We start from the raw sequence: 72,089 nt of genomic DNA on the forward strand, positions 1-72,089 counted from the left end.
ACCAACTTTACATCCCAGGTCTGTGTGTAACAGGACACAGGTGGTCTCAGGTTGAAGACTCCCCTCAGAAATCTGTTAACCAGAGGGTGATTCCCCGCTCAGCACCCATCCACCACGATGCCAAGTGAAGAGAGGGCTCCCCTTGCTGTGTTAATGCAGTCATAGGCAACACCCCTGTGGAAAGTGTCAGATAAAAATTGTATGACATCTGTTAAACTGGGAGTAAAGGGATTGATGTGCCCTCTGTCACAAAACTGTAGCCATCTGGTGACATGTGTCTGATACTGTCTCTGTGTCGCTGGTTTCCAGGAGGCCATGAGGATGTCCGTACCCGCTGTCGAAATGCCTCTTGCTCAAAGGTGTTGCCGGACAAGAGACATGCCATCAACCGGGTGTGCTTCATGACAGGGTGTTCCTCCTCTGAAGCTGGATGCCGCAGAATATCCTTCCTCCACATGATTATCCGGGGCTCGGTGATGAGCATCTTCAGGAGGATTCCCATCCAAGGTTGTGATGGCCATAAGGGCACAATGAACCACCCTCTCGCCATCTCTGCACGCAACTTTTGAAGGCATCTGGCAATCAGAGCAAACAGGGGAAAAATGTAGACCAGAGGAAACTGTGACCAAGGTATAGTAAAGGCATCAAAGTGTTCTGCCTCTGGGTCAGGATGCCAAGAACAAAAACGAGGAACCTGGTTATTTAACCTGGAGGCAAACAGATCAACGCTGGGGACACCAAAAATTTTGTAAAGCTCTCTAAAAATTCTCACATTTAATTTCCATTCATGTCTATCATTAAACTGTCTTGAAGCTGCATCTGCCATAGAATTACCACTCCCTGGGATGTGAGAACATGTAATCCAAACATTGTATTCTGTACACCACTCCCAGATTTCCCGACTGATGTTATTACATGCTGGTGATTTCGTGCCTCCCCATTTGATTTATATAAGCTACTGCTGTGGCGTTGTCTGAAAACACCTTAATGTGCTTTCCTCTGATCAGATGGGCAAAGGACTTCACTGCAAATAGGATGGCTTTTAGTTCCTTTGAGTTTATATGTAATCCCATTTCAGTCTCGGACCATCTGCCATTAATAGATTGGCCATTAAGGCATCCACCCCAACCCAAGTTTGAGGCATCCGTGTAAAGGTGTAATTCTGTGCCAGTTCTAAGAATTTTTCTGTCTTGTACGTCAACATTAGTGATCCACCAAAGGAGATCTTTCTTCATGTCAGCTGTGATGTCTATCCACTTGTCAAAATTACCTTTTGCTGCAATGCTGAGATTTTCGCCATCTCTAGGTACCTATAATGTAATTTCCCCATTTCAACCGCGGGCGGGAACTGCCGCAACCAAGTATCCGATCACTTTGGCCACATTCCTGATCATGTCACGACTCCGGTGAATAAGTCATGTGCAGCTTTGAACTATTTTCTCTGTCCTTCTGTCAGGTAAAGTAACTGTCATTGACACAGAGTCTATGATGTTTCCCAAATATTCCAAACGCTGCATTGGCACAAAGACAGATTTCTTCACATTAATACAAAAGCCTACCTGCTGAAGTAGCTCGAGCGTTGCATTAATACTCTCATAGCATCCTTCTAACGAACAGTGGGTAATAAGAGTGTCATCTATGTAACTTGTAATGGTGTAACCTCTCTGTCTCAAGATAGCAAAAACAGGTTTCATTAACTTAGTGAATAGGCGAGGCCCTTCAGAAACCACATTTGGAAGGCAGGTAAATTGATAGATCTTGCCTTGCCACCGAAAACAAAGAAATTTCTGTTGCTCCTCCGCAATCCTGACCGAATAGTAAGCGTGTCTGAGGTCCACAGAGGTCATGTAATCCCCTTTGTTCACCAGACGAACAGCCTGCTCAAAATTTTCCATTTTAAAATGTTTGTAATCAATGTGCCTGTTTAGTTTTTCCAAGTTTAATATCATTCTATAGCCACCATCCTTATTCTGACGCAGAAATACAGGGGATAAAATCTGACCCTCCTGTCTTATTGTAAGTTTTAAAACCCCAAGGTCTAATAGCTTATCAACCTCTTGAGTGACAATACATCTTTCCTCTTCACTAAAACCATAAGTAATATCCTCAGAAAATAAGTGACTGATCTCATCAACTTTAATATCCAAATGGCAATGTGCCACAATGTCAAGAATATTAGGATCATGTGTCAATTTTTTCCACTCATGCACAAATTGTTGAAGCCTGCCTGCTTCAAAATCAGGTCTTATCTCAATTATTGCCGGGGGTTGTTGGTCCCCCGGCCCCTGGAGTTTTTTGCTTCAGAAGTCTGTTGCTGGAAGGTCTGCCTGTGGTCTAGCCCCTGGCCAGAAACGCGGTTGCTATAGGGGTGGTACCTAGACATAACACCCCGTGAAGGCCCTCTCCCAAAAGAGCCTCTGCCTCTTCCAGCATTGAACCTCCAAGTAGATAACTGTTTCTTGGCCGTGAACTTAGACTTGAGTCTCTCCGATTCCTCAATGGTCTTGGCCGACTGAGAAACATCGTCGCCAAAAAGTAGTCTAGTCATCAGAGCCTTGTCAGAGCATAAATGCGCATATTTTTTATTTATCTCCCTCTTAATCAAGAATCTCCTTGTCAGGTTGTTCCTGTGATGTGCATGTCCAAGCAAGGCCAGAGCTCCATTAAGCATATGGATTTCGTTGGCCACCTCCTGGTTACCCTCCTGGGCAACCTTGTCCAAAACTGTGAGTGACTTGGTGACAATCGTGGCAGCCTTAACTATGTCCTTGCTAATTTCTTTCATACGAAAGTCAGCCTTCTTACCATCTGTTTTTAGTGCCTCCAGCACCTGAGTGTTACATTCAACAGGTGCCAAAGCCAGGCAGTTTCTGAGCCTCTTAACAACATCTGCCTCCATAATTTCCTTGTATTCCTCCTCATGCATGCCACTGTCAAACACATGATTTACCATGTCTGCAACATGCTTGTCAATCTCTTCTGAGATGTCATCCACTGGGCTGTAAGATCTAGCACACTGCCTGAGGATACTATCCGTGGTTAAAACTTCCTGAAAAACCTCATCCTGGGCAGCCTGCTGTACCGAGGGAAACCCTGAGAAACTTGGGCTGGCACCGCCTCTGACACTTGCTGTGGGAAGTGTGTTGACATCATGGCTGGCGACATCAACGCCATCTGGCGCTTTTTCTCTCTCCTTCTTCATTTCCTCCATTTCCGCTCGTAATTCAGCCAAAGAGTCCATAATCATTTGCCAGGGTGGAGCACAGGCCTCTTCTCGTGTAGTAGAAGCCCTAGCAACCGTAGGTGGAGGCCAGTAAACATCTTCCTCTGAGTCACTGGTAACTTCATGGCTTGCTAGACAGAATGCCGGTATGTCAAAATACCAGTACCGGTATTTTGACTTTCGGCAATGTGTCTCACGGGTCGGCATTGTGTCTTACGGGTCGGCATTTTGTCTCACAAATATATATTTTTCTACTCGATAATGGAACATCAGACACATTAATAGTCACCTCTCAGTTAACGCAGCATATACAATTTCGTCCTACCTGTTCAAGTTTGGTGCTTTAGCCTAATCCTGAGGGAACCAGTGTGTGTTTACAAACAGGTCAAATCCAAGCCTCGTTTGCCAGTTTGACGAACAAGATAGTCTTGTTTGCCAGTTTGCTGGTTGATTAAATTAATTAATGCCATATTAAAATGTAACTAATAATTGTAATAAAATTCTGATATGAAACATTTATTGCATTTTTCGATAAATATGTATGAATCAGTATATTACAATGTGTGTGTGTGTGTGTGTGTACAAATATCTAGGTGTAATCCAAACCTCGTTTGCCAGTTTGCTGGTTAATTGATTTAAATGCTAGGTCAAAAGAACAACTATAGGTGAGGTCAAGACCAGGTCTGTTGGTGGAATCATTTTGGAAAGCCTCATCATGGAAACACGAAGTCATCCCGCTGTTCGCCCTAAACTGCCCACAGCTGATCACTACTCCAGGTAACTTACTTGTTTATAATGATAGTTAAATACACCCTTTCTACACTACACCCACACCATATTACTACACCCTGTCTTTTACTACACCCACACCATTACTACACCCTGTCTTTCACTACACCCACACCATTTACTCATGATTTTAAGGTAGTGTAAGGGATTTTAAGACTCGTTTTTATTCATTTTGCTTTAGGAGTTTACTCATGATTTTAAGGTAGTGTAAGGGATTTTAAGACTCATTTTTATTCATTTTGCTTTAGGAGTTTACTCATGATTTTAAGGTAGTGTAAGGGATTTTAAGACTCGTTTTTATTCATTTTGCTTTAGGAGTTTACTCATGATTTTAAGGTAGTGTAAGGGATTTTAAGACTCGTTTTTATTCGCTTTGCAGGTCTGCTATCCCCTTTCCTTGCATAAAATGCTTGCGTGAAGTAAGGGCAAGACAAGAAGCACTCCAATGTGATGGCTGCTGCAGATGGCAGCACCGTACCTGCGATACTGCAGTCAGTCAGGTGCAATACAGGAGTGCAGTTAAAACCGGTACAATCGACTGGGTCTGCAAAGATTGCTCTGTTGCTGCATCAACTGCATTCACTTCACTTTCCCCTGAACCGACCCTAGATCCTCCAGTTACGCCTCCACCTCAACAACCCTTGTATGACTCTGATGAAGAGTCTTCACATTCAATGAATACCTCACCAATGAGTGTTAGTTCTGCTTCACCCAATGGACCAGATGTAAACCTGTTACCAGCAAGAGACCTAGGTGAATTTACTGAAAACCCTTCAATACAGGAGTCGAACCTAGAAGCAGTCATTCCTAGTCCGGCCACTTACATAACAGACACACCAGACACACCCACATTTCAAATGATCAAAGGTGGATCAGCAAAGGGATCTGATATACTCGTAGAAAACGAAGGATACACATTTGTCAAAGATGGCAAACCAAACAGGAACAGCCAACAACGCTGGAGATGTAGCATCAGGACCAAGACAGTGAAGTGTCTTGCTTCAGTCATGCAAAACGGCAATGAATTTAAAAGGGGCGCTCAACCGCATAGTTGTCCAATTAAAGAATCTGCCCTGCATACTGCCAAAATAAAACTTCACCTAAAGAAGGAAAGTAAAGCTCGACCATTTGCCTCTGGTTCAACATTAGTAAAAGAAGCATTGCTGAAGCACCTCCCGTCAGATGCACCTACAACTTCTCTGCCGTCTATGGGAGCACTAGTACGGTCAACAAATCGGCAACGGCAGATTAGACGGCCAAAGCATCCCACTGACCTTTCCTTCGATTGGGTGCAAGAAGCATTACCAGAGAACTTTGTACAGCAGGACTTGAGAGTTGGCGCAGCACGTCATGTAGTAATGTTCACTACACTTCTGCTTAATTTACTTGTTAATGCAAAAACTTGGTACGTGGATGCCACGTTTAAAGCTGTAAAGAAGCCGTTTCAGCAACTTTGGAGTATCCATGCATTTATTCAGCAAAATGATGCCATGAAACAGATCCCACTGGTATTTGTACTGATGTCTTGCCGTATGAAAGATGACTACATGAGTGTGCTTAATTATCTGCAGGGGATTTTGATTAACTCATCTGTACAGTGTGTCGTCATGGACTTCGAGGCGGCTGTATGGGGTGCCTTCAGATCAGTTTTTCCAGGAGTGATCTTGCATGGTTGCAGCTTCCACTGGGGGCAAGCCGTTTGGAGGAAGATCCAAGATTTAGGTTTGGCACCAACCTATAGAGAGAAGCGAAGCACGCATAAGTTTTTACGGGAACTAATGTGTTTACCGTTTCTTCCCTTTGAACATATCCCACCAGTTTTTAAAGAATTTTTGGATCTTCTTGAGCCTCACCATCCACAAGCACTCCATCAGCTTCTACAGTACATTGAAGAAACATGGATCGATGGACCAGTGTGGACACCTGAAAGCTGGAGCGTATTTGGGCAAAGTGTGAGGACCAACAATGACGTTGAAGGTTGGCATTACCACTTGAACCACATATGTGCACGTGAAAATGTAAATATATATGTGCTAATTGAAGCTTTGCACAAAGAGTGCACATTCATTTCCTAAGTGGCTGATGAAAAATTACGCCGGTACCAGAGAAAAACCTACATAAAACACCAACAAAAGATTTTTGAACTGTGGGACCAGTACAGAATGAAGGAAATAATGGCTACAAACATGTTAAGGAAGCTTTCCAACTTCATCAGACCAGCAGACTGTGTTTAAATAATATCTGATTAAAAATATCCCTGCTGTGTCATATGTATATCCTATATACGTTTTTAAATAATAAGACATAATGAGTTTAAATAAATATGTACTGAAATAAATATCTACTAAAAATATATCCCTTTGTCATAATGCCGACATCGGCATTTTGGTCTAGCCGACTTATTATTTTGAGACAAAATGCCGACGTTGTTGTTGAGTCAAAATACCGGTGTCGGCATTTTGTAACGCCGGCATTTTGACCAGACAGCACTTCATGTAGACGTTCTCGCACCGAACCTTCCCTGCTGGTAGAGCTCCTTCCGGTCCTGTAGGAGTCCTTTCTCGAGGATCCTTTGCTTTTATGCTGCCTGTAAGTAGGTGCAGCCCTCAAGCTCGGTGACGGCACTTCTGACATGTTGTCTGGCAGGAGGTAGCGGCGGAAGTGTTTGTTTGTCAAGGAGAATGAGAGTCGTAAACTCCCTTCTCAGTGCACCAGAACGGGCACTCCCCTGCTCCTGTATGGATAACAGGGTGACGTTGCGGCCTGCTCCTAAACGGATAACAGGCCGAGGTAAAGCCTTTCCACTCCAAACCAGGATAACGGGAAGAAGGCTACCTGCACGAAGTTGGAGTGCAGACGTCTGATCGTGATGAAAACAACACAAGTACTGAAGTGGCTAAGCAGCATGGTGTCTCATAGGAAAGCGAGCGGTGGCAGAGGAGTGATTTGCAGACATAAAATTTGTAGAGACACAGTATAACCCAGCAGATCATGCATCTAGAAGTATGACAGCAGATGAATTGTGTCATGGCAAGATCTGGTGGAATGACCCAGAATTCCCTTGGCAACATAGTGAAATGGATAGCCATCCCCAGTATAGTCATAAATGAAAATGACCCTGAAGTGAAGAAAGTTGTATGCCATGCTGTAGGTACACAATAGCCCACAGATACACTAGAAAGACTTGAGTATTTTTCTGATTGTTTTAAAGCAAAGAGGGCAGTTGCTGTATGCCTCAAGCTTCTGAATGGTTTCATAGGAAAAGGTGATGGCAGTACTAAAGTAAAAGGAGACATATATAAGCCAGTAAATGTAGCAGATGTGTCAGAAGCTGAAAATTAAATTATAAAACAACTGCAAGCAAAGGCATTCCAAAAGGAGATAAATGTACTAAAATCAGCTGCTAACCATAATTCTTTAAATAAATTGGACAATGGCAAACAAGCAAAAGTGTTAGACAAGACCAGCTCCTTCTATAATTTAGATCACTTCATTGATAAAAATGGTATCATGAGGGTAGGAGGAAGATTAAAGCTTTCTAACCTGACAGATGAATCCAAACATCCAGTTATCCTTCCCAAAACATCACACATAACCCAGCTGATAATATGCTACCACCACAAAAGAACAAATCATCAAGGTAGGGGCATAACTTTAAGTGAAATCAGGTCATGTGAATTCTGATAGTAGGAGGATCATCCCTAGTGTCAAGACATATTTCAAAGTGTATTATTTGTTGTAAAGTTAGAAGTACAACACGGACAGAAAATGGCAGACCTGCCTATTGACAGACTAGAACCATCACCTCCTTTTACATACTCAGCAGTAGGTTTTTTTGGCCCTTTCTATGTTAAAGAGGGGCGTAAAGAGCTTAAAAGATATGGAGTGCTCTTTACTTGCTTGGCATGTAGAGCCATGCCAAAACAGAGACAGCCAACAGCATGAATACAAGTTTCTTCCTAAGTGCATATTGTCGCTTTGTAGGATCAAGAGGGCCTGTAAGACAGTTGAGATGTGACCAAAGAACTAACTCTGTAGGAGCCAAATCAGAGTACGAGAAATGCTTGAAAGAATTAAATAAATAAAGTCAGACAAGAATTTATGAAAGACCAGTGTGACTGAATTGTATTTAACATGAATGCACCCAATGCCAGTCACATGGGAGGTGTTTGGGAGAGGCAGATACACACAGTAAGAAATGTGCTCTCTGTGTTACTTCATCAGCATGGTACACAATTAGATGACCAAGATCTGAGAACCTTCTTAGTAGAAGCTGAAAATATAGTTCTGGAGAAAAGAGTATGTGCAATTTCTACAACTTAGAAATAAGTGAACAACATCAAAGAGGAACCTCAGTGCAGATGACAGTTATCATCAAGGATCAGAATATAGCAAGGAACCAGTGGAAACTGGGAAGAATAACAGAAGCATCTCCTGATCATGATGGCCTAGTAAGAAAGGTTAAGGTCCTGGTGTCAGACTGTAATCTTGACAACCCGGGAAGACACACAAAGGCTAACAGGACCATCATAGAAAGGCCTATACATAGTCTCTAATATTGCTGTTAGAAGGTGATGCATAATAATAGACCGGAGCATACCTGCCAAGGAGCCAGTGTAATAAAACACATTATGTGCTAATCCTAGTTTTTAAGATACATACTAATATTAATTTAAGGTAAATTGTTACACAATTTAGGGGAGCCATGTTACTGTATATAAAGCACATGTACCTCATGTCATTATTCCTCGGTAATCATCAATGAAATGTTCAATGGCTTTCTATTTGCATGAAAAGCCGATGCTCACTTCTTAGTAGAGTGTGGTTAACCCATTGGTCACCTGCGGGCGTCACTCACGGCCAAGTCATGTGAAGACAAAGACAGGCAGGAAGGTGACCAAGCTAAATACTTTAATTTTGTAGTAAAAACTGACTGTCATAATGCCAAGTTGATTGCATGTATTGTTAATGAATACTGTAATATGTTGAAAGTGTTTAATATTAATCAGTGTATAATGTTATTTTATAAGAAACTGAGACCGAGAACTTGTTCGCAATTCTTATGGTCATGCTTACCTCATCAATAAATGTCAGAGAGAGAGAGAACTGCCTCTCCTTGACTCTACGATAATGGGTGTGATCAGTAAAACAGATTACTTGATAGCTAATAAAGACCTGCTGGTGCGGCTATGATAAGTATGGTAAACCAGTGGCTAGGTCGATTGGGAAGCGCAGCAAGGATGAGAGCGAGTATATTGTGTTGAGAGAAGTATGGAAGAGTGTGGTTTTGCCAAATATAATGTATGGTATGGATGTGATTGCATGGAATGAAAGTGAAATTAATAAGTTAGAAGTGAGCCAGAACAGAGTAGTAAAGATGGCACTGAGTGCACTGAAATACAGAGCAGTAAAAGCTTTGAGAAGTGATATGGGATGGAGTAATTTTAGGGAAAGACTCACAAAAGCCACACTTAGGTATAAGATTAGGCTTGAGAGAATGGATGACACAAGAATGGCAAGGAAGGTGTACCTGTGGAATGAAAGTGAAAGCTAATAGAGGAAGAGGTGCATGAGAATGACAGACAGCAGTGGATTGACAAGTTGTGTGAGCGATGAGAATGGCTGGGAGGAATCAGAATGACCGTGAATGGGTGGTTACAAGAGGAGGCAGAGTGGGAAATGAATGGGATGTGAGAAAATGGAAAAATAAGATACAGAAGTGAAGTGTGTGGGACTGAATGAAAGGAAGAATGAGATGGAAAGAAAGAAGACCCTGGAATTGTACAAGGAAGAAGAGGCCCCAATGTAAGAAAGATGGCATGATGGAAACCTGGGCGGTGATCTCTTCCAAGCGAGGGCACAGTGTATGGATGTGAATGCAAGGAGTTACAGGTGGTCTGAGTCCCGCAGCAAAGTGTGCCAGATGTGTGACATGGGAGAGGATGAGACGGTGGAACATGTGGTGCTGGAGTGTGTTAAGTATGCCGGAGACAGGAATGAGATGATGCAAGTGATACTAACTGAGTTAGGGCATGATAGGAATGAAAGAGTGGAGAAGACAGGAAAGGAGTGGATGGTGTTGTTGCTGGGACTGTGTAGAGAGGCGAATGAAAGAATGATGGAGGCGGTGAAAGAGTTTCTGGAGAGAATGAGGCGTGCCAGATGAAGGAATAATTAGTGTAGAGGATGCTTTTCGTTTCTCTTTATTTTTTTTTTCCCTTCTACAGGAGTTGCCGATCCAAAGGCCTGGCTTAGGAGTAATCCCAAGCCACCTGTGCCATCAAGATCAAGATCAAGAACAGGGCTGTGGTTGTGAGCTCACCTGTGTGAACCTAACCTGTGTGCTCCTTTATGCAGATGACGTAGTTGTTATGAGTGAATCGGCAGATGAGCTTCAAAGTTTGATGGATGTAGTGGATGGCTATGGTAAAGACTGGAGTAAGGCTTAGCAGTGAGAAAAGCAAAGTAATGATTGTGAATAGGTCAGAGGATGAAAGTAATGTGGTATGGAGACTTGGAGAGAATGAGTTGAGACAGGTGCAAGGATACAAGTACTTAGGGATGTGGATGAGTCCTAGTGGGCGTGAAAAGGCAAAGAATGAAAAGATAAGTATGGTAAACCAGTGGGTAGGTCGATTGGGAAGCGCGGCATGGATGAGAGCAAGTAAGTATGATGTGTTGAGAGAAGTGTGGAAGAGTGTGGCTGTGCCATGTATAATGTATGGTATGAATGTGATTGCATGGAATGAAAGTGAAATTGATAAGTTAGAAGTGGGCCAGAATAGAGTAGCAAGGATGGCACTGAGTGCACCGAGGTGCACAGCAGTTCAAGCCTTGAGAGGTGACATGGGATGGAGCACATTTAGAGAAAGACTCACAAAAGCCACACTTAGGTACAAGATTAGGCTTGAGAGAATGATGATGCAAGAATAGCAAGGAAGGTGTACCTGTGGAATGAAAGTGGAAGCAAATGGAGGAAGAGATGCATGAGAATGACAGACAGGAAAGGATTGCAAGTTGTGTGGGCGATAAGAATAGCTGGTGGAATCAAAATGAGCGTGAATGGGTGATAACAAGAGGAGGCAGAGTGGGAGCCGAATGGGATGTGAGAAAATGGAAGAATGAGATAGACAAGGAAGTGAAATGTGTGGGATTGAATGAATGGAAGAATGAAATGGAAAGAAAGAAGACCTTGGAATGGTACAAGGAGAAAGAGGCCCCGAGGTATGAAAGGTGGTATGATGGAAGCCTGGGCGGTGATCTTCTCTTCCGAGCAAGGGCACAGTGTATGGATGTGAATGCAAGGAGTTACAGGTGGTCTGAGTCCCGCAGCAAAGTGTGCCAGATGTGTGACATGGGAGAGGATGAGACGGTGGAACATGTGGTGCTGGAGTGTGTGAAGTATGCCAGAGACAGGAATGAGATGATGTAAGTGATACTGACTGAGTTAGGGCATGATAGGAATGAAAGAGTGGAGAAGACAGTAAAGGAATGGATGGTGTTGTTGCTGGGACTGTGTAGAGAGGCGAATGAAAGGATGATTGAGGCGGTGAAAGAGTTTCTGGAGAGAATGTGGCGTGCCAGGTGTATGAACAATTAGGATAGAGGATGCTGTTCGTTTCTCTTTTTTTCCCCTTCTGCAGGTGTTGCCGATCCAAAGGCCTGGCTCAGGAGTGATCCTGTGCCACCTGTTCCATGAAGATCAAGAAGAAGATCAAGAAGATCAAGAGGGGAGGTAGTGATAGAAAGAATGACTGAGTTATTTAACCGAGTGTGGGATGAAGAGAGAGTGCCAAGAAAGTGGAATGAGAGCAGAGTGTGTCTGTTGCATAAGGGGGGATTTAAGAGTAAGAATGAACTGAAGAACTACAGGCCAATTGCATTAGTGTGTACAATAGGTAAAGTTTTCAGTGCAGTGTTGAATGAGAGACTGTGTAAATGTATTGAGAGAGCTGGAGTGCTGGGTGAAGAACAGAATGGTCTTCGTAGGGATAGGAGAGCTGAGGACAATATGTTTGTGGTGAATGAAATGATTGAGAAGAAAAAGAAGGATGGGGGTAAATTGGACCTAGGTTTTCTGGATATAGAGAAAGCTTATGATAGAGTGAACAGAGAAATGCTAGGTAGAGTCTTAGAAAAGATATATATATATATATATATATATATATATATATATATATATATATATATATATATATATATATATATATATATATATATATATATATGGGTTATGAACAAGATGTACTCAGTACCGTAACTTTATTTTGCGCTACGTTACGCCACTCAGACTTGATGGCATCTTCAGGCTAATATAAGAGGTATTGGTGTGGAATCTTATATTATAATATTTTAAGTATTTTGGTGTAATTGTAAATTTAATATGTATTTTATTCTATTAGACTGAAGATGCCAGCAGTCTGAGTGGCGAAACTTAGTGCAAAATAAAGTTATGGTACTGAGTACGTCTTGTTCATAACCCAAGTATTTCAAGAAACTTCATCAACGCTATATATATATATATATATATATATATATATATATATATATATATATATATATATATATATATATATATATATATATATATATATATATATATATATATATATATATATATATATATATATATATATATATATATATATTTTTTTTTTTTTTTTTTTTTTTTTTTTTTTCCCCTCAGATAGTTTTCAAGAATGCGATACCTACCATCTGACATCTACGGTGGAGAGTTCTGAGAGCAACAGTGATCCTGATGAAGGTCTACTCATGAGAAAAAGGAGAAAACGTTGTAAGAAAAATCTGCCTGATGACTTTGTCAGCAGTGAAAACTTACATGGTAGGCATACCTGGTCATATTTGAAAACAATTTATGAAAGAAGAAAATCATAACAGTGAATACAACAGCAATACTATTGTTCATTAATAATTAGATTGACAAACTGAGAGAACTGAGAGGTGGGGGATAGCTGGGAAAACACAAAGTGGTTTGGTTAGCAAATTTCTTCAATCTCATTTTTGTCTACAAAGTGTCTGACTGTAAACATTTACAGGTGAAGGGTTTCCCCGGACTATTCACTGACTCCTTTTATTTGTCTTTGACAGCCCCCAACACCAAGCCCTTTCACAGTTTTTTTTTTTTTTCGTGTCTTTGTAATATGTAATGATTTTTCCACAGAAGCTGTCCACATGAAGCCAGCCTCACAGAAGCCACAGGTCACAACCTCTCAAGATAAGGTAGCTTCTGCTCCTTCACAGGTTGTACTTCCAACACCTCCTCCTAAGGTGTCTTTGGATATGCGGTCCACCAGAACCCATGGGATGATGGAGTGCAGTGCAACAAAAGATTCGGTATCCAGCAAGACATCCAAGTCATCTGACAACAGTGATGGCAGTGGCCAGCATGACAGGAGACATCATGACACGCCTTACCAAAAAAGAAACCATGATCGAGGTGACAATCTTGACCACCATGACAGGAGACACCATGACACACCTCACCGAAGAAGAAGCCATGACCAAGGTGACAGTCCCGACCACCATGACACACCTCACCGAAGAGGAAGCCATGACCAAGGTGACAGGAGACACCATGACACACCTCACCGAAGAGGAAGCCATGACCAAGGTGACAGGAGACACCATGACACACCTCACCGAAGAAGAAGCCATGACCAAGGTGACAGGAGACATCATGACACACCATACCGAAGAAGAAGCCATGACCAAGGTGACAGTCCCAACCACCTATCTTACTATAGTGACAGTCCCGACCAGCATGACAAGAGGCACCATGACACATCTTACCGAAGAAGAAGCCATGACCAAGGTGACAGTCCCGACCACCTATCTTACTATAGTGACAGTCCCGACCAGCATGACAAGAGGCACCATGACACACTTTACCGAAGAAGAAGCCATGACCAAGGTGACAGGAGACAGCTTGACACACCTGACCGAAGTGATAGCCCTGGCCAGCAGGAGAGGAGATATGAAAAACACTATCAAAATAGAAGTCATGACCACTATGACTGGGACAATAGACGTGATAGACACAACCAGAGAGGCAACAAGAGCAGGTGTGACCCTTGTAATGACAATCAAAAGAATCACAAAGGTAGCCAGGAAGATGCTGAATCCAGCTTCCCTCTAACTAGTAAGTTCTAATCCTTATCACTATGAGGAATTGTATGTAGTGATTAGTACCCAAAATGACAAAGTTGAACATAACAATATTAAGTACATAGACCTAGTTGATATACCCTGGAACATTATTGCACTGTTATATTCATTACGTATTAGGCTCCGTCCACACTAGCGGGTAAATCCCTCCGGGCACACAGAAGCTTACGTCCACGTGGCAATGCCTGCCTGCCTAGGCCCCTTGAGCCCCAGTCAAGAGACGAGCACCCGTGCAGTCAGGCAGAGGATCTCTTTAATCTGATGAAGACTGCGGTACGACAACATGAGACCACTGATTCTAGCCGGATGGAGGGGTAGACATGACCATCTGGTGTAGCCGTATGTACTTCCCTGGCAAACTGACAGCCATGGATCCAAAGCTCCCAATGTACCTTGTATGTCTGGCAGTGGTGTACTGCCAGGTGCAACGGGCTATGCCCGATGAAATTCCTCATCTTCTGTCACAGGCAGTTTACTCGTCTTTTGCAAAAGTGGAGAAAATGTCGGCGGGCAAACAACTTGCTTTTGCCCGCTAGAGTGGATGGAGCCTTATATTGCATGGCATAGTAGGTAGTTTCCCACAACCATTTTCAGTTTCTCAGTTTTCTAAATATTTAACCCAACTGTCCTTTATATATATGTTTTTTTTTTTTTTTTTTTTTTCACATCTTGGCCACTACGCTTGTTAATGACACTGGCCTATAGTTTAACGGATCCTCTTTACTGCCACCTTTAAAATTGGTTTGATGGTTGCCCTCTTCCAATCCACTGGTATTTTCCCGGCCCTGTGCCAGTGAGACATATCAAGTTACTCAATTTACCCGCTAATTGTTGTATGCACTCTTTTAGCACCCAATTTGATACCCCATTTGGCCCTCCTCACTTTCTTGCATCCAGTTCCTCCAATAGTTTTATAATTTCCTCTGTTAATGTTTGTACCCTTTCCAGTGCCCTTCCAGCCACTGACACTGTATCTATCTCAGCAAACTCCCTCTCCCTTGTGAACACACTTTAGAAACATTTATTTAATACTTCTACTACCTCATTAATATTACCAAACATTTCACCATTCACTTTAACTTTCAGAATCTCATCTCTATTTTTCAGTTTCTTATTTAAAAACTCATAATCACTTATCTACAATATTTTTCTCAAACTTCTTTTTTTCCTGCCTTCTTATTTTGACATATTAATCTCTCTTCCTTTTGTACTCATTCCATAAATCTCCACTACTGTTCCTTGTCCATTTATGCTATGCCCACTCCTTAACTTGCATGGCTTCTGCACACTTTGTTATACCACTCTTCTCTTGATGTGTGTGTGTGTGTATTTTATTTTTCTTGTAATTGGGAAGTTATTTAGCATCCTCAGTTATGTATTATTTTTTTCTTATAGAATTTCAGAAGCGAGTGTTACAACTTCTGCTGGACATCAGGAAAACTGTTTCGGATACGAGCACATGTGGTGGTAAACCAGCTGACACAGCTTGTACTCTTACAATCAAACGGAATAATTCCCTGGAAGAAGTGCAGAATCTAGAGGATGAATTGGTTAATCCCAGTGTGCAACCAGTGCGTCCGCATAGGTGGCTATAATAAGAGAGATATGGTCTCTAATTTGATGTGCAGGTTTATGACCAAAAACCTCATGTGTCAGTATAACATGCTTGGGCAGAGAGGCAAGTTGTCTTTTAGAAAAACAAAGTTATACAATGTGATTCAGGAGAGCGTGCTTAAAAAGTTCTCAGATTCAAATGTGACAGAAATACAAACGATAGTTGCAGCAAAATTGCGTAATGCTCCAAAATTGAAAAATTAAAATTAGCTGATGTAAAATGGTACTTACAATCAGTTAAGATCTGCAAGAATGTTAAAACAAACCAATCTTTGTCTCATGCATGACCTTGGTGAAGTAAAGTATTTTCATACCAAGATGAACTGCAATAGCGCAGTGAAAAATCTAGTCATACCCACTGCCACCAGGAGTCTAACCCGGGTCTCTTGAGTGAGAGCCAGACAGCAAGACCACTACACCACTGTGGTGTAGGGGTCTTGCTGCCTGGCTCTCACTCAAGAGACCCGGGTTCGACTTCTGGTGGCAGTGGGTATGACTAGATAAAGTATTTTCATTTTGTATGTTACTAAAAAAATGCTGGTAAATTTATCTCATGACTGATTGTACACAGATGACCTTATATATTGTAACTATGTGTACATTTCCCTTCCTCTCCCCTCTCTCTCTCTCTTAAAGAAGCTCTTTTTCTATCAGAATGACAAAATTTATTGATGTGTAAACAGTATAAGGGGGGATGTTAGAGAAGCTTAAGAATGAAAGAACCAGGACCGCCGAGAACCGAACCTCAGACAAGCTGTTCCCGCCACCACGCTAACCTGGTCCTGGTTCTTTCAACTTGTCGTTATGGGATTCAAGCTTAAGAATGGTTTTAAGATGTGGAGAGAGACTTACTGCTGTAAAATTTGAACCGATTGGGATATTACCTCATGATATTTATGTGAGATGATATTAATGATCTCAGATTATAAAAGCAAACTAGTATTATTAACAGTGATTTATTTTGTAATTTAGTAATAGATATAACATTTTAATTTATAATTTTGCTTTTGCCTACCACTTAGGTTCCCATGTATTTTTACGTAAATGAAAAAGTATGGAGCTACACAAGTATCAATTCACAAAATGCTTAATTTCATTGACAACTGTGGTCTGTATTGTTTTAAGCATATTGTGTACTTGTGGCAGGCCTGGTATTCTTTGCATATATTCCCCCTGGGGCTACATAGATACTAGAATGTAGCCCTCTCCATGTCGACTGTGTGCCGTAAGAGGCGACTGATTCTGGCCCTGGGTGGGGATCTCTTTTACTAGCCCATAGCAGGTCTTTTTACCGCTTGACATATTTTCCCTTCTCATTTCCCTTTGCTTTCTGTCCATTTTCTTTTACGTTCTCTTACTTTTCCGAGTGGTGGGCTGACTCTTTGTCAGAGTGAGGGTTGGTGTCCTTTACTTCCCATAGCCATTTCTGTCTTTCCCTTGTTCTATATACCTCTACTGTTTAGGGTGACACTAGGCTGGGGATCTGCCCATTCTTCTCTACCTTTTATAGTCCCACTTGTGGCACATGCCCAGGGATAATACTAGGCACAAGTGCCATGGGAACCCATTTATTGAGTCGTGGCCCGGGATGGCGGATGGTCACCCTCACAGTTCAAGGGTGGTTTCTGCTGTTCTGGACCATGGCATGGGGAGGTAATGCATAGGAGCAGGTGTCAGGCTATGGATGGATTGTGGCTAAACAAAGTTTTAATTTTTTGTATTACTGGGATCATCCATTTATATATTGCAGTTATTCTTCATTCAAGTCAGATATCTTGAAAGCCTTTATATATAAAAATGCAAGCACTAACTTTTTTTTTTTTTCATAAAATATGGAAATTATTTTGGTTTTGATATTTTTACAAGGATGAAGATTATTAAATTTATGAAAAAGTGTAAGACTGAAGAATATATATATACACACTTTCTGTATTACTTGTATTTTTTACATGCCTACCTTGTATTCTGAAATTGCACAGTACTGTGGTTGCATTCAACAAGTGTGAAGGCTGCATTATCGTGCTCTACCAGCCTGCCTGTCAACAATGTGCGGTCTCGTAAAAGATATGTTTCTGTTTATAATAGCCTATTCGACTATAGCTTACGTAAATGATACAGAAACATATACTGAGAGACTGGATGCACTGATGACATGCAGATTACCAGAGCACGATAATGCAGCCTTCAAACTTGTTGGAATCAACTACAAAAGCTCAGATAATTCACGGATAAATAAACACATGGATTATTCCACCAGATATTACCGTGTATTACACGTGAATTTGTACACGTGTATTCCACGTGTTCATTTTCACGTGAATTCGATTTTGCATTTTCCATCAAATATCCATGAGTAATCCACGTGCAGGATCCACGTGTATTCCACGTGAATTACGTGACATTTGCCCACTGGGGTGTGTTCCTTTATACACATAACGTAGTTGTTATGAGTGAATCGGCAGATGAGCTTCAAAGTCTGTTGGATGTAGTGGATGGCTATGGTAAAGACTTTGGAGTAAGGTTTAGCAGTGAGAAAAGCAAAGTAATGATTGTGAATAGGTCAGAGGATGAAAGTAATGTGGTATGGAGACTTGGAGAGAATGAGTTGAGACAGGTGCAAGAATACAAGTACTTAGGGATGTGGATGAGTCCTAGTGGGTGCGCAAAGGCAAAGAATGAAAAGATAAGTATGGTAAACCAGTGGGTAGGTCGATTGGGAAGCGCGGCAAGGATGAGAGCAAGTAAGTATGATGTGTTGAGAGAAGTGTGGAAGAGTGTGGCTGTGCCATGTATAATGTATGGTATGGATGTGATTGCATGGAATGAAAGTGAAATTGATAAGTTGGGAGAGGGCCAGAATAGAGTAGCAAGGATGGCACTGAGTGCACCGAGGTGCACAGCAGTTGAAGCCTTGAGAGGTGACATGGGATGGAGCACCTTCAGAGAAAGACTGACAAAAGCCACACTTAGGTACAAGATTAGGCTTGAGAGAGTGGATGATGCAAGAATAGCAAGGAAGGTGTACCTGTGGAATGAAAGTGGAAGCAAATGGAGGAAGAGATGCATCAGAATGACAGACAGGAAAGGATTGCAAGTTGTGTGGGCGATAAGAATGGCTGGTAGGAATCAAAATGAGCGTGAATGGGTGGTAACAAGAGGAGGCAGAGTGGGAGCCGAATGGGATGTGAGAAAATGGAAGAATGAGATAGACAAAGAAGTGAAATGTGTGGGACTGAATGAATGGAAGAATGAGATGGAAAGAAAGAAGATCCTGGAATGGTACAAGGAGAAAGAGGCCCCGAGGTATGAAAGGTGGTATGATGGAAGCCTGGGTGGTGATCTTCTCGTCCGAGCGAGGGCACAGTGTATGGATGTGAATGCAAGGAGTTACAGGTGGTCTGAGTCCCGCAGCAAAGTGTGCCAGATGTGTGACATTGGAGAGGATGAGACGGTGGAACATGTGGTGCTGGAGTGTGTGAAGTATGCCAGAGACAGGAATGAGATGATGCAAGTGATACTGACTGAGTTAGGGCATGATAGGAATGAAAGAGTGGCGAAGACGGGAAAAGAGTGGATGGTGTTGTTGCTGGGACTGTGTAGAGAGGCGAATGAAAGGATGATTGAGGCGGTGAAAGAGTTTCTGGAGAGAATGTGGCGTGCCAGGTGTATGAACAATTAGGATATAGGATGCTGTTCGTTTCTCTTTTTTTTCCCCTTTCTACAGGAGTTGCAGATCCAAAGGCCTGGTTCAGGAGTGATCCTGTGCCACCTGTACCATCAAGATCAAGATCAAGATCAAGTGCCTTGAGAGGTGACGTGGGATGGAGCACCTTCAGAGAAAGACTGACAAAATCCACACTTAGGTACAAGATTAGGCTTGAGAGAATGGATGATGCAAGAATAGCAAGGAAGGTGTACCTGTGGAATGAAAGTGGAAGCAAATGGAGGAAGAGATGCATGAGAATGACAGACAGGAAAGGATTGCAAGTTGTGCGGGCGATAAGAATGGCTGGTAGGAATCAAAATGAGCGTGAATGGGTGGTAACAAGAGGAGGCAGAGTGGGAGCCGAATGGGATGTGAGAAAATGGAAGAATGAGATAGACAAAGAAGTGAAATGTGTGGGACTGAATGAATGGAAGAATGAGATGGAAAGAAAGAAGACCCTGGAATGGTACAAGGAGAAAGAGGCACCGAGGTATGAAAGGTGGTATGATGGAAGCCTGGATGGTGATCTTCTCGTCCGAGCGAGGGCACAGTGTATGGATGTGAATGCAAGGAGTTACAGGTGGTCTGAGTCCCACAGCAAAGTGTGCCAGATGTGTGACATGGGAGAGGATGAGACGGTGGAACATGTGGTGCTGGAGTGTGTGAAGTATGCCAGAGACAGGAATGAGATGATGCAAGTGATACTGACTGAGTTAGGGCATGATAGGAATGAAAGAGTGGAGAATACAGGAAAAGAGTGGATGGTGTTGTTGCTGGGACTGTGTAGAGAGGCGAATGAAAGGATGATTGAGGCGGTGAAAGAGTTTCTGGAGAGAATGTGGCGTGCCAGGTGTATGAACAATTAGGATATAGGATGCTGTTCGTTTCTCTTTTTTTTCCCCCTTTCTACAGGAGTTGCCGATCCAAAGGCCTGGCTCAGGAGTGATCCTGTGCCACCTGTACCATCAAGATCAAGATCAAGTGCCTTGAGAGGTGACATGGGATGGAGCACCTTCAGAGAAAGACTGACAAAAGCCACACTTAGGTACAAGATTAGGCTTGAGAGAATGGATGATGCAAGAATAGCAAGGAAGGTGTACCTGTGGAATGAAAGTGGAAGCAAATGGAGGAAGAGATGCATGAGAATGACAGACAGGAATGGATTGCAAGTTGTGTGGGCGATAAGAATGGCTGGTAGGAATCAAAATGAGCGTGAATGGGTGGTAACAAGGGGAGGCAGAGTGGGAGCCGAATGGGATGTGAGAAAATGGAAGAATGAGATAGACAAAGAAGTGAAATGTGTGGGATTGAATGAATTGAAGAATGAGATGAAAAGAAAGAAGACCTTGGAATGGTACAAGGAGAAAGAGGCCCCGAGGTATGAAAGGTGGTATGATGCAAGCCTGGGTGGTGATCTTCTCTTCCGAGCGAGGGCACAGTGTATGGATGTGAATGCAAGGAGTTACAGGTGGTCTGAGTCCCGCAGCAAAGTGTGCCAGATGTGTGACATGGGAGAGGATGAGACGGTGGAACATGTGGTGCTGGAGTGTGTGAAGTATGCCAGAGACAGGAATGAGATGATGCAAGTGATACTGACTGAGTTAGGGCATGATAGGAATGAAAGAGTGGAGAAGACGGGAAAAGAGTGGATGGTGTTGTTGCTGGGACTGTGTAGAGAGGCGAATGAAAGGATGATTGAGGCGGTGAAAGAGTTTCTGGAGAGAATGTGGCGTGCCAGGTGTATGAACAATTAGGATAGAGGATGCTGTTCGTTTCTCTTTTTTTTTTTCTCCTTCTACATGAGTTGTCGATCCAAAGGCCTGGCTGAGGAGTGATCCTGTGCCACCTGTACCATCAAGATCAAGATCAAGATCAGTGGCTTTGCCTTGCTCTCTGAGTTTTCTCTGAGTTTTGTGGTTTATTTTCTCTTGCCTGTGTGCTGAAATACCCTGAAAATGGTGATGAGCGGGTGTGGTTCATGCGAGGAGAGTGTGGCGAACAGGCAAAGGGCTGTGGCATGCGAGAGATGCATGGCCTGGTTCCATGTAGCCTGTGTGGGCATGAGGGAGGCCAACATGAAGGCACTGGGGTTCGAGCTTCTGGTGTTCCTCTGCAGGGAATGCCTGAGCAAGAGCCTCAATGAGTGGAGGAACCAGGATGAGGAAAAAGAAGAGAGAGTGGAGCAGAGCACCCAGACAGAAAACCTGATGAAAGAGGCAGAAGCACAGACGACGAAGACTGAAGAGAGAAAAGACCAGCAAGAAGTGGTGGAAGTGGCCAGAACAGACAGACGCCCAAGGAAGAAGAGAATGGTAATCAAGAAAGCCCCAGTACGTGTCATTGGAGACAGCATGGTAAGGAAGACTCCCGACTTTGTGAGAAGGGAAATTGAGTGCACCAGCATGGGAGGTGCTAAGATGCAAGACGTCAAGAGGAAAGTCAAGGAAGAAGTGCAAGAAATGGAAGAGAGAAGCCTGCTAGTTATCCAAGGAGGAGGAGGAGGCAACAACTTAGTAGAGGCAGGTGCTGAAGACACAGTAAAGGAAGTGATAGAAGCAGTGAGGGCAGCAAAAGAAAAGAAGATGTGTGTGGCTGTGGTGGGGGTCCTGCGGCACCCACGGGAAGGAGTGCAGTATGAGAAGGTCAGAAGAGAAACGAACCGCAATATATGCATGGAACTCATGAAGGTCAAGATGGAATGGATGGCAGAGAAAAAAGGCAACATGAGGTTCCTGGACATGGATGGGATCCTCAACCAGGACAAATTCTTCGGGAGAGACAGGGTCCACCTCAACCACAACGGGAATGAGAGGCTAGGACGTCGACTGGCCGAGTGGATGAGGGCGAGGCAGGTGTGTTGGTTGTGTGGACGACGCATGACGAGGAGGACCCACTGATGTCAGCGAACATGGAAGAAAAGAGACTAACCAGGCAAGTAAATGTGTGAAGATTGGCTGTATGAATGTGAGAGGATGGGGTGTGGGCAAGTTTGAGGATGTATGCAAGGAGCTCAGGGAGTGGAGGTTCGACTTAGTTGGGCTCACTGAGACTCACCTGAGAGATGATGTACGAATGGAGGGATGCGAGTATGTTATGATCGGAAAGGGGTGTAAGGCACAGGAAACACTGGGAGGAGGCGTAGCCCTACCCTACAAGAAAGAAAGAGGACTGAAAGTAGAGGAGATTGATGTGGGGGAGTGTACAAGTAGTGACGATGTGCTTGCAGTCAGAGTGGAATGCATGGATGGTCGTGGCAGACCAGAGAAGGTGGTACTGGTGGTAGCATACATGACTGTCATGAGTGAAAGAGCAGAGAGGGAAAATAGGAGGAAGTATGACATACTTAAGAAAGTTGTGAGAGAGCATGGAGAGGAGAGAGTGCTAGTTATGGGTGACATGAATGCACATGTGGGAATACTGGGGGAACAGGTGAACAGGAATAGTGAAATGCTTGGAGAGTTTGTTGATGAACTGGAGCTGGAAAATCTGAATGTTACTTTGGCTGAGGGGTGTGTGACTTGGAGTGCAAGAGAGCAGGAATCGGCAATTGACTACGTGTTGGTGAATGGAAGAATGCGTGAAATTGTGTCGCATATGTGGATAGATGAGGATGGTTTGGTTGATATTGTGTCTGATCACAACATGCTGGTTGTGGAGTGCTTGATGCAAGGTGGGAATGAAGTGAAAGTGGCAAGTAAGAAAAAGAAGTGGAGACTGAGAGATGTAGGGTGGGAGAACTTTCAGGTTGATCTGAGTGAGAGAAGCTGGGACGACGAAAAAGTGCATGACGTGGAGCATCTGAATGAGAAACTGGTTGAGGACGTGAGGGGTGCTGCTGAGAACCAGACAGGGTTTGTGAGAGTAGGTAGAAGAAAGAATGTATGTAAACCATGGTGGAATGATGAAATCAGAGTGGCTAGGAAGGAGTGAAAGAGAATGAGTAGACAGTGTAGATGGCTGAGGAAAAAGAGGCATGAAAGCGATGAGGCAGAGAATGAGTATCAGAATGCATGGGCAACGTATGTGAAACAGCAGCGGTTGACAAGATGAATGATAATGAATGCTAAAGTGAAGAGTGAAAGGAGTGTGATTCAATCTTTAACGGAGAAAGGTATGGAAGGTGGCCGTGAATGGTACAAGTTCATGAGAGGTGAGGATATGTCAGACAGTGTTGGTGTGGAGAGTCTAAAAGTGGATGGTGTAGTTATAACAGAGAAGGATGGAATCAGGGAGGCAATCAAAGGGTTCTGGGAAGAAGTAGGTGGGATAGGTGAGATGTTTAGTGTGAGAGAAGGATGTGTAACACTGGAAAGGAAGAATGCAGATGAACTGGATGAAAGAATCAGTAGGGATGAAGTGGAGAGGTGTGTGAGAAGGCAGAAGAATGGCAAGGCAGCAGGTGCAGATGATATACCCTATGAGTTCTGCAAGAATGGTGGGGAGGTAGTGATAGACAGAATGACTGAGTTATTCAACCGAGTGTGGGATGAAGAGAGAGTGCCAAGAAAGTGGAATGAGAGCCGAGTGTGTCTGTTGCATAAGGGGGGATTTAAGAATAAGAATGAGCTGAAGAACTACAGGCCAATTGCATTAGTGAATACAATAGGTAAAGTTTTCAGTGCAGTGTTGAATGAGAGACTGTGTAAATGGATTGAGAGAGCTGGAGTGCTGGGTAAAGAACAGAATGGTTTTCGTAGGGATAGGAGAGCTGAGGACAATATGTTTGTGGTGAATGAAATGATTGAGAAGAAAAAGAAGGATGGCGATAAATTGTACCTAGGTTTTCTGGATATAGAGAAAGCTTATGATAGAGTGAGCAGAGAAATGCTAGGTAGAGTCTTAGAAAAGATTGGATTGAGTCCAAAGATAGTTAACATAGTGCAGAGTGCAAAGAGTTGGAGACACAGAGCATAAAGAGAGGCGTAAGACAGGGATATGTGATGTCCCCTGGTCTCTTCAACTACTACAGTGAAATCATAATGAGGGATTTAAGAGATATGGAAGGAGTAAAAGTGGGAGGCACCAACATCAACAACATAAGATATGCAGACGATACAGTGCTGCTGGCAGAATCCCAAGACAAACTGCAAGACCTGGTTAACACACTAAATAAATCAAGCAGACAGAGAGGCCTAACAATTAACAAAAAGAAAACAGAAGTGATGGTAGTATTGAAAGAGGAGCAACCACCACAAATAAATATATTACTTGATGCAGAACCCCTCAAACAAACAGACAACTTTAATTATTTTGGAAGCACGATCACATGTGATGGGAAATGTGAAATGGATATAAAGAAGAGAATAGTACTTGCAAAGAATGCATCTGGCAAGATTAGAAACTTGGTGACGAATGTTAAAGTATCAATGGGTACAAGAAGAAGGTTTGTGAAATGTTTTATATGGTCAGTTTTGTTGTACAGCTGTGAGTCCTGGATAATGAGAAAGACAGATGAACAAAGACTTCAAGCAGCTGAGATGTGGTTCTGGAGAAGGATACTTAAGATATCTTGGACAGAAAGAAGAACAAATGAAGAAGTGTTGCAAGGGGTGGGTGTTGAAAGAGAGTTGATGTGTACAGTTAGGAGTAGACAGAAGTGTGGAAGAGTGTGGCTTTGCCAAGTATAATGTATGGTATGGATGTGATTGTATGGAATGAAAATGAAATTAATAAGTTAGAAGTGGGCCAGAATAGAGTAGCAAGGATGATACTGAGTGCACCAAGGTGCACAGCAATTGAAGCCTCGAGAGGTGATATGGGATGGAGCACCTTTAGGGAAAGACTCGCAAAAAGCCACACTTAGGTGCAAGATTAGGCTTGAGAGAATGGATGATGCAAGAATAGCAAGGAAGGTGTACCCGTGGAATGAAAGTGAAAGCAAATGGAGGAAGAGGTGCACGAGAATGACAGACAGAAGTGGATTACAAGTTGTGTGGGCGATAAGAATGGCTGGGAGGAATCAAAATGAGCGTGAATGGGTGGTAACAAGAGAGGCAGAGTGGGAGCTGAATGGGATGTGAGAAAATAGAAGAATAAGATAGACAAAGAAGTGAAATGTGTAGGACTGAATGAATTGAAGAATGAGATGGAAAGAAAGAAGACCCTGGAATGGTACAAGGAGAAAGGCCCCGAGGTATGAAAGGTGGTATGATGGAAGCCTGGGTGGTGATCTTTTCTTCCGAGCGAGGGATGTGAACGTAAAGTCTGGTTCCGCAGCAAAGTGTGCCAGATGTGTGATGTGGGAGGTGATGAAACGGTGGAACATGTGGTGCTGGAATGTGTGAGGTATGCCAGAGACAGGAATGAGATGATGCAAGTGATACTGACTGAATTAGGCCATGATAGGAATTAAAAAAGTGGAGAAGACAGGAAAGGAGTGGATGGTGTTGTTGCTGGGACTGTGTAGAGAGGCGAATGAAAGAATGATTGAGGCCGTGAAAGAGATTCTGGAGAGAATGTGGCGTGCCAGATCTAAGAAAAATTAGTGTAGAGGATGCTGTTCGTTTATCTCTTTTTTTTTTTTTTTTTTTTCCCCTTTCTACAGGAGTTGCCGATCCAAAGGCCTGGCTTAGGAGTGATCCCGAGCCACCTGTACCATCATGATCATGATCAAGATCGAGCCTCAACCACTGGAAGCAAATGGAGGAAGAGATGCATGAGAATGACAGTCAGGAATGGATTGCAAGTTGTGTGGGCGATAAAAATGGCTGGGAGGAATCAAAATGAGCATGAATGGGTGGTAACAAGAGGAGGCAGAGTGGGAGCCGAATGGGATGTGAGAAAATGGAAGAATGAGATAGACAAAGAAGTGAAATGTGTGGGACTGAATGAATGGAAGAATGAGATGGAAAGAAAGAAGACCCTGGAATGGTACAAGGAGAAAGAGGCCCCGAGGTATGAAAGGAGGTATGATGGAAGCCTGGGCCGTGATCTTTCCTTCTGAGCGAGGGCACAGTGTATAGATGTGAATGCAAGGAATTACAGGTAGTCTGAGTCCGGCAGCAAAGTGTGCCAGATGTGACACTGGAGAGAATGAGACGGTGGAACATGTGGTGCTGGAGTGTGTTAAGTATGCTAGAGACAGGAATGAGATGATACAAGTGATACCGACTCAGTTAGGGCATGATAGGAATGAAAGAGTGGAGAAGACAGGAAAGGGATGGATGGTGTTGTTGCTGGGATTGTGTAGAGAGGCGAATGAAAGGATGATTGAGGCGGTGAAAGAGTTTCTGGAGAGAATGTGGCGTGCCAGATGTATGAACAATTAGGATAGAGGATGCTGTTCGTTTCTCTTTTTTTTCCCCCCCTTCTACAGGAGTTGCCGATCCAAAGGCCTGGCTCAGGAGTTATCCTGTACCATCTAGATCAAGATCAAGATCGAGGCTCCTTGAAGTTTAAGTTATTTAGAAGTGAATTGTTGATCTTCCAGGCCTTGTGATATTGTCAGTTGAATTAAAGTAATCATATAGGGCTGATTCTTTTTTTTTTTTTTTTCTGATGGAAGAAAAGAGATGGGAGGACACATTGGTTATTCTTGTTTAATGGTTGTTACATTTCAAAAACAGGCATATAGTAATATGCCGTAGCCTGGCTAGGACATTCTGGGTTAAAATGATGCCTGATGTTGGCTAATATGACTAGTAAAACTTGCTGCATGGTACTGTACATAGGGAAGTTATGAAATGAAATCCTTAGGCGTCTTGTTGCTAGTATTTTCACTCAGTTTCCGCGTTCTGGATTTGTTCATAGGTATCCCTATTTATTATCCTGTTCTGTTTAGACAGACTACAAGTATTATAATGTAACGAAATGTGGTCTGTTACACTATGTAACACGATTTTTGTCTTTGACAGCAAGTGTTATTTTCCAACTCTTTTTATTGCAAAACGATAGAAAATGTCAAACTTTGCTTTTGTAGCTTTTAGAATGATTTTCTTGCCCCAAAATAGTTAAATTTCACCATTTTCACCATTTTTGGACAGAAAACAAAAATATATTCAAATGACAAAAATTTATTTTAAAACTTCTAAAACTATTTTTTTAGGATTAAAAATTAACAGTTTTTCTTGATTTGCGTGAATGCAACAAATCACTTTCACATATAAACCCCCAAATATAGTCTCCCATCATGTTTATGTTTTCGATTAAGGATCCCTGATATCTGTTCAAAGTTCATTATATCTTGGCAGAAACGCTCCCCTTGTTCCTCTGAATATGCTCCCATATTCTTCTTGAAGTTGCCTAGGTGAGCATCTTGGATATGGACCTTCAAGGACATTCTGCAGTTAATCTCACCATAGCTTTTCACTAAAGCTTCAACCAGTTCTATATAGTTAGTTATCAGCCTTGTTGTTGCCAAGAAAGTTTTGTACTACAGCAATAAAACACTCCCAAATTTTTTTCTCTTCTGTGAGCTTCTATAGAAATTATGAGCACACCATAATTTTCCTTACTTGTGGTCCATTGAAGATACCAGCTTTCACCTTTGCTTCTGAAAGCTTAGGAAAGAAGTCTTGAAGATATCTGAAGGCAACAGATTCCTTGTCAAGAGCTGTAACAAACTATTTCATGAGACCCAGTTTGATGTGTAATGGAAGAAACAAAACCTTTTGAGGATCCACCAATGGCTCATGTTTGATATTGTGTGCTCCCTCTGTAGTGTCAGTCTTTGGAGGCCAATGCTTTCTCTGATAATGTGCTGCTCTGTCTCTACTGTCACAAAGGTAAAGAAAACAGGGATTCTTGGTAAAACCTCATTGTAGTCCCATCAAGAAAGCCACCATCTTGAAGTCTCCAATAACTTCCCAGCAATACTTGTTGCAGCTCAAAGTTTCCAGTAGAAGCTTTACACTGCTGTAGTTCTCCTTAAGATGCACGGAATGAACAAGAGGCAGAGATGGATACTTGTTTCCATTGTGCAGAAGCACAGCTTTCAGCTTAGCAGAATGCATTTGGAGAATGAATGCAATCTCTTGTGATGTGTCGTCTCAGGCAGGCAAAGCAGAACTGATTGGTGGTCTGCAAGCCCCTAATTTTATATGTCAAGCAGTACTGTAGAGTATTCTTAGTCTTTCTAGAATGTGTTCCAGAATGTTCTGCATCAGTCTCAACAATTGTTATTATTATGTATTTCATATATCCATCCCACATGTGTGTGTTCATAGATTCATCCCAAGTGTGCCCATGTCCAGCCAGCCTATTCTATTTTAACCTTTCTCCTCCTTCTCTACCTCTCAAGGGAATTTCACAACCACTTCCAGTCCTTAAGGAAAACACCTGTGTTCGCTCTCAGGCCTCGCTGGTCATTGGCTAAAATAACAAGCTCTTCCATTGGCCCTTTCACCTCATTTCCTGGCACCTCATTGGTCATTTCTTCTCCCCAAAAACCAAAACGTGATCCACTTAGCTCAGATAAATACAGCCCGCATGGTAATGAATTCTCAGTTCAGTTCTGAGTCAAGTCCTAGTCAAGTCACGAAGTCAGTCTTGGTCTCTCACTTAGTTCTGCTCAGTCACAGTCAGTCAGTCTGCTCAGTCATCATTTCATATCACTTCAGAGAGAGAGAGAGGAAACATTCAATTGTCACGTTATAATCTCGTCTTGAGTCAGGTGTGTACACTTTCTGCTATTAAATCAAGAAGAACTCTCATCATACATATCATTTACTTGCACACATCAACTATATCAACTTATACCCACCACCTCCAAGCTACCAGAAATACCAAGCTCACTACCGGTCCTCCATGCTACCAACACACCAAGCTCCTCATCTAATCCAGCAGTAGCAAGCATCATCAACCAGGCAAGTACTTCATCTAAACTCAGAACAGTAGTAGAGTGGAGAGGCATCAAATCTAAAACAAGTGGTGATTTTTCATAAAAAATTAAAACAAGTGGTGGTCAGCGGTGTTGTGTGATCGAAGACACATGAATTCACAAGAAAACACTGAGAGACTAGTATCAAGGCCTATCGCAGGCAAGTTGCAAGGCTGATATGGTCTCTCTCTCTCTATTTATCTAATTTTCTTTCGGTCTATTTGTCTGTCTGCCTATCTGTCTCCTGACGTCTGTCTGTCTGTCTGTCTGACTGTCAGTGTTTATATCATTTCCTTCTGTCTTTCATTATCATTTGTTGTTGGCTGTGTTATCATTTTGTATACTATTCTGCGTTATATTGTGTGATGTGTTTTCATATTGTGTGTTTTTTTTTATATTTTTGTGCCTTTTACTCCTTGATTATCTGTACACTTCACATTGTTTATGCAAACATGCTCACAGTCTTTATTACCTGCCACAATATTTACTGAAACCACCGCTGCTCCTCATATCACCTTCATACATGAATCTCATCACCTTCCTAATTTTTCTGGTACTGGCACAGAGACTTCATCAGTTTATTCAAAGAATTGAGGAAGAATGCACTCCACGTGCAGCCACATCTGATAAGGAAAAAAATATTCATTTTAAAATCACGCATCTGTCACTATCCTTCAAGTCTTGCTGGCCTGTTGGTGAATTCAAACAAATTTGCTTCTCCCAGCACCTTTGATGACTTCACCACTCACCTCAGAAATCATTTCCAGAATCATTCTAAGCTTGTAACCACCCATTCTCTTCTCAAACTCTAGAAATTTATCTCACAGCATGTCCGCTCACACACTAATCCTTACAAGCCAGAAAACATTGCTTCCTCTCTGAGCTCAGAATTAATCACTCAAATTGGTTTACAAATGACCTCACATCATTATTCCTCGGTAATCGTAAGTGAAATATTCAATAGTTTTCTATTTGCATGAAAACGTGTAATATGTGTAAGTAGTATCAGTATTCAATGCTATATTACGCACCAAAGCCGATGCTCAATTGTTAGTAGAGTGTGGTTAACCCACTGGTCGCCTGCGGGCATCACTCACAGCCAAGTCGCGCTCAAAGACGGGCAAGGATGGTGACTGAGGTAAATACTTTAATTTTGTAGTAAAAACTGATTGTCATAGTGCCAAGTATTGCATGTATTGTTAATGAAGATTGTAATATGTTGAAAGTGTTTACTATCAGTGTATAATGTTATTTTGTAAGAAATTGAGACCGAGAACTTGTTCGCAGTTCTTACGGTCATGCCTACTTCATCAATAAACGTCAGAGAGAGAACTGCCTTTCCTCGACCCTACGACGATGGGTGTGATCAGTAAAACAGATCACCTGAGAGCTAATGAAGCCCTGCCAGTGTGGCTACACTCCCAATTTCCAGGTCGCAAGTGACATCGAATTCCACAGATCAGATTGCATATATGATGTCTGTAAACTTATTTCTAATAAGCGCCCCCTTCCCACCTCTGGACCTGTTCAGGCTGCTCGCTGCTTCCTCATCTGACTCATTCATCTCTCCTTATCATCTACCTTTCCGTTCTTTCTCTCCTTCTCGTGAACGTTACATTAGATGCACATCCCCTTCATCACAATATCAGTACACTTGATCGAAATCGAGATCAAGAAATTATATCTGCAACTGTTGCAAGCTGCCTGGTCATGTTCTCACGCAGTGTTGGGTTGTTCTCAATAGTTCAGGAAGACACTCCTTCAATCCTGAAGCATTCTGTTCCTTCCACAAAAGGGTAGATAATTTCTCACAAGACTGCAGGCATTATCATGCACAGTCTCAGGCTCCATCATTGGAAAACTCTTCATGCCCTTCTCTGACCAATTTATCATAACATTATCCATCCTGAAGGCTTCACCTTTTTTTTTTTTTTTTTTTTATGCTTGTAGAAAGATTGATAATGTTTTGGACAGAAGTAAAAGAAAAACAATTGAAGGAAAGTAGTAATTTAAAGATTGTGGGCAGACCACGTTGCTATTTTAAAAAAATGAGTAATATATATATATATATATATATATATATATATATATATATATATATATATATATATATATATATATATATATATATATATATATATATATATTTCTTTTTTTTTTAAATAAAAAGGGAAGGTGAAGAAAACAAGTCACAAGTTAAAGAAAAAGTGGATGGGAAGAGAAGGGGTGAAACAAAGTAAGAGAAAGATAGACTGTGGGATTACCACGGTGCTTATATATATATATACGAGTATATATATATATATATATATATATATATATATATATATATATATATATATATATATATATATATATATATATATATATATATATATCTTCACTCCTTATGCGCCTAAACATCGTACAAAGCACGAGGTATGCTTCACACATCCTCCAAACTCAATTAACATTCGATATGCTGAATTATTCAGTGGTATTCTCACAGATGTTATGTGTCACTTTGTATCATACAAGGCCTTCTTTGACACGAGTGCTGCAATTAACCCTATCAAAATGGATGTATTTCGGAAACTCTCTTCCTCTTTTCAGGATCACATCACTACATTACTTCCTTATATAAATCTCAGTGGTATATCTGGGAAAATTATCTTAATTCACGGGAAAGTACTCTTATCACTGTCTATCACCCCAGGAACCAAACATATGTGATTATTTTTATATTGTATCTGATGTATCTTTTAATGCTGATTTTCTCATAGGCTTTAACACCATGTGCAAATTTGACTTCAGTCTTTTCCCTGCCATCAATGAAATCACTCAAGGGGATATTTATGTTCCTACTGCTCTTCCCTCTGATACTTCCTCTCTTGCTGGTGTAGTGACATCTGTTGCAACTCTTCCTTCTACTAGCGATCAGTTGTTATCTACACGGGATTCTTGTGTTATGTCATCTAATTTGCCTGTCTCACAGCCTCATTCTCATTCACCTTCCCAGTCAGACCACGGTGTAACTCCTTGTAAACACATTTTGCTAGCAAATCCGGTAATGCTATCTGAATGTGCTTTATATTTTGTAAACGATAAGGTTAAATCTGCTGTATCAGGCACTGATATCCTCTGTTATGCACAACAATCTCCATGCAAAGGTGTTGAGTTAGAATCCATTCTAACCACAATCGATGACAATGGATTCTGCAAAATCAGGCTGAAAAATGTCACATCTACACCTGTCAAGCTCAAAGCAGGTGTGCTACTCAGAGAAGCCTTGCCTTACTCTGAGAAAGTTGTAATCTTGGATGATTTACCTTCTTCCTTTAGCAATAATATATTTGCATCTGACAACCATGACATGCCTTCTCTCCCACCTATCATGGATGATCAAGTATCTGTACTTGGTTTCCCGGAATCTCAACATGAGTTACTCTCTCTCCTAAATTCTTTCAAGAATGTTGTTTCGCTCCCTGGTGAACCTCTGGGCCACACAGACATCATCACTCGCACTGTTCACCTGATGCCTGAGTCCAGACCATCTTACACTCCCAGCTACAAGGTGCCACACAGCCGTTGTGTTCTGCTTGATGAAGCTGTGCAAGGTATGATACTTCAGGATGTAGTGGAACCTGCCTGTTCACCTCATAATGCTCCCTTGTTACTCTTTCCAAAGACACAAGGCAATTGGCGTGTCGTTGTCAACTTCAGGAAACTAAATGCATCTACCATTCCTGACCAGTGGCGGCTCGTCAATAGGGACTGCGAGACTGCAGCCCCCCCCTCAGTGGATTTCTAGGATTCACGAAAATAATGTTAATTTATTTATGTTTGACTATCATTCACATGAAAACACCAATTCTCATATGTTTATATGAAAAAAAAAATACTGCAAAACAATGAGGAAGTACGGAAACTATTTACTATTTAATGATACGAAAGCGGGGAGAAATGGGGGGAGGTTTCCCGGGCGGAATGGCGAGTGTGGACTGTGTCCAGCGCAGTCTTGTCTCGGCCGTTGTTGTGGCTAGGTGAGTATTCTTGCGTCGGTCTTATTTTCGATCGTGTTTTTCAATTTGTCAGGGATGATTTTAAAATATTATTGATCAGTGATGGCTTGTGCTCAATCTTGATTATCATAGATGGTGTAAAATCACAGAAACATCGTATAAAGTTTTTTTTTTTCTTTTCCCAGGTAGGCCTAGCAGTATTTTGTAAAATGGCACAAGAAGCAAAGGCGGTTTCTGCATTGAAAGAACTTGCACTTGAGATGATTTCAATAGAGAAGATTTCTATGAATAATATGCCAGGTTTAAATGAAAAAGTTATTGATCTGTTTGCACAAAACAGGAACAGGAGAATGGACTTTCTTTTCAAATAGCCTAAGCCAGCACTAAGGAAGTCAACCATTTACTGTTAGGATAAGACCTAAAGAATTAAATAATTATCTATCTATCTTTATAATCTATCAATCAGTGGTATGTTAAACAATAACAATAAAAGCATTTAAGATTTTATTTGAATGTGAGACAGCCCCCCCATCAGTAACAGTCACGAGCCGCCACTGTTCCTGACCATTATCCTATGCCGGGGTTAGGTGATCTTCTTCAGTCTCTCGGTGATTCAAATGCGGTATTTTCCACCCAGGATCCTTCCAAGTTGAATTAGAGGAAGCTTCACAGCCATATACTGCTTTCACTACCTCCTCTGGCCAACTCATGTTCAAACGTATGGCTCAAGGTCTACATAATTTGCCATTAACGTTTCAGAGATTGATGAATTCTATTCTCTCAGGTCTCATTGGTAAAAGTGTGTTCTGCTTCTTTGATAATGTTATCATTGCATCGAAGTCTTTACAGGACCATTTCACACACTGTCTCTCGTTCTGTCACACTTTCAAGCTGCTGGCTTAAAGATCAAACTCAACAAATGCTTGTTTCTCAAACATCAAGTCAAATTCCTTGGTCACAAAGTCAACAGAGATGGTATTCACACTTTAAATTACAAGGTAAATGTGAAAATTTTCCCTGTTCCTACTAATATCGATCAGATCAGATCATCCGTCTTGCTGGATTTTATCGCCAGCTCATCAAAAATTTCAGCCTTATCTTTCAACCTCTCACTCATTTGCTCAAGAAAAATGTTGCATTCATCTGGTCTGAAAAGGAGCAAGATGCCTTTGATCTTGTGTCAAGCACCAGTCTTTGCTTTTCCAAATTTTAAGAAAGATTTCATTTTATACACTGATGCTGCTGGCTTTGGAATCGGTGCTGTTCTCATGCAGAAAGATTCACTTGGTAAACATCACATATTAGCATATGTTAGCAGACTTCTCAACAAAGCAGAGCAAAATTATGATGTCACAAAATGTGAAAGTCTTGCCATGATCTGGACATTATGTCATTTCAGTGAATTCATCTTATGCTATAAAATTCATGTCCACACTGATCATTATGCTGTCACAAAGATCTTCAAAGGCAACAACTTCACAGGTCAATTTGCTCGCTGGCATCTCACTATTCAAGAATTTAATCCTACATTTTCATATATTCCTGGTAAGGCATACTCAGTGGCAGACGCACTATCACACAATGTTGCCGCTATCTCTGCCATCATAGACAATCTTGCCATGCCTACCATGGATGAGATAAGGAAAAATCAACATTCAGACGCCCTCTGTTCTAGTGTTGCTTATTACCTTGAATCTGGTGATGAGACAAATCTTCCTAAGTTGCAAGTGAGTGCTGCTGATACGTTTTTCATGCAAGACGGTCTCTTGTATAAGTTGAGTGATGTCTCTACTGACGATTCTAGTGAGCGTTTATCTCAGCTCGTGATACCTCATTCGCTAGTGAGTACTATACTTTACCAAGTTCACGAATCACCCCATGCAGGATATCCCCGTCAGGACATATGCTACACACAAGCAAAGCGATCATATTTCTGGCCGACTATGAGGAAAGATATCTTTCAACACTGTGCACTCTGTTCTCAGTGTACTTCACACCGTCCCTCACTGGCTCACAACAGTTCATCGTTTCCATACCCCATCACTTCTGCTCCTTGGGATTCAGTCCCTGTTGATCTGCTCAAACTTCCTTTTATGGAGAACGGTTATCAGTATCTTCTAGTTTGTGTGAATAGTTTCACTCACTTCACTATTCTTGTTGCTCTCAAAGACAAAACTGCTACTTCTGTTGGTTGCACAATCATTGACAACATAATTTGTCCTTATACCTCTCCTTGTGTCATTTTATCTGATAATGGTGCTGAATTCTGTCTTACAGGAGATTTGTAAGGAACTTCATATCAAGAAATGTAACATCATTCCTCACTCACCCAGTTCAAATGGCAAAGTAGAGCGTTGTAATAAACACGTTCTGTGTTACATAACAGAAACAAAGCATTCATGGGACAAATGGCTTCCTCAGATAGCTTGCTCTATCAACTCAGCAATCCACTCCACCATCAACGAGTCTCCACATTTCGTGCCGTTTGGTACTGACAAATGTCTTCCATATGAATTTCTCCACAGCGCACCACGTCCTGTCTACAACATGGATGACTACATCAAATGTCATCTCTGCGCTTTTCAGTTCACTCATAAGCTCATTCACGATCAACTCACTGCATCACAATCTGAGATGCTGCGAAAACAACATCATAGAGCAACAGATTCTTTCACTGAAGTCGGCGATATAGTCTTTGCCAGAGTTCATGATCACAACTCTAAACTAGATCCATTGTTCTTTGGGCCATACCGTGTAATCGGATCTCTCCATGGCCACAAAGTAAAAATTCTAGATCTCAAAATCTTAGGGGAACATATCGTCCATGTCGATCATTTGAAGCATGTGAACAAGGGATTTGATGATGAGTGTGCACATCAGGTATCATTAAGTTCTGATTTAATAGATCCTTCAAGCGACTCAAGCTTAACCACACACACCTTCTTACAGACTAAAACTTCTCTACTATTCCAAAGTTTAATCATTCCATTTCAATATCATATATATATATATATATATATATATATATATATATATATATATATATATATATATATATATATATATATATATATATATATCTTTACATATATGTATTGTACATGTATTATATTATCTTATATGTCTGTTAAGGTTCTCATTCTGTACTCTCTCTCTGATGTCATTTATTATCTGTTAATTGCTCCCATCTTACTGCTCTCTTTAATGTTATATCCAAATGCGAGGGTACATTTTTCGAGGGGGAAGGCATCTGTATCAGTCTCATTAACAATTATTATTATTATTATATATATGTATATTCACCGTTTCATACATCCATCCCACTTGCGTGTGTTCATATATTCATCCCAAGTGTGCCCATGTCCAGCCAGCCTATTCTATTTTAACCTTTCTCCGCCTTCTCTACCTCTCAAGGGAATTTCACACCTTCCAGTCCTAAGGGAAAACACTTGTGATTGCTCTCGGTCCCTCTGGCTGCTCATTGGCTAAGATAACGAGCTCTTCCATTGGCCCTTTCACCTCATTTCCTGGCATCTCATTGGTCATTTCTTCTCCCCAGAAACCAAAACATGATCCACTTAGCTCTGATAAATACAGCCCACGTGGTAGTGAGCTCTCAGTTCAGTTCAGAGTCGAGTCCCAGTCAGTCAGTCACTCAGTCACGAGCAGTCAGTCTTGGTCTCTCACTCAGTTTCGCTCAGTCACAGTCAGTCGTGAGAGACGTTGCTGACATCATTTCATATCACTTCAGAGAGAGAGAGAGAACAATCAATCGTCATGTTATAATCTTGTCTCGAATCAAGTGTGTATATTTTCTACTATTAAATCAAGAACTCTCATCATATGTGTCTTTTTACTCACACACACACCAACTATATCAACTTATACCCATGACCTCCAAGCTACCAGAAATACCAAGCTCACTACCGGTCCTCCATGCTACCAACACACCAAGCTCCTCATCTGATCCAACAGTGGCATCATCAACTGGGCAAGTGTAGTGCCGGGACGTAATATTAAGCTAATATAAGTAATATTAGGTTAATATAAGTAGAATTAAGTTAGTATAAGAATTAAAATTTAGTCGTTATTACATCATGCATACATCCCCGAGACATACATACAGACAGACAACATGTTGGCGCCCGCGGGAAATGGGTGATCGATTTTCTTTATGAATAAAGGCACTATTTTCATGCAAGGTATTAGCTTGTGGCTAGAATTTTTCACCTTGTTACTCAGAGGAACAAATACACCAACTCATGATATGAGTAAAGTAATGTAAACGTTTATTATACGATTGAAACCAATCATTTGCGAATTACTTTGAGGAAGAATCTGAAAACTACTGAGGTTCATGGCGTAGGGACGCCAGCCTGATTTCCTACTCAGAGAGATCTTGGCTTGCTTACATTACAGGTATGTCGCTCTAAGTTTGAAGTAATTACTATTCATATTTGTAGATATATTTTCTTATCAATACATTACTTAGAGAAATCTTGGCTAGCTTACACTACAGAGAGATCTTGGCTTGCTTACACTACAAGGAAGCCAGTGGATGTAAAGGAAAAGTCTGTGCGTCCCTCGTGTGTGTGTTTAGTTAGGTATACTTAATAGTGTGAGAACGGAGTGTTTAGTTCACGGATTATTAAGGTTGAGCAGTATTTCTCGTTATCATACGGGGACGTAGCCACCTGGTTCGGTCCTCGGAACGCTGATTAGGCTGTGTTATACCAGGGTTATAGAAAAATGTAATAAGGAGGTTGTTTATTCTTATGTAAGCACCAGTGAATTATTTTTCGAGTCACGTGTGTGAATAATACCACCCTCGCCAGGTGAATGAGACTGTACACTTATGTAATACCCAAACACTAATGCCCATTATTGTTATTGGTGAATGTGTGAGGTGTGTCAAGTGATTAGTTCTGCCAGTATTTACACTACTGTAATGAAATCTTCAGCGCTACTAAAAGGATACTTCATGCTACCTGATGTTATATGAATGACGTGTGAATTAGTATTAACGCTACCACAAGTGAAGGAAAAATAAAGACCATAAATCAGCGAGTGTAGATATTTCCTCACCAACTAGTTAGAAAAAAAAAATAATAATAAAATAATAATAATAATAATAATAATAATAATAATAATAATAAAAATAATAAATAACCCCTGGCTTTTGAGTGACACAAAGGGGGATAGCCATTACACAAGTACTTCATCTAAACTCAGAACAGTAGTAAAGTGGAGAGGCATCAAATTTTGAACAAGTGGTGATCGCATCAAATATCAAAACCGTTCTCAGTTTTTCTAGAATATTCTTGAACCTACTTTAGAATATTCTGAATCATTCTAGAAAATTCTTGATATTTCTACATATTTCTACTGTATTCTAGAAGGTTCTAGAATATTTTGGAAGTGTTTACATTGAATAGAATGTTCTCAAATGTTTTAAAACTTCTAAAAGTGTCTGGTAGAACATTTGGAAGATTTGAGATTTCTGAAATGTAAGCAAATTCTTTTAAATATGAGAAATTTCTTGCTAGATCTGGTCATTTAAAAAAATCTTATTAAAATTAAAAATCTTTAGAACACTTTATATTTTTCTTTCATTGTTTTAACTTACTTGCAACATTTCAAAAGCAATTAGAGAAGCAATTGAGATTTTGCAAAGGTCTTTACCTGACATGAAAACTAATAATAACCCATACTATAATGAAAAAAAAAATGTAAATTCATTGTTCTAACCACAAAAGCAAAGTTTTAGGATCAAAATAACTTTTTTTTCTATTTTGTTTAGATGGAAATAACTGGAAAATTATGGTTTAGGGTCAAGGACAAGAAAAAGATGAAATTTTGTTACATAGTGTTATTAGCAATTATGGAGCAAGAGGAAAGTGTGATGCAGGGAGCTGGTCTATCAGCTCTTCAGGTCACAGGTCATTCACATGGGTGAGAGCAAGGCCCCTTGTCCAACTGTTCAGATTCTGCCATGTTAAGGGAACGTTCTATCCCATATATCACTTCTTCAGACCTGTTCCATTTCATCACCTGTGCAAATACAAGACACTCTGCAGAGTATTCTAGCATGAATTAGTTGTATTAGTCATGACTTCACACTGCATTATACCTGAACATTGTACCTGAACACAATGCTGTGTTGAAAGTCGTGGCCCAGGACAGGAAGGCCATTCAGACACTTTTACCTGCCCTGCCAGAATGCCACACGCCGCTGGAAAGCTTGCCTGTTCCACGCTCATTGTAAGTAAATGGATTGGAAGTGGCATGGAAGGTGATTGGTCGGGAGAGCAGCATTGGCCAATCACGGAGGGACTGACATTAAATAAGGAGCTGTGGCAGCCCCCAAGAGAGAGCAAGCACCAGTTTTCCGCCTACACAACACCTGTGCGACAGTCTGCAATACACTATCCTTGTGTTACGCAATGACGCTAATCGTCTTCCGCAGCCTCAGAGCATGTTGTGAGGATCGTGTTCCCTGGTAGTTTGAGACAGCGAGTACCAGACACTGAGGTGTGTGCGTGTGACGCCTGCGTATTTTGTTATGGTGTGGACCACCGGAGGAGACAGCTGTGCGATGCTGTTGGCAAGCTGTGACTCTAGTGTTGTAGCGGGACACAAGTCACCGCTCCTAGCACTCCGTTTTCTGTTAATTTATCACCCTTCCGTTTTCACTCTCTCTACTGCACAAGCTTTTGTCTTTCATATCTTTTTCATCACTTTATACATTTCTCTTACTTGTCACATTCTTTGCACGCTCTTTGACACATGTGTTACACATCTTCTCAACACATCATATTACTCCTTTCTTCACACAGACATACACACACACATACACTTTCTTTTTCCATAATTTTGTATATATCATTTATTTTATGTTAAGTAATTTTTGTATATATTGTTCATATTTTTACCTGAGAGGATGGTGCTTGCGCGGCTACAGTGGCGCGTGGGGCCCTCTCACCCACATGTGTTCGGCTACACCCGCGGAGTGAGCACGGCAGACAGCATCCTCGCCCTGCTGACCCAAATTGACCACCGCCCCGCCGTCATCGTCTTCATCGACCTCGAGAAGGCGTTCGAGCTAGCCAGCCCTCACGCCATCCTCGACGCACTCGTGCGGAAAGGGGTGCGAGGAAGGCTGCTGGCCTGGCTCCGCGACTACCTGCAGCGCCGCCGCGCCAGGGTTAGGTTCCAGGGCCTGAGGTCGACCTTCAAGGTACTTGAGAACGGGACGCCCCAGGGCGGCATCCTCAGCCCTCTACTGTTCAACCTGCTGATGGAACAGCTAGTGGCACTGCCTTTCCACGCTGGCACCGTCCTGCTGAGCTACGCCGATGACCTCGCCCTCGTCGTCACCGGAAGGGGCAACAAGCTCAGGAGGACGCAGCAGGCACTCGACCTCATCAGCGGGAAATGCCAGGACCTGGGGCTCAAGATCTCGGCAGAGAAGTCCCGGGCCATGATGGTGAAGGCGGCAGATCCAACCTGGCAGCTCCGCGTCCAGGGAGTTGAGCTGGCATGGACCAACTCCTACCAGTACCTCGGTGTGTGGGTGGACAAGCGGCTGTCCTTCACAGCCCACGCCGCCTACCTGAGGGAGAGGACGCAGTCTAGGCTGAACGTGATGCGGGCCATGACGCGAATCAGCGCGGGCGCCACTTTTTCCGTCCTGCGCCAGTACTACGTGCACGCTGTTCGCTCGCTGGTGGATTACAGCGCCCCCGTCCTCATAGCACTCTCTCCAAACCAGCAGGAGCGGATCGAGGTGCTACAAAACACCGCAATGAGGACCATGCTGGGGGCACCGAGGTGGTCCAGCGCATGCGTCATGCAGAGCGAGACCAGACTGGTACCCCTCACCACCAGGGTACAGCAGATCACGGCCTGCCGCGTAGCGAGGGTGCTGCAGCGTGACGCGGAGGGAGTGACACAGAGGAGACTAAGGCTGGCGGGGACGCAGGGTGCCGAATCTCTCCGCCGCAACCCGTGGCTGCTGCAGTGCACGCTGGCTACCCACAACCTGGCTCGCATGGAGAACTGGCCACAGGCGGACCTCCCTGCCCCCACCTTCCGCGCCCCACCCCCGTGGGAGCCACCCGCGGCAGAGTTCTCCGCCACACAGCTGCCCGCCAGCAAGGCGCTCTGCGCCGTGGAGGAGATGCGGCAGCACGCCTTCATGGCCATGGCGCAGGTCACCGAGCCAGACAGTGTTGTGTACTACACCGACGGCTCGGCTGACCCTGACAGCGGAAGGACGGGCGCTGCTGCCATCACCAGAGGGGCCGAGGTGTGTGAGAGGACTCCCGACCACTGCTCCACCCTGCAGACAGAACTGGTGGCCATCCTGCTGGCCCTGGAGCACGCTCAACACCGGCGGGAGCGCACCGTGGTGCTCCACACCGACTCCAGAACGGGGCTACAGGCTCTACAACAGCCGTATCCCAGCGACAACGTGGGCCTCGTCACCGCCATCCTGGGTAGCCTCCAGAGCCTCGCCGCGCAGGGGCGGCGGGTGAGGCTCAACTGGATACCCAGCCACGTGGGAGTACGAGGCAACGAGGCTGCTGACGCAGCCGCCAAGAGAGCTGCTAGTGGCCCCCAGGTGACAAGGCATGTGCCGCCCAGCCTGAGCCAAGTGAGGGCGCGAGCCAGGCTCGCCGCAACCAAGCGCGCCCGCCACACGCACCGGCAGCTGGAAACAAGGAAGAGACAGGCAGCTTGGTACGCCTCCGCCACTGGCTACCAGTCGTTGGACGCCTCCCAGCAGCAGCCCAGAGCAGACGGCGTGTTGCTGCAACGCGTAAGGCTGGGCTACTGCACCAGGGAACAGCTGTACGACGACTTTCGGGGGCAGGAGTGCGACCACTGCGGGAGGCACAGCCGCCACCCGCTAGTGCACTACCTACTGTCCTGTCCGGCCACCGCCGCCCTCAGACCAACGCCGCCACCACCGGCCCATCCTGTAGGCGGTGATCTCCTCAGCAGCCGCGAGGCCAGGGCTGCCCTCATCGTCCGCCACACGCCCACAGACCTGATGCTGCGAGTTCTCAGGGCAGCGCCCCCGCCCCGCTGAACAGGTCGCAGCTCCTTTCCTGACCGGCGAGCAGCACTCCTCGCCGCGCCACCGCACCGCCCACCACCGGGACCCAAGACTCCCCCACCTGCGGGCTGGTGCCCGCTTTGTGTATTATGTACATTCATGTATATTTTTTCCTTTGTGCAATATGTATATATGTATATGTTGACATAATACTCAATAAACCTTTAATAATTAAACCTGAATAAACAGAGAATACCCAGGCTAAGTTTCCTTTGCCAGAGCTACACTGCTATGACACTGGAAATTGTTACCCTTCAAGGACTAAACACTGCTATGACCAAGAGTCATAGTTGGGAGCCTAAACTTCTCGCTTGAGCAACTTCCGGGCGGCCAAGTAGCACCTCACCTTCGCTACAGTGTGCTGTTCTTTGCCACTGTACTGTGAGGTGGGACACGCTTCCCAGCAATAGAGATGCTCTGCTGGATGAGGTCTGGTGGTACGAGCCTTACATGTACTGTAGCGTGTTAGTGTGCCTCATCTCCTGTGGTACTGCTCTGTGCGGGTAATAAAAACAGGAGTGCCAGTGAGACTACGAGTATTTTGTTGCCCTTCCCTCTCTCAGTAGTCTGTTGAGTCCAGACAGATGCAGCATGTGTGTGTGCCTAGCCCCCACTAGCCAAACAAACCTGACAACAACAGCAGTTGTGGTTTCCTGTTGTGTGTGCTAGCCGCCCTGGGCTGCTGCAGTGGAAGTGTGTACCTGACCACGCCTGAAGGCTGCAAGGGGTGTGCACAACAGTTTGGTGTCAAGGAATGGGATTCCTGAAGCTGCTATGGCGTCACAACAGTTTGGTGTCAGGAGACTGGGATTTGTGAGCTGTGCAGCTGATACTTTAGCTGGTATAGGTGCTGGGAAAGCGACCACGGTGTCTGTCCAGCGTTCCCAGATTTCTGTCGAAATTATCGTACACACCCAACAAAAATTATCTTATTTTGAGATAGATTATCGTACACTAACATTCACCTGTCTACTTTTTGTCAGCTGCCAAATACCACAAAATATACCATTGGCACACCAGACACCAATAAGTTTTTGTTAGGCATTTAATATGGGTTCTGAAAAGCATTGCATATTATGAGAGGCTATCGTATACTCACCATTTTATAGGTCGATGGCTGAATCACTGTGAATTTCTGGATAGTTTGGGTCACTTTCTACACCAGTTGGAAAAAGTGCTTGGAAAGTCATGCTCATTATTATGCTCCTGAATGGTTGGAATGAGATGCAGTTACAGTTTCATTTGCTTCTTACAGATTGTTTTGCTAAAATAATGTCTCTTACTGATTCTGTTTTGAGTTTATTTTTGTCTTTAGTTCTCATTCTACTTATGTCCGAGAAACATCTTTCGCAATCTGCACTTGCATGGGAAAATGAAAGGTATGCTAGTGCAAAGTCAGACACGCACTTGTATTTTGAACATCACTCGCTATCCAAAATCAGTCTTATCTCACCCCAAAACAGATCATGAACTTTATCTTTTACTTTTTCCATTTCCTTGCCCTCACTAATGATGTTTTCTGGGAGAACTTGGAACTCAAGCTTCCTCCATTCGTCATCCAGTTACTGCAGTGTGGCATCATCTCCAGCAATTATGCCGCTTCCATGCCCCCCACACGCAGGTGCAGCCAGCGATGCTATGAAAGAAGAGGGTTGCCAGCCCTGGTAAGTTCTGTGGTGCCTCCTGAAAGTGTGGTCGGTGTGGCCACCGTTGGAATGAGTGCTGGAGTGGACGGAAGACGCGCTTGCTGGTTAACTTGTGTGCTCATTCCCCTCCCAGGGCCTGCTGTTGGAACTGTGGACAGTCAGGCCACTGCTGCAATTCCTGTCAATAGCTGAAGGACACTGTGTTAGTGGGGGTAAATGCAGCCAGGCTGGGGACACAGGCAGCTCCTCTGCCGAGTCTTCCCAGGCCCTCCTCTGTGTAAGATGCCGCTGTGCCGCTGCACCACCGGTCCAGGTGGCTGGTGCAGTGGACAGCCATCCATGTGGTCTCGTGGTGGATAACGGCATTGAGAGGACATTCGCCAGGGAGAAGGTGTTGGCAGCTCAAGATCCTCCTGTGTCAGGCCGGCAGTTGTGTAGTGTCACTGGCCACTGTGTGACTCTCCACATCCCTGTGACATCCAAGTGGGTGACCCCGTGGATCACATCAAAGAGGAGGTGCCAGTCTACATCACCGACATGGAAGAACCCTGCTTGCTGAGGCTGGATTTCCTGGTTCAGAGTGCAGCCTGTATCAACTTCGGGAGGATGACGATGAAGGAACGCGGTGAAGAGGTGCCTTTGCTCCCGTTAGGTGCTGCTGAACAGGTGGAGGGTCCTGTAGCAGGTCCTGCTGTGAATGAGGAAAGACTGGGGCTGTGATGGAAGGAGAGAATGGAAACGTCACCTCACCAGCCCGAGCACGCGAGACCAGTGAACAGCAGCCCAAATGGAGCAAGCAGTGGCATGGATGAGATGGAGTGCACACTGCCTACTCACTTGGTGGATTTAGCAGCGAGAAGTGCCACCAAGCTGATCCCTGGCCAGGTGTGGAAGATGGAGAAATTGCTGGTGGAGTATGCAGATGTGTTTCGTTGAGGTAACCATGACCTCGGCCGTACATCACAGGTTCAGCGCTTGACACAGCTGACAGCAAACTGATCAAGCAGCCTCACCAAAGTGTTTCACTAACCAAAAGGGAAGAGATGCAATGCATGGTGACGAGATGGCAGCACAGGGAGTAGTGAAGCATTCGGAAAATCCATGGTCGTCGCCGGTGGTTCTGGTAAGTAAGAAGGACGGCACCAGGCGCTTCTGCATGGATTACAGGGCACTGAACGATGTCATGGTGAAGGACTCTTACCCTCTGCCCAGGATTGATGACACCCTGGACGCTCTGGCTGGTGTGAAATGGTTGTCTACCCTGGATCTCAAGTCATAGTACCACCAAGTCATGATGGCAGAGGCAGATAAGCAGAAAACGGCGTTCTCCTTCGGCCAGGGGTTGTGGCAATTCTGTGTGATGCCATTTGGACTATGCAATATCCTGGGGTGCTTCGAGCGCCTGATGGAGAAGGTGCTGGTGGGGCTGCAGTAAAAATCCACCCTATGGTCTGATCATTTTGAATTGAGCATTTAGGCGTTGTACTTTCTGGGGATTCCCTGGCTTACAGTGCTGCCAAACATTGTACTGGACCAATTATCAGATTAGAGCATACGTGTCGCTGATAACCTAGCTCCCCACACACCACCTCTCTCTCTCTCTCTCTCTCTCTCTCTGCATATACAATCTACATTTCATGCAAATTTACTTCTATCAGAGATCTATACTTGCCTATGAATCATTGGAATTTGAGAAAAATCTGCCTGTCGGTCAGTCAAGCTGTCCCCCACCCCACTCTCTCTCTCTCTCTCTCTCTCTCTCTCTCTCTCTCTCTCTCTCTCTCTCTCTCTCTCTCTCTCTCTCTCTCTCTCTCTCTCTCTCCCCATTGTGAATTTCATTTAAATGTGATAGGTTTCCTTTTAGATATGATATTTCCCTTAAACTATGATGTTATATTTTTATTCTTTAGTTTAGCATTGGTGGCTTTCATTGTTCGGGCAACAGCTCTTGAGGAATCAAGTAATGGCCCTTTATTAACCTTTTCTTCCAAAAGTACTTATTTACTGAGTAAATAAGTTCTTTTTCTCATCTGTGAAGGTGATAAGAGCAGGCAGAAGTGATAGCTTCCATCCTGGCTGGCGGCACGAGAAGAGGTGACCATGAATTAACATGACTGACCATGTGACCTCACTTGGTCACCCATGGAGACTTGACAACGCCTGGAGGAAACGCTGCCAAGTATTGTGGTGTTTGCAAAAAAACAACAAGTATCATTAAAAAAAAACATATTGCACTAGCTTGCCTTTTTTAGAGCATCACAGTGTATATATACTACAACACCATTCAATTTTGAGGTAAGACATGAGGTACTTGACATGAGGTGTGCCTTGGTATAAATGTGGCAGGCCTGCAGACCGGGGAATCCCCAGAAAGGACAATGCCTAAACACTCAATTCAAAATGGTCAGACCATAGTCTACCTCAATGATGTCCTGGTGTTTGCAAGGACATATGAGGAGCTAGAAAGGCTGGAGGAGGTACTGCACCACCTGCGGGAGGTGAACCTGAAGCTGAGCCCCAAGAAATGCACCTTCCGGCATGAAGTCCCTTTCCTTGGGCACGTGGTAGGGCAAGGCAGTGTACACACGGACCTCACCAAGGTGTTGGCTGTTGTGGAGTGGCCCGTCTCAATGTCACGTTTGTGGAGGGCTTCGCCATCCTCACTGCACCCTTGAATTGGCTGACCAGGAAGAATGCCTGTTTCATCTGGGATGAAGTGTGCCAGAGCGCCTTTGATGGCCTGAAGGCAGTGCTGACAAGTGCTTCAATGCTGCTGTTTTCTGACCCCATTCTCCTGTTCCTGCTACACACCGATGCTAATGCTGAGAACATCGGGGTGGTGCTGTCACAAGTGAAGAAAGGGAAGGAGTATATCCTGGCTTACTACAGTGCCAAGTTCAGCAAGCCAGAACAAGACTACTACATAAGCAGGAAGGAGTTACTGGCAGTAGTGCGGAGTCTGGCCCACTTCCACTCCTACCTCTACGGGGCTGAGTTTGACACTTTTTTTTTTTTATGTAGGAAGGACACTGGCCAAGGGCAACAAAAATCCAAAAAAAAAAATATGCCCACTGAAATGCCAGTCCCATAAAATGGTCAAAGCAGTGGTCAAAAATTGATGAATAAGTGTCTTGAAACCTCCCTCTTGAAGGAATTCAAGTCATAGAAAGGTGGAAATACAGAAGCAGGCAAAAAAAAAAAATATGCCCACTGAAATGCCAGTCCCATAAAATGGTCAAAGCAGTGGTCAAAAATTGATGAATAAGTGTCTTGAAACCTCCCTCTTGAAGGAATTCAAGTCATAGAAAGGTGGAAATACAGAAGCAGGCAGGGAGCTCCAGAGTTTACCAGAAAAAGGGATGAATGATTGAGAATACTGGTTAACTCTTGCGTTAGAGAGGTGGACAGAATAGGGGTGAGAGAAAGAAGAAAGTCTTGTGCAGCGAGGCTGCGGGAGGAGGGGAGGCATGCAGTTAGCAAGATCAGAAGAGCAGTTAGCATGAAAATAGCAGTAGAAGACAGCTAGATATGCAACATTGCGGCAGTGAGAGAGAGGCTGAAGACAGTCAGTTAGAGGAGAGGAGTTGATGAGACGAAAAGCTTTTGATTCCACCCTGTCTAGAAGAGCAGTATGAGTGGAACCCCCCCAGACATGTGAAGCATACTCTATACATGGACGGATAAGGCCCTTGTACAGAGTTAGCAGCTGGGGGGTGGGGGGGTGGCGAAGATATCTCAGAACACCTAACTTCATAGAAGCTGTTTTAGCTAGAGATGAGATGTGAAGTTTCCAGTTCAGATTATAAGTAAAGGACAGACCGAGGATGTTCAGTGTAGAAGAGGGAGACAGTTGAGTGTCATTGAAGAAGAGGGGATAGTTGTCTGGAAGGTTGTGTCAAGTTGATAGATGGAGGAATTGAGTTTTTGAGGCATTGAACAATACCAAGTTTGCTCTGCCCCAATCAGAAATTTTAGAAAGATCAGAAGTCAAGCGTTCTGTGGCTTCCCTGCATGAAATGTTTACCTCCTGAAGGGTTGGACGTCTATGAAAAGACGTGGAAAAGTGCAGGGTGGTATCATCAGCATAGGAGTGGATAGGACAAGAAATTTGGTTTAGAAGATCATTAATGAATAATAAGAAGAGTGGGAGACAGGACAGAACCCTGAGGAACACCACTGTTAATAGATTTAGGAGAAGAACAGTGACCGTCTACCACAGCAGCAATAGAACGGCCAGAAAGGAAACTTGAGATGAAGTTACAGAGAGAAGGATAGAAGCTATAGCAGGGTAGTCTGGAAATCAAAGCTTTGTGCCAGACTCTGTCAAAAGCTTTTGATATGTCCAAGGCAACAGCAAAAGTTTCACCAAAATCTCTAAAAGAGGATGGATGACCAAGACTCAGTAAGGAAAGCCAGATGATCACCAGTAGAGCGGCTTCAACGGAACCCATACTGGCGATCAGATAGAAGGTTGTGAAGTGATAGATGTTTAAGAATCTTCCTGTTGAGGATAGATTCAAAAACTTTAGATAGGCAGGAAATTAAAGCAATAGGACGGTGTTTGAGGGATTAGAACGGTCACCCTTTTTAGGAACAGGTTGAATGTAGGCAAACTCCCAGCAAGAAGGAAAGGTAGATGTTGACAGACAGAGCTGAAAGAGTTTGACTAGGCAAGGTGCAAGCATAGAGGCACAGTTTCGGAGAACAATAGGAGGGACCCCATCAGATCCATAAGCCTTCCGAGGGTTTAGGCCAGCGAGGGCATGGAAAACATCAAGAGTTCTCAAGATGGCTGGGCTACCTGGTGGAGTACATCTGGTGGAGTACACCTAATGTGTGATGCATTGGCCGGGGCGGATTCATGGTAACGTGGACAGCTTGAGCCATCAACCTTGTGAGCCAGGGCGCTTGCACTGCTCCAGATGTGAAGAAGCTGTTATCCATTGCTGCCTGCAAGTGAAAGGTGGACCCAGCAAGGCCAGCCAGCGGTGGAGGGATGTGCAGCAACAAGACCCTAACCTTGCCCCAGTGATCGCGGTGGCTGGAGAAGGGCGAGCAGTCAGGCAAGGAGGAATTGTCGCTGGAGAGTCCTGTCACGAAGGCTCTGGTAGAGCAGTGGATGATGCCGAGACTGCAGGATGGCATGCAGCCATGGAGGAGTGTGCCTGGTTGCTGGTGGTTCCCCTCTCCCTCTGTGTTCAGCTGCTTGAGGAAGTTCATGATGGTGTCTGATGGGTACATTAGACAAAAGAAGACTCTCTGCCGCCTTCATCAGCGTGTGTACTTGGTCAGCATGAAATAGGACATAGAGGAGTGGTGCAAGTTATGGCGCACCTGTGCTGCCAAGAAAGGTACACGTGCCCCACACCAGCTTTGTCAGCCTGGTGCGCTCATGACAGTGGATATTGCCAAACCACTGCCTTGCATGCCTCGAGGTAACCACTACATTCTGGTGGCCATGGGCTACTTCTACAACTGTCCAATCAAGGCCGAGAGTTTGAGTCTCAGATATTCAAGCAGTGCTGAGTTGTTGGGGTGTACAAGATTTGCACTACACCTCTCCGCCCCCAAAGTGATGGCATGGTTGAATATTTCAATAGGACGCTGGCTGAGGATCAGACCAAGTACTGCAGTTCGGACTAGCAGGATTGGGACCTGTGGTTGCTTTTCGCCTTGATGGCATACCAGTCGGCGCAACAAGGTGCCACAGACTACACTCTGGCCCAGATAATGTTTGGCCGGGAGATGTATTTGCCACTTGGCCACAGGACGATCACTGGGGGGAGGAGTTGCTAGGGACAACACCTGAGTTTGTAGCTGAGTTACAGAGGCGGATGGACACTACACGGCAACAGGTGGTGACTAATTTCTGGGTGGTAGGACAATCCATGTCCTGCTGATATCAGCAGCATGCCAGGGAAGCTCATTATGCCATGGGAGATCACATCTTGCTGTTTAACCCCTGGAGGAAGTGAGGCCCTGTCCCGAATTACCAGTCACTGGGAGGGTCCTTACACTGTCCTGCAACTGCTTTCAGCAGTAACCTACAGGATCAGTGGCAGTGCACATCAGTGGTCATGTGGGCAGCCGTGGAAGAAGGCTGCTTTACATGGGACTCAGGAGGACCTGCTTCGCTGCCGGAGAGTGAAAAGGACAGCAGTGCTGAGGAGGAAGCGGCAGCTGACTCAGCAGGCAGTGATGCTATTCCTCCAGCAGCTGAAGGAGTGAGCGACATAGATGCCGTGGAGTGAGCTGTGTTTGTGCCATCATCGCGCCACCCTCGGAGGATAAGGAACAGACTGCTATGGTGGCAAGATTATCAGTGTGATGATAGTGACTGTGAATAGTCAAGACGACTATTTCGAAAGGGGGATACTGTTGCGGCGGGAGGGTGACGTTGGTAGCATTGTGCCGCCGGACAGTGGTTAGGCATTGGCAATGAGGCATGAACTGCAAGCTGAGGCAACCTAGAGAGAAGTGGCATGGAAGGTGATTGGTCGGGAGAGCAACAGTGTGCTGGCCAATCATGGAGGGACCGACATTATATAACGAGCTGTGCCAGCCCCAGAGAGAGAGAGAGAGAGAGAGAGAGAGAGAGAGAGAGAGAGAGCCTGTTTTCCTCCTACGCAACACATGTGTCAACAGTCTGCAATACACTCTCCTTGTGTTACGTTATGATGCTAGTTGCCCGCCACTGCCACTATGTGACTGTGCCCCAAAGCATGCTGTGAGGACTGTGTACCATGGTAGTCTGAGTGAGTACCAGATGCTGAGGTGTGTGTGTGTGTGACGCCTGCATGGTCTGTTACTGTGTGGACCACTGGAGGAGATAGTTGTACGACACTGTTGGCGAGCTGTGACTCTAGTGTGCTGTTCTGTGCCACTGTACTGTGAGGTGGGATGCATTACTCAAGTGATAGAGACGTTTTGCTGAATGAGGTCCAGTGGTGCGAGCCTTACTTGTATTGTAGCATGTTAGTGTGCTTCGTGTCCTGTGGTACTGCTCAGTGCAGGCAATAAAGACAGGAGTGCCAGTGAAACAGTGTTTTGTTGCCCTTCTCTCTCTCTCAGTAGTCTGTTGAGTCCCGACAGGTGCTGTTTGTGTGTGTCACTCGTCCCCACTAGCCAAATGAACCCAACAACAGCAGCAATTGTGGATCCCTATTGTGCGCGCTAACTTCCCTGGGCTGCTGCAGTGGTTAGTGTGCCTGGCTGTGCCTGAAGATTTGAAGAGACGTACACAATAATATGCACTTCACAGACAACATACAACATACAACCCTACTGACTATAATCATACCGGTAATGCATAAAAATAATGAAAAGTAGACAGTAAAAACATGAAAATGGTGTACCAAAAACATTCACGTGATGTTCATAGACACAAAGAATCACACCCTGCAGGCCTATATACAGCCTGTGTAACCGCCATCTACCGAAGGTCGTAGGTATAATAGTTCATAATTACTCTATCTGTCAAATCTGGGTTTTTGCCCTATTTGACCATAATGAAAAACTTTAGAGTACAGATTTTTATTTATTTATTTTTTTCCAGTGTACTTATGGGCTCCCCCGCCCCCCAAATATCTAATGGACCCCAAAGAACCCATGTAACCCTGGCAATGCACTGGATGATCCCTCCTCTCAGTGGGCCTACACACACACACACACACACACACACACACACATATATATATATATATATATATATATATATATATATATATATATATATATATATATATATATATATATATATATATATATATATATATATATATATATACAGTGAACTCCCAGTTTTTCATGATTCACTGATTACCAGTTCACCTTTACACGTTTTTTTTTTTTTTCATTGGAACCAAACTATTTTAATAATTCAGGAAATCCCACTTTATCGAAAAAAAAAAAAAATTGGCCATTATATTTGATAAAATACAAGCTAATATTAAAGTTTGAACTGCTTCATAAGGGTGAAGAAAAGCATCATGTGATACCAGTGATTGTTAAGTATGAAGCTAATGACACCATCTATAAGCAACACTGCCCATTGTTCTATGGGATATTCTTAGTTCATATGTTAAGTGTTTAGTGCTTATTTTTATATTTTCATGACCCAAAGAATCAAGAACTGATTAGTTAATTAACATGAATAAGTCTTCCCATGAAATAGATATATACAGGTGTTTAAAAGTTGCTCTTTATTTTTGCAGATTATGAAGAACAGGGCACCTCATCCACCTTGGTAAGACCTTATCCCCCACAAAACCTCTCTGTCTCTTTTCTTCAAATCTAGATCCTCCACAGGTAATTTCAAATACTTCCACTTATGTCTCTCCTCCTCCTCCATTCACATCACAGCCACATCCTATCCCAATGTCTTTTAAGAAGACTGGGAAGATAGCTGTGGTGTTGGATGACTTTTCCCAGAGGGGTACAGATCTGCAGCAGATGCGGATGAGGGTAGAGGAGGCTAAGATGGATGCTTTCCTGGCAATTGCTCCCTTCTTCAAGAACCTTGTTGGAGCACCGAACTCCAGTAAGGTTGTTGGGGCAAATATCACCAGGAATGTTGTTGCCCTTCTGGAAGAGAGAAAGGGAGCCTTCGAGGCCCTCGCTCCCCTCCAACAACCTCCCCAGCTTGGACAGTTAGGTGTCCTTTGTGTATTTACCTAGTTGTATTGTGCACAGCACAAACCAGAGCTCATTTTGTCCTGTCTCCATATCCATATTTATCCAGTTTCTCTAAATTTGTGTACACTGTTTGCCACAACTCCCTCTTCCTTCATTATTCTGACAATTAATATTTGACAGCATTTTCTTCTAATTAATGCAGCAATTGAATTCTTGAGTTCCAATCATCATGCAAAAATCTGAATTCTTGTGCTTTTTCTAATGATTTGAACAAAAAGAGGAAGTCGTCTGCTGTAGCCGCACTGGCTGGGCATCAATTGGCTCTCAGGTGATCTGTTTTACTGATCACATCCATCATCGTAGGGTCGAGGAAAGGCAGTTCTCTCTCTGACGTTTATTGATGAGGTAGGCATGACCGTAAGAACTGCGAACAAGTTCTCGGTCTCAATTTCTTACAAAATAACATTATACACGGATATTAAACACTTTCAACATATTACAATATTCATTAACAATATATGCAATTAACTTGGCACTATGACAATTAGTTTTTACTACAAAATTAAAGTATTTACCTCGGTCACCATCCTGCCCGTCTTTGAGCGCGACTTGGCCATGAGTGATGCCTGCAAGCGACTAGCAGGTTAACCCCACACTACCAACAAGTGCGCATCGGCTTCGGTGCTTAATATAGCATTGAATACTGATACTTACACATATTACACGTTTTCATGCAAATAGAAAACTATTGAACATTTCACTTATAAATGCCAAGGAATAATAACGTGAGGTACATACGCTTTACATACAGTAACATGGCTCCCCCAAATTGTGTAACAATTTACCTTAAATTAACATTAGTATATACTCGTACCTTAAGACTAGGATTAGCACATAATATGTTTTGTTACACTGGCTCCTTGGCGGGGATGCTCTGGTCTATTATTATGCATTACCTTCTAACAGCAATACTAGACTATGTATTGGCCTCTCTATGATGGTCCTGTTTGCCTTTATGTGTCTTCCCTGGTTGTCGAGATTACAGTCTGAAACCAGGACCTTAACCTTTCTTACTAGGCCATCATGATCAGGAGATACTTCTGTTACTCTTTCCAGTTTCCACTGGTTCCTTGCTAAATTCTGATCTTTGATGATAACTATGTCATTTACACTGAGATTCCTCTTTGGTGTTGTCCACTTATTTCTAAGTTGTAGGAATTGCACATACTCCTTTTTCCACCTGGACCTGAACTGGTTGGCCAGGTATTGTGCTCTGCGCCATCTCTTTATGCAGTACAGGTCCTTCTTAATGAAAATGCTTGGAGGAGGCAGTACTACCTTTGTTTTCATAGTTAACAAATTAGTGGGTGTCAACGGTGTAGGACTTTCTGGGGAGTTAAGATGGTTCACAGTTAGGGGACGACCATTAACTATATTTTCCGCTTCAACTAAGAAGGTTCTCAGATCTTGGTCATCTAACTGGGTACTATGCTGATCAAGTAACACAGAGAGTACATTTCTCACTGTGCGTATCTGCCTCTCCCAAACACCTCCCATGTGACTGGAATTGGGTACATTCATGTTAAAAACAATCCAGTCACACTGATCTTTCATGAGTTCTTGTCTGACTTTATTGTTATTTAATTCTTTCAAGCATTTCTCATACTCTGATTTGGCTCCTACAAAGTTAGTTCCTTGGTCACATCTCAACTGTCCTACAAAGCGACGGTATGCACTTAGGAAGGAACTTGTATCCATGCTGTTGGCTGTCTCTATGTGCACAGCTCTACATGCCATGCAAGTAAAGAGCACTCCATATCTTTTAAGCTCTTTACGCCCCTCTTTTGATATAGAAAGGGCCAAAGAAATCTACTGCTGAGTATGTAAAAGGAGGTGATGGTTCTAGTCTGTCAATAGGCAGGTCTGCCATCTTCTGTCCCTGTGTTGTACTTCTAACTTTACGACAGATAATGCACTTTGAAATGTGCCTTGATACTAGGGATGATCCTCCTACTATCCAGTATCCACATGACCTGATTTCATTTAAAGTTATGCCCCTGCCTTGATGATTTGTCCTTTTGTGATGGTGGCATATTATCAGCTGGGTTATGTGAGATGTTTTGGGGAGAATGACTGGATGTTTGGATTCATCTGTCAGATTAGAAAGCCTCAATCTTCCTCCTACTCTCATGATACCATTTTTGTCAATGAAGGGATCTAACTTATAGAGGGAACTGGTCTTATCTATCACTTTTGTTCCCTTGCCATTGTCTCCTTTAATTAAAGAATTATGGTTAGCAGATGATTCCAGTACATTTATCTCCTTCTGGAATGCCTTTGCTTGCAGTTGTTATATAATTACATTTTCAGCTTCTGACACTTCTGCTACATTTACTGGCTTATATGTGTTTCCCTTTACTTTAGTAGTGCCATCACCTTTTCCTCTGAAGCTGTTCAGAAGCTTGAGGCATACAGCAACTGCCCTCTTTGCTTTAAACCAATCAGAAAAATACTCAAGTCTTTCTAGGATATCTGTGGACTGTTGTGTACCTACAGCATGGCATACAACTTTCTTCACTTCAGGATCATTCTCATTTATGACCTTGTACTGGGAATGGCTATCCATTTTGCTATGTTGCCAAAGGAATTCTGGGCCATTCCACCAGATCTTGCTATTACACAATTCATCTGCTGTCATGCCTCTAGATGCATGATCTGCTGGGTTATACTGTGTCTCTACAAATTTCCACTGATCTGGTGAAGTGTGATCTCTTATTGTTTCTACTCTATTTGCAACATATACATGGAATCTCTTTGCTTCATTTGCAATGTAACCAAGGACTACTTTGCTGTCTGTCTAAAATACTTCTTCCACATTATTATACTCAAGTTCTCCCTTCAAGAGTTTATGGATTCTAACTGACACCACTGCTGCTGCTAGTTCTAGTCTGGGAATTGTCATGGTTTTTAGAGGTGTGACACATGACTTTGCCATTACTAATGCACAATGAATTCGGCCAGTCTTGCTAATTAATCTAATATATGAGCACTGGCCATATCCCTCTTGACAGGCATCTGAAAAGTGATGGAGTTCAACCTTTTCTACTTCCCCAAAGTCATCAGGTTTGTAGCATCTAGGTACCTTTAACTGATCTAGCTTGTGCAGCTCATCCTTCCATTTTATCCATTTAGGTTTGACATAATCTGGCACCTCATCATCCCATTCAACTGCATTCTTACATAATTCTTGTAAAATTTGCTTTCCAGTCAGTATGAGAGGTGACACTAGACCTAATGGATCATATATGGAGCTCACTGTTGACAGAATGCCTCTCCTGGTGAGTGGCTTGTCTTTCAGCTTTATTCTAAATTGAAATGTGTCAGATTCTATGCACCACTCAACTCCCAAAGTTCTTTCTATAGGCAGTGTGTCTTCATTCTTACTAAAATCCAAACTTTTAATTCCATCTGCTCTCTCATGAGGAGAAATTGCAGCTAATACATCTTTGTTGTTTGACAAGAACTTATGAAGGTTAAAACCTCCCTTGTAATATAATTCTTTACTCTGCTGAATAAGAGTGACAGCTTCATCCATTGTAGCTACTGACTTCAAACCATCATCAACATAAAAGTTGTTTCTTACAAACTTGGCTGCATCAGATCCACACCCATAGTCATCTGCAGCTTTCTTAAGAGCAAAGTTGGCTACACTTGGAGATGAAGTAGCTCCAAACAGGTGAGCTGTCACCCTGTATTCAGCTATCTCATTATTAAGGTCACCATTTTCCCACCAAAGGAATCTTAACATGTCTCTGTGTTCTGGGTTGACCTTCACTTGATGGTACATTGCTTCTATATCACATACAAGTGCAATGCTTTCTTGCCTAAACCTACACAACACTCCAATAAGTTTGTTGGTAAGGTCTGGGCCTTGTAACAGGTGACTGTTTAATGACTGGTTCCTGTAGTTTGCACTACAGTCAAAGACAACTCTCAACTTCTTTGGCTTTCTCGGATGATAGACTCCATGATGTGGAATGTACCAGACCTTACCATCATTCCTAACTAAATCCTTTGTCGGTACAACCTCTGCATAACCCTTTGTAATCATATCATCCATGAACACTTTGTAATCACCTTTGTGTTGATTATCCTTCTCAAGTTTAGCTCTTAACTTCTTGAGTCTCTGCTCTGCTAATAGTTTGTTGTTTGGAAGCTTGACGTTATCATCTTTAAGAGGAAGGGGCAACTCATAATGGCCATCCTTCAGCTGATGTACTCCTTCTTTCATCTTACTCATAAACCTTTTATCTTCATATGATAATGGAGTGTCAGCTGACTTTCTATCACTGAAGTCAAGTTCAAACATATCTCTCACTTGAGAAGGATTAATCATCTCTTTGGTTTTAGTAGGAACCACTAAGAAATTAACCCTCTTTTCTTCATTGATTTCTACTTCTTGTGTCACTGTTCTGTATACTACCACTGTATCCTCCAATGGACCTGAATGGGGTAAGATTTTACCAATGATCCCCCAACCTAGCTCTGTCCTACGAGCATAGGGATGCTTCTTACTATCACCTGCTATTTGCTCTTCTGCCATAATGGCTTCTGCACAATCAAGACCAATGAGGAGTCCTATGTCAACGTTTGGGTCATATTTCATTAGTTTGTCAGAGATTGCCTTTAAGTGGGGCTAGTCACAAGCAGTCTCGGGCCTTGGTATCTGACTCCGTCCAGCTGAAATGTTTTCTGTTGAATAATGCTGAAGGGATTGATATTTCCACTTCTTCATTATAACCTCTTACTTTAAGTCCATGAATTTTGATAGAATCAGTGATTTGTTTTCCACTTATTGTGTGGATATTGAGTGACACTGATGGTCCACTAACTCCCAATTTATTCAGAGTGCTTTCCTTGATGAATGAAGCATCAGACTGCTCATCCAGCAGGGCATACACTAAAACTTTATTCTCTTCATTACTAACATGATGTAACCATACAGGAACTATCATGGTGTGCATGTCATGTGTCACTGATTCTGTAACTTTGACCTTATTTGCTACTACTGTGGGTTTATCATCTTTAGGCTGAGTTGCTTGTGCTGGCACCTTTTGGCTCTCGGTTCTTGTCATGTCATCATTGTGAAGAGCTGTGGGATGGTATCTCTGACATACTTTACAAACTTTCCTTCTTCTACAATCCTTTCCTTTGTGACCCATTTTTAGACACCCTGTAAATAACCGTTTTTCTTTAGCAAATTTGTACCTAGTATTACCATCAAGTTTGGCAAATTCCTTGCAATCATCTAAATCATGATCCTTTGTACAGTAGTGACAGAATCGTCCTTTCCTTTCCTGGTCCTTGGGATACTGTTTGTTGGCTTGTACATTTACTTTACTTTGGAATGACCACATTGGTTTTTCCTCAATTGCTTTAGCCATGAAAGTTCTACTCTCTCTATTCTTTGTCATGATGTTTGATTCCCTCGGTTTCCAATTGGTTGCCCTTGTGTGAGTTTTGATCCAGTCATTTACTTCCCTACTTACTGAATTCCAGGAAACAAATGGATTGCTTGCTCCTTTTGCTTCTTTCTGGACAAATTCACATAACATTTCAAAGGGTGGGTGGTGCTCTTCATTGCTACTAGAAGTGTTGTTATTACTGTTAGTATCAAGATATATCATCGCTTGCTTTCTCCAGTCATGAACAATATGTTCAGGGAGTTTTCCTAGCACCTTTCTCTGCTCTCTAGGGTCATTCAGAAATGACAAATAAGAAGTGTGTTTCATTGCAGCTAAACAGCACTTCAAAAAATCTGAGAATGCTGTTAATGCTGGACCATTATGCGGAGAGATTGGTAGCCAATTCATTAACTTTTTTGTGTAAGCATCAGCTATGATGCTTTTGTTTCCAAATCTATCACTTAGAATTTTCTTTGCTTGCACATAGTCAGCATCAGAGTTAAAGTGCATTAACATTTTAATGGCATCCTTTGCCTCACCAGTTGTATACCTATCTAAGTAGGCAAGTCTCTCTTTACCAATAGAAGTTTTAGACTCTATGTAAGTTTCAAAGTTTTTCAACCAACTTGGATATTCCATGGGTTCTCCATCAAAAGTGTTAGGCTCTATTGGAGGGAGGCTCCACTTGGGATCAGGTATGTTGATTGCAAAGGTTCCCCCAGGATGGGAAAAGGACTGATGATTCTGTCTCACATTATTAGGCATGTTAACATTATGAGTGTGTCTACGAGAGCTTGGTACAAGACTTTGAGCTGTAGGGTTGAGATTTATTACCTGAGGTTCATTAAATATTTGTCCATGTACTTCATTTGTCATCAATTCATTATCTCTATTGCAAGAAGAAGGTTCCTGTGGGTCATGGAATGTAACATATTTGTGAGGCATGGTATTGTCACTTTGTTGATTTGCAAGTGCTTGTGCTTTCATTTCATTTTGTGACTCTAAGTATTGTTGAAGATAACTTTGCTTCTCTACACTTTCATCATTACCTGGAAGCATTTTTACTTCTTCTTCAACTAAGCTAAGAGCATTAAGTTCTGCACTAGCAACTCCTAAGTCTCTCTCTTTCTTTTTCTTTGAGAACATTGCTTCTGCCTCTGCTTTTGTCTTAGCTAACCTAACTTCTGCCTCTGCTTTTGTCTTAGCTAACCTAACTTCTGCCTCTTCTAAATTATCATGATATTCCATTTCCTTTCTAAGTCTGGCTACCTTTGCTGCTGCTTCTTGCTTTCTTTGTGCTGCTGATGAACGTGATGAAGTAGATGAGACTCTAGAATGCCTAGACCGTTTGCTAGAACAAATTGATCCTCTGTCATTCTTTAACTCCTTTCTTTTACATTCTATACTTTATAATATTTCATGGTGAACTCGTTGATTGTGTTCCAGCTCTTCATTTAGCTCCTCTGACTTTTCTGGCTCTAGTTCCACCAGTTTTGTGTATTCCACATAATACTGATGAAATGCCTCTATTACTTCACTTGACATGGGCTCTAATTCAAAGGGGCTAATTACAATTTTTAATCCTTTCTTACTTTTGCTGGTAACACTGCTCCATTTACGCTTACAGGACTCTGCTCTTCCTTTGGTTACACTGACTTGATATTCTCTTCCTTTGTCGGTCAACACTCGCTCCCTGACACTAACTTCTTCAATACAAGTTTGATCCCTGTCCACTTGCTCACTCTCACCTTCCCTAAGGTCATCTACGGCATTAATTTCCTCAGTATCAGACATATCTAACAACTTAATTGTGTCAATACTGAGACACTGAAAGAGCAATTAAAATTACCACTCTTAATACTAGCTAATTGTGGGTAATTTTCACTTAGGCTACTCAATTCAGTGCACATACATACTATTATACTTTCTTGCCTGTGACCATGGGTTCTACAAAATGGTGGCGAGGCACAGTGGGTAGAAGGGAGTGGTTGTCGTCAAGGGTAGAGCTGACCCCGGGGCCTCAGAGGTCAACCTATAGGCTTACGTCAGCGTCCCCTCATCCTGTGACTCACTCTTGCTACGGTTTCACATGGAGCAAATTTCTTGCTTGTATGTCGAGTTCTTACTGAAGCCGCACCGGCTGGGCATGAATTGGCTCTCAGGTGATCTGTTTTACTGATCACACCCATCATCGTAGGGTCAAGGAAAGGCAGTTCTCCCTGACATGTTTATTGATGAGGTAGGCATGACCGTAAGAACTGCGAACAAGTTCTCGGTCTCAATTTCTTACAAAATATCATTATACATTGATATTAAACACTTTCAACATATTACAATATTCATTAACAATACATGCAATTAACTTGGCACTATGACAATCAGTTTATACTACAAATTTAAAGTAATTACCTCGGTCACCATCCTGCCCATCTTTGTCTGAGCGCGACTTGGCCGTGAGTGATGCCCGCAGGCGACTAGCAGGTTAACTCCACACTACCAACAAGTGAGCATCGGCTTCAGTGCTTAATATAGCATTGAATACTGATACTTACACATATTACACGTTTTCATGCAAATAGAAAACTATTGAACATTTCACTTATATATGCCGAGGAATAATGACATGAGGTATATACGCTTTACATACAGTAACACCAATCAACTGCATTTTTACATAATTCTTGTAAAATTGGCTTTCCAGTCAGTATGAGAGGTGACACTAGACCTAATGGATCATATATAGAGCTCACTGTTGACAGAATGCCTCTCCTGGTGAGTGGCTTGTCTTTCAGCTTTATTCTAAATTGAAATGTGTCAGATTCTATGCACCACTCAACTCCCAAAGTTCTTTCTATAGGCAGTGTGTCTTCATTCTTACTAAAATCCAAACTTTTAATTCCATCTGCTCTCTCATGAGGAGAAATTGCAGCTAATACAGCTTATGAAGGTTAAAACCTCCCTTGTAACATAATTCTTTGCTCTGCTGAATAAGAGTGACAGCTTCATCCAGTGTAGCTACTGACTTCAAACCATCATCAACATAAAAGTTGTTTCTTACAAACTTGGCTGCCTCAGATCCACACCCGTAGTCATCTGCAGCTTTCTTAAGTGCAAAGTTGGCTACACTTGGAGATGATATAGCTCCAAACAGGTGAGCTGTCATCCTGTATTCAGCTATCTCATTATTAAGGTCACCATTTTCCCACCAAAGGAATCTTAACATGTCTCTGTGTTCTGGGTTGACCTTCACTTGATGGTACATTGCTTCTATATCACATACAAGTGTAATGCTTTCTTGCCTAAACCTACACAACACTCCAATAACTTTATTGGTAAGGTCTGGGCCTTGTAACAGGTGACTGTTTAATGACTGGTTCCTGTAGTTTGCACTACAGTCAAAGACAACTCTCAACTTCTTTGGCTTTCTCGGATGATAGACTCCATGATGTGGAATGTACCAGACCTTACCATCATTCCTAACTAAATCCTTTGTCGGTACAACCTCTGCATAACCTTTTGTAATCATATCATCCATGAACACTTTGTAATCACCTTTGTGTTGATTATCCTTCTCAAGTTTAGCTCTTAACTTCTTGAGTCTCTGCTCTGCTAATAGTTTGTTGTTTGGAAGCTTGACGTTATCATCTTTAAGAGGAAGGGGCAACTCATAATGGCCATCCTTCAGCTGATGTACTCCTTCTTTCATCTTACTCATAAACCTTTTATCTTCATGTGATAATGGAGTGTCAGCTGACTTTCTATCACTGAAGTCAAGTTCAAACATATCTCTCACTTAAGAAGGATTAATCATCTCTTTGGTTTTAGTAGGAACCACTAAGAAATTAACCCTCTTTTCTTCATTGATTTCTACTTCTTGTGTCACTGTTCTGTATACTACCACTGTATCCTCCAATGGACTTGAATGGGGTGAGATTTTACCAATGATCCCCCAACCTAGCTCTGTCCTACGAGCATAGGGATGCTTCTTGCTATCACCTGCGATTTGCTCTTCTGCCATAATGGCTTCTGCACAATCAAGACCAATGAGGAGTCCTATGTCAACGTTTGGGTCATATTTCATTAGTTTGTCAGAGATTGCCTTTAAGTGCCAGTCGCAAGCAGTCTCGGGCCTTGGTATCTGACTCCGTCCAGCTGAAATGTTTTCTGTTGAATATGCTGAAGGGATTGATATTTCTACTTCTTCATTATAACCTCTTACTTTAAGTCCATGAATTTTGATAGAATCAGTGATTTGTTTTCCACTTATTGTGTGGATATTAATAAGTGACACTGATGGTCTGCTAACTCCCAATTTATTCAGAGTGCTTTCCTTGATGAATGAAGCATCAGACTGCTCATCCAGCAGGGCATACACTAAAACTTTATTCTCTTCATTACTAACATGATGTAACCATACAGGAACTATCATGGTGTGCATGTCATGTGTCACTGATTCTGTAACTTTGACCTTATTGGCTACTACTGTGGGTTTATCATCTTTAGGCTGAGTTGCTTGTGCTGGCACCCTTTGGCTCTCAGTTCTTGTCATATCATCATTGTGAAGAGCTGTGGGATGGTATCTCTGACATACTTTACAAACTTTCCTTCTTCTACAATCCTTTCCTTTGTGACCCATTTTTAGACACCCTGTACATAACCATTTTTCTTTAGCAAATTTGTACCTAGTATTACCATCAAGTTTGGCAAATTCCTTGCAATCATCTAAATCATGATCCTTTGTACAGTAGTGACAGAATCGTCCTTTCCTTTCCTGGTCCTTGGGATACTGTTTGTTGGCTTGTACATTTACTTTACTTTGGAATGACCACATTGGTTTTTCCTCAATTGCTTTAGCCATGAAAGTTTTACTCCCTCTATTCTTTGTCATGATGTTTGATTCCCTTGGTTTCCAATTGTTTGCCCTTGTGTGAGTTTTGATCCAGTCATTTACTTCCTTACTTACTGAATTCCAGGAAACAAATGGATTGCTTGCTCCTTTTGCTTCTTTCTGGACAAATTCACATAACACTTCAAACGGTGGGTGGTGCTCTTCATTGCTACTAGGAGTGTTGTTATTACTGTTAGTATCAAGATATATCATTGCTTGCTTTCTCCAGTCATGAACAATATGTTCAGGGAGTTTTCCTAGCACCTTTCTCTGCTCTCTCGGGTCATTCAGAAATGACAAATAAGAAGTGTGTTTCATTGCAGCTAAACAGCACTTCAAAAAATCTCAGAATGCTGTTAATGCTGGACCATTATGCGGAGAGATTGGTAGCTGTGAGAGGTTCAGGGAAACACCAGCAGTCCTTGATTGAGTATATTGAGGAACAGTACATCCTACTCGTGTGATAGCTAGACGGCAACTGCCCCAACCAAGTCATTCAGTAGCCCGCGTGGGCACCGGGAGCTAAGCGGTGTTGCAATGCATAATTGCCACATATAGTACTAATTTATCTAACATTTCCCCCGCAAGTGAATGTTACAGGCATGTAACATGAAACTAACTACATAAACGAAAACATGGCATGGAGATATAAGAAAATAAAATCAACTCGTACATTCACTAATCCAAATAATACTGTTTTCCATTAACATACTACAGTCATGTAAGTGCGTGCGTGTGTGTGCAAGTTACACTGACGTGTATGCTAGGGTGTGGGTCTGTGCGTATAGAAGTGTATCACTGATGTGCTTGTATATGTGTGTGTGTGTGTGTGTGTGTGTGTGTATTATTGGACATAGTCTGTCATCCAGGCAAGTTGCTTGCGCTGTCGCGCGGGTCTTGCCAGAGGTGGTGTGGTGGTGTCCGCTCCTGTGCTCGGCGTGGACGTCGTGCTGACTTTGAGGTGCCGGCGGTTGCGTATCGACACCCTGCCACTGCCTGACAGCCTGATAGCGTACTTCCTGTAAGGCCTGGCTTCCAAGACCGTACCAGACCTGTTCCACATCCCCGTTGCTGGGTCCTGCACAAGCACCGCGTCGCCTGCCTTAAGTGTCGGTAACTGCCTCTGTGTTTCACCACGGGCTGCTGGGAGGAGGGCTTGTGACTGGGCCATGTATACTTCGCGGTCTCTGAGGGTGCGTCGCCAATGCTGTCCCACCTTGTAATGTTGGCGGGCAACAGGAATACCATCACGCAACTGTTGACCAGTAGCTAGTTGCGCAGGGGATTTATCGACGCCCCGCAGTGGTGTGTTGAGGTACTGTAGCATTGCTTGTGCCGCCCTGTCACAGTCTAAGCTGCCTCCTGCGCCCGTGTTACCCATGAGTGCGCGTTTCGCCACCTTCACTGCTGCCTCGGCCCTGCCGTTAGACTGAGGGTACTGGGCGGACGATACTCTTGCTGCTACGCCCCAATCACGCAGGAATTCTGTAACTTCATCGCTAGTGAAGTTTGTGCCTCCATCTGTGGATAAGGTCTCCGGGGCTCCCCATCTCCTGAATAGCCTGCGTAAGTGGGTGATGACCTTGCTGGATGAGGCGTCGTTAGGGAAGTGGAACACCTCTAACCAGCCAGTTAATTGGTCAGCATACGCCATGTATGTGTGACCATCGAGCTGGAAAAAATCCGCTACCACAGCCTGGAACGGGTATTCTGGGGGAGGTGTGAGGACCATTGACTCCGGGGGTAGGGAAGGAGAGTGAAGCTCGCAGTCAGGACAACTTGCCCGGTGAGATTGTAGGTCACCTTCCATGCCTGGCCAGTACACAGACTGTCTGGCCCGCCTCAACATTGAGTCTAGTCCTTGGTGCCCGGCATGTAGGTGTGCAGCTACCTTGTATCGCAGGGGCTCCGGCACGACCAAACGAACACTACCCTGCTCGAAGGAGTATGTGATTATGTCCTCTGTTACTGCTAGACGGTCTCGCACCTTGGAGTATGGACGCATGTGAGGGGCCTCCTGCGTCTTGTGTGTGCACCAGTCGTTGGCCTGTACCTTTACTAGCAGCCTCTGGTACACAGGGTCGTCTTCAGCTGGTTCTCTCACATCGTTCAAATCGAGCGTGATGCAGTCGCCGCGGCTCAAAGCAGCGAGCGTGGCGGCGCACACAGCCGCCATCACTTCCTCTTCGTCCTCCCTGTCATCCCCATCAGGCCATGTTTTTAGGCTCGGAAAGCGGGAGAGTGCATCCGCCGCCGAGTTCGACTTGCCAGGCAGATACTTGATTGTGAAGTGAAACTGAAGAGTTTTTTCTTTGAGGCGGAAGAGGCGCGGGTTGGTGACGTCCCCCAACGCCCTGTCCTTGAAGAGGCCAACCAGCGGCCGGTGGTCGGTCACGATGACGAGGTTCGGGCAACCAAGGAGGAACAGTCTGGCCTTGCGGAGGCACCACACCACCGCGAGCGCCTCGCCCTCTACCGCTGCGTATGCTGCCTCGGCCGCGGTGAGGTGACGGCTGCTGCACAGCGCTAGTTTCCACCCACCTTTACAACAGAATGGGGTCTCTGTAGATGTACAACTACAGTGCTGCTGCAACACTACAAAACCAATACCGTCTCTACTCCAGTCTGTAACTGTTGCCGTTGGGCGTGACTTGTCGTAGTACACGAGTCCCTCTCTAGCGAGCCTGCAAATCACTTCCTGTGCCTCATTGAATTTACCTTGTAGCTGATTATCCCAGTATACTGTTTTGGCGGCAGGTTTCTTCAGTAACTCTCTGAAGGGCTCCATCAGGGGTGCGGTGGCCAAGAAGGGGGCAAGCTGATTGACCAGTCCAAACCACGACCTGACGTCCTTAATCGTGGGTTTATCCGGCATTGCAAAGGCTTTGATGGCAGACAGGCAGTCTTCCGTAGGCTTGTAGCTATGCCAGTCTAGGCGGAAGCCTACAAAGTCGACCTCCCTCCTACAGAAGGCAAACTTTTCTGGCTTCAGTGTGATACCAGCGCGAGAACAGGTCTCCAGGAAGTCATACGCATGCCAGAATGCTTCCTCGACACTCGCTGCGTATAAGAGTGTGTCGTCCACACACTTGAACTTCCGTGGGATGTCCCTTATGGCCTCATCGAACCGCCTTGTGTATGCGTCCGATGCCGAGCAGTGTCCCATTGGGGTCCTCCGGTAGCGGTAACGGCCCCAGGGGGGTGATGAATGTTGTCAGCCTTCTGCTCTCTTCATCGAGCTCCACTTGATGGAACCCCCAGAAGGCGTCGGCGACGGTTTTGTAGGTGTGTGGCGGTACCGACGACACCATGTCAAAGGGGACGGGTGTGTGGTGTGTCTCCCTCTGGCACGAAGCATTCAGGCGCTGAAAATCCACTGTGCGTCGTGGCTGCCCGTTTTTCTTACCCACCACCACCATCCTGGCGCACCACTCTGTTGCCTCCCCCGTGGGCACTGGCTCCACGACGCCTCGCCTCACGTCCTCGAGGAGTTGTGCTTGAACCTCTGCCTCCCAGTGCTTGGGTACTGAGGCAGGGACGTGGCAAGCGTATGGGTGCGCGTCATGTCTCAGGTGTATGTGGTGCGGTGGGCCGGACATTACAGGTAGGGGGGACCTTGATGTGTTGAACGTAAAGGCTGAGAAGTGTCTGAGGAGCCATGCTTCTAGCCTGTCCACATTTTCCTCTAGGGGAGGAATTGGTATGGAGCCTGGTCTTGTAGGGGTGAGATCCTCTGACGGTGGTCGTGGCTCCTGCGTTGGCGTGGCGGTGCAGGACGCTGCTGCAGGGGCGTGGGTGTGGTGCGAGAGCGGGAAGCCCTGCGGAAGGAGACCGAGGCCCTTTCACGCAGCAAAAGAGAGGTAAGTGGTCTTTGCTGAGCACACGAAGTATACAGGCTGCGCTGTTGACTCACCATTTACAGAGAACGTGCATTCCACGCTCCCCATACACTTAAGATGCTTGTTAGCGACATCCCTCAGCCCGCTGACGGGCCGCAACTCTTGACGCGGCACCTTGAGGGCGTTGAGCAGTCCGAGTCCAGCCACGCACACCATGGTGCCAGTATCAGCGACTGCCTCCACTTCCACAGTCTGCGCACCCGTGCGACAGGCCACTGTGACACGTAACGTGGGATGGCGGGAAAGTCCTGCCGCTGCCGACACCACTGCCCCCGACACAGTGGTGGCGGGTTTACTCCTACAACACTTAAGGAAGTGACCCACCTTAGAACAGCCAAGGCACGTCGCCGTGCGTGCTGGACACTTGGACCTTTTAGGCACATGACTCCTGCCACAGTTGCCGCAAGTGGGGTGCGTGGGGGCGGTTTTTGCGGGTCTTGTGGTCGTGCGCGCCACCGCCACCTCGTCATGTACCTCCTCCTCCTCGTCACTCGCTATGAACACAGCCTCACCTGACGCGGACGCTGCGACTGTTGCGTGCCCCCGGGCGGCAGCGTCTCTCACAGCCGCTTCAAACGACACACATTTACCTCTCAGCTCCTCCACACTTGAGATATTAACACAGCTTTGAAACGCTTCTCGCTTAAGCACTGGGTTATACAAGCCTACCATGAGCTTGCGTAGGAGCATGTATTCCGAGAGGTCGTGATCACATTTCGGGCACTTGAACTCACACTCAATGACCTCGGAGGCACAGCGTTGGAAGAACCTTTTCATGGGTTCTGCAGCCGCCTGCTTGCTAGCGAAAAACTCCTCCCAGGTGACGGCCTGGTTAGCGGCCTGGCACTATTCCTGCGATGGCGTCTAACGCTTCCTTGGGTGTCAGCTGGTCCCACTCATTACCTGGATACCTGGCGTCGATAGCGCGTTGCAGTGCTGGCACACAGTTGAGGCGTATGTGCAGCGTGGCCACCCCGTCGGGCCAGCCGTTGAGTAGTATCCAGGACTCCATGGACCTTCTCCATGTACGAAAAGCTGCAGCCGGCATCTCACCCTCACATTTCTCTGGTGCGACTGAAGCCGGTGGGAAAGGTGTTCTTGTGTTTGCTGGCTGACGCCCATTGTTGGCCAGACTGGCCATGCCGGTCACGATGTCTTGCAGGAAGCTTTGTGCTGCCTGGGTATGGTGGGCGGCTGGGCGACGGCCACTGCGTGGTGTACTGAACCTGGGTCTGGCTGCCATCTCGCTGCTGCAGGGCGTGCAGGCCGTCTGAGGTTGTCAGGATGCTGAGGACTGAGGATCCTACTCACTGCGCCATGTGAGAGGTTCAGGGAAACACCAGCAGTCCTTGATTGAGTATATTGAGGAACAGTACATCCTACTCGTGTGATAGCTAGACGGCAACTGCCCCAACCAAGTCACTCAGTAGCCCGCGCGGGCACCGGGAGCTAAGCGGTGTTGCAATGCATAATTGCCACATATAGTACTAATTTATCTAACAGTAGCCAATTCATTAACTTTTTTGTGTAAGCATCAGCTATGATGCTTTTGTTTCCAAATCTATCACTAAGAATTTTCTTTGCTTGCACGTAGTCAGCATCAGAGTTAAAGTGCATTAACATTTTAATGGCATCCTTTGCCTCACCAGTTGTATACCTGTCTAAGTAGGCAAGTCTCTCTTTACCAATAGAAGTTTTAGACTCTACATAAGTTTCAAAGTTTTTCAACCAACTTGGAAATTCCATGGGTTCTCCATCAAAAGTGTTAGGCTCTATTGGAGGGAAGCTCCACTTGGGATCAGGTATGTTGATTGCAAAGGTTTCTCCTGGATGGGAAAAGGATTGATGATTCTGTCTCACATCATTAGGCATGTTGACATTATGAGTGTGTCTATGAGAGCTTGGTACAAGACTTTGAGCTGTAGGGTTGAGATTTATTACCTGAGGTTCACTAAATATTTGTCCATGTACTTCATTTGTCATCAATTCATTATCTCTATTGCAAGAAGAAGGTTCCTGTGGGTCATGGAATGTAACATATTTGTGAGGCATGGCATTGTCACTTTGTTGACTTGCAATTGCTTGTGCTTTCACTTCATTTTGTGACTCTATGTATTGTTGAAGATAACTTTGCTTCTCTACACTTTCATCATTACCTGGAAGCATTTTTACTTCTTCTTCAACTAAGCTAAGAGCATTAAGTTCTGCACTAGCAACTGCTAAATCTCTTTCTTTTTCTTTGAGAACATTGCTTCTGCCTCTGCTTTTGTCTTAGCTAACCTAACTTCTGCCTTTGCTTTTGTCTTAGCTAACATAACTTCTGCCTCTGCTTTTGTCTTAGCTAACATAACTTCTGCCTCTGCTAAACTATCATGATATTCCATTTCCTTTCTAAGTCTGGCTACCTTTGCTGCTGCTTCTTGCTTTCTTTGTGCTGCTGATGAACGTGATGAAGTAGATGAGACTCTAGAATGCCTAGACCGTTTGCTAGAACAAATTGATCCTCTGTCATTCTTTAACTCCTTTCTTTTACATTCTATACTTTATAATATTTCATGGTGAACTCGTTGATTGTGTTCCAGCTCTTTATTTAGCTCCTCTGACTTTTCTGGCTCTAGTTCCACCAGTTTTGTGTATTCCACATAATACTGATGAAATGCCTCTATTACTTCACTTGACATGGGCTCTAATTCAAAGGGGCTAATTACAATTTTTAATCCTTTCTTAATTTTGCTGATAACACTGCTCCATTTACGCTTACAGGACTCTGCTCTTTTTTTGGTTACACTGACTTGATATTCTCTTCCTTTGTCGGTCAGCACTCGCTCCCTGACACTAACTTCTTCAATACAAGTTTGATCCTTGTCCACTTGCTCACCCTCACCTTCCCCAAGGCCATCTACGGCATTAATTTCCTCAGTATCAGACATATCTAACAACTTAACTGTGTCAATACTGAGACACTGAAAGAGCAGTTAAAATTACCACTCTAATACTAGCTAATTGTGGGTAATTTTCACTTAGGCTACTCAATTCAGTGCACATACATACTATTATACTTTCTTGCCTGTGACCATGGGTTCTACAAAATGGTGGCGAGGCACAGTGGGTAGAAGGGAGTGGTTGTCGTCAAGGGTAGAGCTGACCCCGGGGCCTCAGAGGTCAACCTATAGGCTTACGTCAGCCTCCCCTCGTCCTGTGACTCACTCTTGCTACGGTTTCACATGGAGCCAATTTCTTGCTTGTAAGTCGAGTTCTTACTGTAGCCGCACTGGCTGGGCATCAATTGGCTCTCAGGTGATCTGTTTTACTGATCACACCATTAATCGTAGGGTCGAGGAAAGGCAGTTCTCTCTCTGACGTTTATTGATGAGGTAGGCATGACCGTAAGAACTGCGAACAAGTTCTCGGTCTCAATTTCTTACAAAATAACATTATACACGGATATTAAACACTTTCAACATATTACAATATTCGTTAACTATACATGCAATTAACTTGGCACTATGACAATCAGTTTTTACTACAAAATTAAAGTATTTACCTCGGTCACCATCCTGCTCGTCTTTGTCTGAGCGCGACTTGGCCGTGAGTGATGCCCGCAGGCGACTAACAGGTTAACCCCACACTACCAACAAGTGCGCATCGGCTTCGGTGCTTAATATAGCATTGAATACTGATATTTACACATATTACACGTTTTCATGCAAATAGAAAACTATTGAACATTTCACTTATAAATGCCGAGGAATAATAACGTGAGGTACATACGCTTTACATACAGTAACATCTGTTGTTATGATTATCAGCCCTTGAGCATCAACTGTTCACATCCAGATGCAAGAAAGTCATCCTTGCATAGTAAAAGTTAAGTCATAGTAAAAGTTAAGTCACTGGAGAGACAGCATCCCTATGAGAATCCCTGAACTACTTTTATTTTCAACTTATTGTATAATACACAAGGCTGAAGTGATGCCTCAATGTCACCTACAATTTTGATAGATTTTGTAGATTATGACACTTTCTATTAATGAAGGAGTTTTTTGGCTGGTTGGAGAACAGACGTGGCATGGTTCCATGCAGAAATATAAAGCGCATGAGATTCTGATGATGGGAGGCTCAAGTACCTTTTGTGGGCCACCTCTCTATCATGTATGGCACGAGAACAGGTTGTGTTAAACCAAGGTTTGGAAGGTTTAGATCAAGTAACAGAGTGACTAATGTATGCCTCCATGCCAGGCACTATCTGGTATGGTCTTGGCACACAGAGATGGGTCTCTGACATGAAAGCAGAAGTCATTCCAAGGAAAATCAGCAAAATACCTATTCAGGTCCCTCCAACTAGCAGAGGCAAAACGCCAGAGGCACCTCCGCTTAGGGGGATCCTGAGGAAGGATTGGAGCAATAGGACAAGATACAGATATAAGATTATGATCAGAGGAGCCCAACAGAGAAGAGAGGGTAACAGCATAAGCAGAAGGATTAGAGGTTAGGAAAAAGTCAAGAATGTTGGGTGTATCTCCAAGACGGTCAGGAATACAAGTATGGTGTTGCACCAATTGCTCTAGATCATGGTGGATAGCAAAGTTAAAGGCTATTTCACCAGGATGGTCACTAAAGGGAGATGAAAGCCAAAGCTAGTGGTGAACATTGAAGTCTCCAAGAATGGAGAAGATTCAAGAGTGGGGGCATGAGAGCAGGTTAAGTCATTGTGAACATAAACGCAACATCCAGCTTTGGATTGAAAATGAGGATAGAGAAAGTAGGAGGGAACAGAAAAGGGGCTACTGTCTTAGACATTAGCCCCAGTAGACAAAGGTGCCTTAGACACCTTTGTTTCATTGAGAAAAAGATGAGGTTTAGTAGAGGAGAGTGGTGTTCTACAGTCTGAAAATTAGATGTAAGACCACAAATGTTGCAGAAGTTAATGAAGAAAAAGTTGAGTGGGGTGTCAAGACACTTAAGGTCAATACCAGAAGAGCAGTCTGACCTGGGGACATTTGTGGTCCCCTCCCCAGATGGGGACTCCAAGGCTGGTGTAAGGATCATCATGATAATAATTTTGAATTTTGAGTGAAAAGTGTGTGTGTAATTAAGTGCT

General features: G+C 43.7%; 2 protein-coding genes across 2 annotated transcripts; both read left to right on the top strand.

Moving 5' to 3' along the window:
• Positions 1–12,691: 12,691 nt before the first annotated feature.
• On the top strand, positions 12,692–17,743 carry LOC135109070 (uncharacterized). Its single transcript, XM_064020105.1, has 3 exons — positions 12,692–12,854; positions 13,194–14,171; positions 15,593–17,743. Exons 1-3 carry the CDS (start codon positions 12,785–12,787, stop codon positions 15,790–15,792), a joined length of 1,248 nt encoding a protein of 415 aa, XP_063876175.1. The 5' UTR covers positions 12,692–12,784; the 3' UTR covers positions 15,793–17,743.
• A 22,532-nt stretch (positions 17,744–40,275) lies between these two features.
• On the top strand, positions 40,276–42,429 carry LOC135109353 (uncharacterized). Its single transcript, XM_064020743.1, has one exon. The coding sequence runs from the start codon at positions 40,276–40,278 to the stop codon at positions 42,427–42,429; it is 2,154 nt and encodes a 717-aa protein (XP_063876813.1).
• Positions 42,430–72,089: the final 29,660 nt, after the last annotated feature.

The sequence above is a fragment of the Scylla paramamosain genome, chromosome 18, assembly GCF_035594125.1.
Source record: "Scylla paramamosain isolate STU-SP2022 chromosome 18, ASM3559412v1, whole genome shotgun sequence".
In the NCBI taxonomy this organism is placed as follows: domain Eukaryota; kingdom Metazoa; phylum Arthropoda; class Malacostraca; order Decapoda; family Portunidae; genus Scylla; species Scylla paramamosain.

Coding starts and splice junctions, on each gene's coding strand:
- LOC135109070 (XM_064020105.1), top strand. CDS start 12,785: ATGAGAAAAAGGAGAAAACGTTGTAAGAAAAATCTGCCTGATGACTTT. Junction 12,855..13,193: donor CAGCAGTGAAAACTTACATG/GTAGGCATACCT, acceptor ATTTTTCCACAG/AAGCTGTCCACATGAAGCCA. Junction 14,172..15,592: donor ATCCAGCTTCCCTCTAACTA/GTAAGTTCTAAT, acceptor TTTTTCTTATAG/AATTTCAGAAGCGAGTGTTA.
- LOC135109353 (XM_064020743.1), top strand. CDS start 40,276: ATGGTGCTTGCGCGGCTACAGTGGCGCGTGGGGCCCTCTCACCCACAT.